The sequence below is a fragment of the Rhodnius prolixus genome, unplaced genomic scaffold, assembly GCF_049639745.1.
Source record: "Rhodnius prolixus isolate KJV_2025 unplaced genomic scaffold, Rpr scaffold_1, whole genome shotgun sequence".
In the NCBI taxonomy this organism is placed as follows: Eukaryota; Metazoa; Arthropoda; class Insecta; order Hemiptera; family Reduviidae; genus Rhodnius; species Rhodnius prolixus.
Window position 1 is genome coordinate 42,597,277 of NW_027411581.1, and position 66,859 is coordinate 42,664,135.

At 33.0% G+C, this 66,859-nt stretch overlaps 7 protein-coding genes across 8 annotated transcripts in view; 2 read left to right on the top strand and 5 right to left on the bottom strand.

Moving 5' to 3' along the window:
- Positions 1 to 4,631, bottom strand: part of LOC141460040 (procathepsin L-like) — a 7,929-nt gene extending 3,298 nt beyond the window's left edge. Inside the window, exons 1-5 of the mRNA XM_074139657.1 lie at positions 4,365 to 4,631; positions 4,123 to 4,272; positions 2,949 to 3,146; positions 1,114 to 1,305; positions 873 to 1,038 (exon numbers count right to left, since the gene is read on the bottom strand). Coding sequence (XP_073995758.1) covers positions 873 to 1,038; positions 1,114 to 1,305; positions 2,949 to 3,146; positions 4,123 to 4,272; positions 4,365 to 4,457 — 799 coding nt within the window. The 5' untranslated portion in view covers positions 4,458 to 4,631. The remainder of the gene's footprint in view (positions 1 to 872; positions 1,039 to 1,113; positions 1,306 to 2,948; positions 3,147 to 4,122; positions 4,273 to 4,364) is intronic.
- A 113-nt stretch (positions 4,632 to 4,744) lies between these two features.
- LOC141460026 (procathepsin L-like) lies at positions 4,745 to 9,131 on the bottom strand. Of its 2 annotated transcripts, none has more exons than XM_074139644.1 (7): positions 8,942 to 9,131; positions 8,663 to 8,761; positions 8,397 to 8,549; positions 8,079 to 8,273; positions 7,770 to 7,961; positions 7,281 to 7,446; positions 4,745 to 5,183 (listed from the first exon to the last, which is right to left on the bottom strand). In XM_074139644.1, exons 2-7 carry the CDS (start codon positions 8,753 to 8,755, stop codon positions 4,975 to 4,977), a joined length of 1,008 nt encoding a protein of 335 aa, XP_073995745.1. In that variant the 5' UTR covers positions 8,756 to 8,761; positions 8,942 to 9,131; the 3' UTR covers positions 4,745 to 4,974. The 2 variants fall into 2 exon arrangements, with proteins under 2 accessions (XP_073995745.1, XP_073995740.1); XM_074139639.1 differs by having other exon boundaries at positions 8,971 to 9,130.
- An 11,830-nt stretch (positions 9,132 to 20,961) lies between these two features.
- On the bottom strand, positions 20,962 to 23,453 carry LOC141460002 (procathepsin L-like). The gene is made up of 7 exons (XM_074139599.1): positions 23,342 to 23,453; positions 23,161 to 23,256; positions 22,929 to 23,081; positions 21,823 to 22,005; positions 21,539 to 21,730; positions 21,289 to 21,454; positions 20,962 to 21,200 (listed from the first exon to the last, which is right to left on the bottom strand). Exons 2-7 carry the CDS (start codon positions 23,248 to 23,250, stop codon positions 20,995 to 20,997), a joined length of 990 nt encoding a protein of 329 aa, XP_073995700.1. The 5' UTR covers positions 23,251 to 23,256; positions 23,342 to 23,453; the 3' UTR covers positions 20,962 to 20,994.
- A 17,338-nt stretch (positions 23,454 to 40,791) lies between these two features.
- Positions 40,792 to 42,370, bottom strand: LOC141460045 (cathepsin L-like). Its single transcript, XM_074139671.1, has 6 exons — positions 42,156 to 42,370; positions 41,914 to 42,066; positions 41,625 to 41,807; positions 41,359 to 41,550; positions 41,107 to 41,272; positions 40,792 to 41,036 (listed from the first exon to the last, which is right to left on the bottom strand). The coding sequence occupies exons 1-6, from the start codon at positions 42,246 to 42,248 to the stop codon at positions 40,831 to 40,833; spliced, it is 993 nt and encodes a 330-aa protein (XP_073995772.1). The 5' UTR covers positions 42,249 to 42,370; the 3' UTR covers positions 40,792 to 40,830.
- A 6,225-nt stretch (positions 42,371 to 48,595) lies between these two features.
- Positions 48,596 to 50,209, bottom strand: LOC141460055 (cathepsin L-like). Its single transcript, XM_074139698.1, has 6 exons — positions 49,985 to 50,209; positions 49,732 to 49,884; positions 49,438 to 49,620; positions 49,172 to 49,363; positions 48,920 to 49,085; positions 48,596 to 48,840 (listed from the first exon to the last, which is right to left on the bottom strand). Exons 1-6 carry the CDS (start codon positions 50,075 to 50,077, stop codon positions 48,635 to 48,637), a joined length of 993 nt encoding a protein of 330 aa, XP_073995799.1. The 5' UTR covers positions 50,078 to 50,209; the 3' UTR covers positions 48,596 to 48,634.
- Positions 50,210 to 54,242: 4,033 nt separating this feature from the next.
- On the top strand, positions 54,243 to 60,639 carry LOC141460063 (cathepsin L-like peptidase). Its single transcript, XM_074139706.1, has 6 exons — positions 54,243 to 54,389; positions 56,792 to 56,944; positions 57,030 to 57,218; positions 58,389 to 58,580; positions 60,036 to 60,201; positions 60,311 to 60,639. The coding sequence occupies exons 1-6, from the start codon at positions 54,309 to 54,311 to the stop codon at positions 60,517 to 60,519; spliced, it is 990 nt and encodes a 329-aa protein (XP_073995807.1). The 5' UTR covers positions 54,243 to 54,308; the 3' UTR covers positions 60,520 to 60,639.
- A 5,320-nt stretch (positions 60,640 to 65,959) lies between these two features.
- LOC141460068 (procathepsin L-like) overlaps positions 65,960 to 66,859 on the top strand; it is a 6,641-nt gene continuing 5,741 nt past the window's right edge. Inside the window, exon 1 of the mRNA XM_074139718.1 lies at positions 65,960 to 66,023. The gene's annotated coding sequence lies outside the window, so the exon portion shown is untranslated. The remainder of the gene's footprint in view (positions 66,024 to 66,859) is intronic.

A 66,859-nucleotide genomic window follows, 5' to 3' on the forward strand; every position in this document is an offset into this window, starting at 1 on the left:
CCAGCTAACATACTTTACAATTTCTCATATTATCTCATTAAATAAAACTCAAGGCCCAGATAGAAATAGAACCCAATTAAAAAAAAAAAAAAAAAAATTTTGTTGAAATATTAGTTACTTTAAGATAGTACTGGAATAAATGTTCAAAGCCGAAAAAATCTACATAATATAAGTATGTATATATTTTCAAATATTTATATGTTGAACATAACAGTGTTTGAAAAGATAATTGGAAAATTGTTGTTTTACAGCCGAACTATCTTTCATTTAATGATGAACATTAAGTTGGTTCTTACGCTACGGAACTACTTACACTCAATTCTCTCTCTAAGAAAAAAAAAAGTCTTATTTCACGGTCACATAGTACAAACGATGACAAAACAAGACTGAGCACTTTTTGAAAATTTGAATTAAATTAGATATTTTATTAAAGAAAGGATGATTTTCATCTTGAGGACGCATATTCAGAACGTTTAAATCAGCAGACACATTTTCTTAAAACAATAAGTTGAAAAGCTAGTTCTCTTCGTTAAACTCTGGCACAAATTTTATTATTGCCTTTTTGGCTGCTGCATAAGCGGAAGGAATTCATAAGGGAAGTAATGCAGGCAGATGCTACTCATTACCGTCATCTCCGAATGCTTGCAGACTGGACTCACCACCCCACCCGAAGGAGAAATGAAACAGCCATACAATAATACTAGCACATTCACTTTGAGTAATATAGCAAAAGATGTTTCTTATTTGATGTAGCATTGCTAAATTAGAAATTTATTTATCACTTGAACTGCGATGAATGTATTGATGAATATACATGGAAGTATTCAAGACAGGATGCAAAATGGAATTATTTTACCTTCTTTGGACATTACCTTCCGAGTAAAATTGAAATGATGTTAGGCTAGCATGCATAGCAGCAGCAATAGGTCCAACTGTGGCTACAGCTTCCATTAACTGTGTTTCATTGCCTTCGTGAATTGCTATGTAATCTCTCATATTTGCTTCATCTTTAAGCTTTTTATATCTACACTTTCCATCCTATTGCAGCATTTAAATCCAATAAAATTAATACATGTTGAAATCAGAGGAATACCTTTACATATATTTACTTACCCTTGCTTCATATTTATATGATTTTTCTGTATTGATGCCCCCATTATCTATGATATATTGATAAGCTGCCTCCATAAACCCACCGCTACATCCTTTATTTCCATAATCAGATGAACAGTCAATCAAATTTTGCTCACTTAGGCTGACAAGTTGTCCTGTTCTAATGAACATTTGACTTTCTAAAGCCCCTACCTAGTTTACATAAATAATAAAAATATATTATTTGGAACGAATTCTATTTGTTTAATAACATGGAGAATGCAACACCGATTGTCTTAAAAAAGTACGTTTAATTTTCACAAATATTTTCCAGATATGATTGAAGGCTTAATATAACTTTGGTATTAAGTACTTGTCCCAAAACCTATGATATGATTTTTAATGTGTGGATTGTACTTTAAATTTTTTCTTTGTAATTTCCATTATGTTCTTTATGCATTACTTAAAGACATAAATCGTTTTTAAAAAAATACGCGAATCAAAAATTACTTAATTAAATACCATTAAACCATAAATTTTTTACGATGTACAAAGTAAAATGAGAATACAAAATTCTCTACACTTCCCCTAAGAGAAAGTGGATTAGCCATTTCTTCAGGTAGCTTGGCGTCCCTTCGGGTTTTTCAGTCTAAGAACCCTTTAACACTTCCACCTTTCAATTACACACAACACAACGACCTGCAGTGGTAGTTGATGTGTGCCACTACATGGGTTTGGCGAATTCACAGGCAAACTAGAGCTCCCCACTACACACAACATATACACCTTAGTACACACACACACTGCACGAACAAGGAAAATCTTGCAGCACATAGAAGAAGCTTTTGTCGATCAAGGAATTATAAGAAGTAATGAGAATATAGAGGAGGTAAGAAGGTTCTCTAGTGAACACCGCCTCTCAGGTCCTCACATTCCATCGCCACAGATGGTAGATGATAAAGCCATCTACAAATTATAGGTGCGCCCTTATATACTCTCGCCAATGAAGTGTTTTAAACGCTAAACGTTTGGGTGCACTTCTGCTATATGTAAAACTGCAAAACCGGTGTGCATTTGCGGTATATCTATAAATAAGGAATATTGGGTATATATAAAGGATACGACCAATATTACGTGAACCTTGGCGGAAAACATACTACCAGATTTTCGGAGTGCCTAACATAATAAAAGAAAAAGCGATGCAGAGAGACTTGGTTGCCTCTCTTGAAACAGTTGTCTTACCACGAGGAAAGCAAATCTTATGCAACAAGACACACAAATGTATAAAAAAGATGAGGGCGCCCCTGACAGTGCCACACTGATTCTACACCGAGAAAAGGCTCAGACAGTGCATATAAACGGCCAACCCCGGCCTTTTATCTATCACCAAACTGGGAGAAACCTTACCACCCTTCTGATGTTCTCCTCATTTTTTGGGGGAGACTCTTTCAAGATGGGAGCAACCCCACCATCAACCCCAAACGTTGAATGAAGGTTGACGAGACAGTTGCTAGATCCTTTGTTCCCCTCAGGTGGACTCCGGAATAACGGGCAGCCAATGCAGTAAAAAAGCGGGTCCTAAATAGATTCAAAAGACATCCGCCGGAGGAAAATCTAATAAACTTCAAAAGATTAAGGACCAAGGAGAAGCGTTAATCAGAAATGTACAAAAAATTTCGGTTATCATATAAAAAAATAAATAACTATTCGTTTTATAAATACCAAGTACTTAATATGTTGAAAACATATAAATTAAAGAGTTGTTTCCCTAACATCATATAGTAAATTAGTTCAATTTATTTTTTATGAACAAATAATTTTATTTGTCTTAATTAATTTTGATTTAAATAACTTACTGCACTAAAAGCCCAGCAAGAACCGCAGTGGCCTTGATCTTTAACAGCGGTTACGGCTCTCTTAGATCTCCAGTCTGTGCTAGTGGGGACCATAACGTTCGAAGCACGCCTAAAGAATAGTTGACTTTTGTACAAACCTTTTATTGTGTTTGTAAATTTTCTGTATCCATTTATTCTATTAGCAAATTCGGCTGCTGGCTGTAGAAAAAATAAAGATTACACAAAAAAAAAATTAAACAAAATTAACTAACTTAATTTAATTTAAATTAATTAATTAAATTAATTAAAATTAACCAAAAACTGAAACAGAATTCACACTTTCAAAAGCTGCTCTTATTAAAATACAAGAAGCCTTTTAAAAATATGACAAAGATAATAGTTAAAAATGTCTTAAGATAGAAGTCTTCTTTGCATCAACGCATGCAACGCTGCATAAAAGAGGCGTGTCCAAGCGTAAATGTCGATAACTTAGCATCTTTCCTCTTCCATGTTTAAGAATATTACACTAGACCAAACCCAAAAAGAAAAATCTTTCCTAAAATCTCCTTAACAAAAACTTAGTTTTAAAGTTGAGTATAATGGTTCATTAAACGACAAAAATTCAAATCACTAACATTTCATTCATACTTTTTGGTACCATTTGAAGTTTTGGTAGTTGATAGCGCAAGTGTTGGACTATAAATAGAAAGTAGTACCGGGCGAACATATAAATAATATATTACTTTCTTATTGAGACTGCTTGGATTCGTGTTTTTATTCAGCAGAAGATAAAGGCTACAAATAAGACCAAATGATCTGACGCAGACTGATATACTATCTTAGTAAATGTTAGCTTTGAATCTAGCAATAACCCAAAGTACTTAAGTTTGCTTTTCTAAGGTAATGAGTTGCCATTAACTTTATAAAATTTAATAACAGCAGGTCTTTTACGAGTAAACATAACTTTAGTTTTTGATTCGTTAGATCACATCCTCCGTTTTTTTTTTTTTTTAAACTGAAGCTCTTACCTAATGCTACCGAATGAAAGAAAAAGCCACCGTAAAACGTGGCTTAAGTGTGCGCTTAATTGGACGAATAAGCAAAACTTCTTGAGCAGTAAGTAACAAGAAAAACGCAATCGTAATTACTAAAAATAAATATACTTGTATGCAAATTAAGAAGTAAGAGCACTTACAACTTCTCCAAATGAATTTAATTTCATTTTAAACAAAACTCTACCCTCTTTATACTGTTCGTTGTTGTATTCCACGTCCAACATATGTTCAATCAGAGTTTTAAGTTTTCTTAATTTTTCACTTTGAAGTCCACCAGTATCATATTGATTCTTCAGATGGAAAATAAGTTAATTTAGTTAATTACACAAATAATTCCTTACTGTACGTACATTAATAAAAATATTAATAATAAACTACTTACATTCGAGTTATAGTAATAATCATTTACATCGACAAAATGAAACAAAACAAGAATTATAGGAACTAATAAAAACAATGAAACCAATTTAGTCATAACTAAGAAAATGTCTGTATAAAAATGATTAGCCAAGAAAAAGTCAACTAAATGCAAAAACAATATTTGTTTTTGCACGCACTTCACGAGGAAAACAATAGGTGTTTTGAATATAAATATTTCCTAATTTGAAAAGTTGCCTTCTAAAAAGAATTAGTGCAACAAGACAAAATTGATGAGTAATAAAAATAAACAAATTATTAATATTGCACTTCTTAAGGCTGTAATAAATGATTATAAATTTAAAAAGTGTCACTTAGGTATCTCAAAGAAATTATTAAATAAAATAAGTAATTAAAACAAAATTTATTTATGTATGAAAGTATAAAATTAGAAGCGCATAAATTGCTATTACTAAATAGGGAAGTCTTTATTCAGTACATAAATTCTTCGTTATTAATATATATTTTATAAAACGAAATTTAACAAAACACATATTTACATAAGATAATATCATAAACTGTCCTTATCTTAAGATCTTTTGATTTTGTAAACAGTTAAGATTTACACTTTTCATTTACACTAGAGGGTAGCTAGCGGACGAAGCTATACCACAATTATTATGCCTATTTCTGGCCATTCTTATATAGCCATCTTCTCCCCATTCATGGCCCCAAGAATTCTTCACTAGCCAGTAATCTCTTCCTTCGTCGGTTGTACCATAGCCAACGACTAGAACTCCATGGTCTAACTCTTCACTGCTACATTCAGGTTCATAGTATATACCTGATAATAATGAAAATAACATTAACAATAATAATAAGAATAATAATGATAAATAATAATAATATCTAACACCGAAACCGCAACCCAAATTAATAGAGAATCAACAAGGACGAAGGGGTTAGCAAGAAAGATATCAAGCCTCGGACGACCCATACGATTTCAGAGAAATGAAAGGATGTTATCGATAGTGGATGCAATATTCTGGGGGTCGACTCCGGTGATCCGATCACCCGGAACGCGCGACTAGCTGTTATTTACAATAAAACACAGGCTCGATGTCTCAGCTAATAAATTAAATGAATGCCAATACAATTAAGCAGTTCGAATGAAGACTGATAATCATGTGTTCGCGATAAACGAAGCAACATTTTATAGACCATAAAATTAGCAGCAAACATTTGACCAAATTTCAGCACTACTCTTAAAAGATGCAGAAAAGTACAGGTAGAAATTAAATTGTTAACATTAGACCATCATGATGACCTGTGGAGTCGACATCTGGCAGTTCACCGAATGGACCACAAAGCGATGAATTATAAGCTTTCTCTACAATTCAGTATAGAAGTCATTAAAAATCTGAACATTACGAAGAGAGATATAAAGATTTGTATTTTGAACGAAAATGAAAAATAATTTACCCTCTAGCAGGTTTTTATTTTTAAATTTTTTGACATTGAATCCCCATACTAGACTAAAAAGACAAGAAACTAACCAACGCTACAAATTTCTCGCTAGACTACTTGACTAACGATCAAAACCTACAAAACAAAAGACCCTTTTAACTGTTGGTACTGTGACCTATTTGGCCATACGGCATCGAAGTATTGGGATCGACTAAACGATCCAAATTTTTACGCATTCAGACTTAACAATCAAAAATACTACGAAAACTACTTAACACTACATTCTATATTTCTAACCTCCACCATTCATAATGACCTCAAAATCCCTTTCATTAATGACCTTACTAAAACTCGTTTCTTAAAATTTCATTCCTTTACAGCAACTCATCCTAATCCTTTAATTGAACACTTATCTTCTTCCATATTACCAGGTAATCCTCCAAGGAGATTGAAGAGAAGATGGCCCCAAGATCTACTCTCTCATAAGAACGTATTCCCGTTAATAGAGTGTCGCCACGGGTGCCTTCACCAATCTTCATTCACCATATTATATTACATCACATTTGCTTGTTGCAACAACCGTTGCAGTCGCAAATTTCAATAAAAGATTTAAAAAAATAATAAAAAATAAAAAAATAAAATTGGTTTCTCTTTCATCTATTTATATATTTTTTAAAAAATCTTATTTATTGAAAAATTTACATCTGCAAAAATTTGCATCTAGTAAATGTGATAAATGCAAAAGATGAGTGCGAGTGAGAAAGCAGGTGATAGTTACGAATGAGATGAAGGTTTTTACGAGTAGAGTTCAGGAAGATGAGAGTAATTAGTTGAACAGCGCTAGAGTTTAACTTTATGAGAAGAGAAACGGATATTTTACATATTTACAGAAAAAAAAAATCCGGTCATCACTCGATTAGAGTGTTCGTGGTCGGTGATACAGCGTAAGGACCCGAGAGTGTCCGTGGAACATGTTTTAGAGACTAGTAACCTAGACGTTCTGAGGCAAAAAAAAAATACTGTCAATGAGAAAGAAGAAATTAAATTGAAAAATTGAAAGAAATTTAACTTAGATAAAATTAAATTATATGGTACTGAATTTTTTTTTTTTTTAACTTCCAGGAAAAAATGATTCATACATGACCGACGTATGAATCATATACCACTCAACCAATTTTGTTATCGTGAATAATTTGAATGTACTATCAATAATGTCGCTGATGACTAAAATTAAAATCAAATTAATATAACATTAATAAGGAGGAAAACTAGGAAATCTTAATGAAGGATCAGAATATTTTAAAATAAATAAGCAACCTACGAATAAAATTGAAATCAGGCAATTCCTGATCTTGGTAATAAGATATCAGTTCAAACTGATAAAATAATGAACAAATCCCAAACAATAACAATGATAACGATTAAAAATAATAATAATGAAAACAATAGTCAATTTTATCTATTTTTCACTTGCCTTCAGAATATAATTGAAATGATTCATGACTGGCATCAATTGCAACTGAGATCGGGCCAATAGTAGCAACTGCTGCTTTCAATTTATCTTCTCTTCCTTCAGGAATATCCATAAATCCTGTATCTGTAGCCCCTGAAGCACTTGGTTTGTATCTGCACCGGTCATCCTGATTTTTCAAGTTTTTTTTTTTTTAGTGAATCTGAGTAAATAGTCCCAACTTCTCAATTAGCATTAATCATAATTACAACAATAATGCTCAGTGAGACGGGAATAGATAAGGTAGTAGACTGGGCTCAGAACTCACGGATGTCCCATGAGGACTGTCCATAGATTATCTTTTTTTAAAGGCCTTTACCAGTTTACTGTCTGGTGTAACTCTAGTATTGTCTGCAGCAAGAGAATTCTGTACGAAGTCTAACGGCGCCAATGGCCTGAGATGTTACTGCGCAATAAATTAATTAATACTAATACTATTTAGATAAAATATACCTCAGCTTCATATGGGTATGATTTTTCTGTGTCTATTCCATGGTTCTCCTTAACATATTGAAAAGCATTATCCATTAAACCTCCATTACATCCATTGTTGCCGTATTTACGCGAACAATCGATCAGATTTTGTTCACTGAGTGATACTAATTTTTTAGTCTTGCGAAAATGCTGTCCTTCCAATGCTCCAGTCTGAAATAATTAATTACTATTTTCTTTTCAATAGTTGTCAGTATTAAAACTGTCCGGTAGGACAGTTGTATAAGGGTTTATTTTAGTAATGCATTTTAGGAACTGCAAACTACTTACAGTACTAAACGCCCAGCATGATCCACAACTTCCTTGGTTTTTAACTGCAGTTACAGCTCCTTTTTCTCTCCAATCAACTTGGTTTGGCAAATCTACATTTGCTGGTTCAATAAACGTAGATCCCACAGCACTAACACCATTTGTTAATGTGAGAGACTTATTAAAACCATTGTATTTGGCAAACTCATGTGGTAACTAAGAAAATAGTATGAAATAGTTAAAATGAAACAAAAACTAGTTAAGTACATATTTAAAACTAGATATAAAATATTAATTTTTCTTGCACAGTCAAAAATTTCTAATTATAAATATTCTAACCATGTCTGCTAAATGATTCAATCCTAATTTAAATTCAACCATTCCTTGAGAAAAACGAGCATTATGTTTTGCTACTTTTCTCTTATTTTCCATAAAAATCTTCATTCTAAATTTCTCTTCTATTTCACTGAGGTATTTTTTCTTATGTTGGAGCTGCAAAAATTATCAAAAATGTAAGCAAAATACATTTTAGAACCATTAATAAAAGTACATACATACATACATAGTAAAACAAATTTTAAAAAAATAAAAAATATTAAAAAAACCTTGAATAATGTCCATTCCTCTTGCACAAGGTCGAAAAATGATATTGCCTGGCTGTAGGCCACAAAAACAGCAAGAAATATAACTAATTTCATTTTTACCTATGAAATGTTAATAATCAAATTTTAACATAATTTAATTAAAACTTTACAGTTAAATCTTTCTAGACTAAAAAACATTTTCTAGCATACTATTATTAACTAAGAAAATACTTTAGTTAACAAAGAAAACGACGTTTCAGAAATAATCCCAGCATATAGTATTCCAATTCATTTACTTACAAAAAGAAAATATAATGGAAGGTACTCACGCAGATTCAATTAAATGAATAATTTTAAATGTGAACAAATTTATCCCTTATATACACTCTGGCTTCTTTCCCTGTAACGAACAACTATATAACGTCCTAACCAAACTTAAGACAGTAAGTGCAAACAACACTACACAGTCAGATCAGCTGCCTTTCAAATCCCCTCTCTGAAATATAATGCGTAAGAATAGTGGCGGACTGAACTATTACTATCAAATCAACTGTTGGTGGATCGCCAGATCAGAGAACACGAGCAGTGAAAACGTCATTTTATTATTGCGTATTGCAACCAAAATCTATAGGCCATCGAGAAAATAATGTTAGATTAAACTAAACATTTAAAATAAAAGATTATCAAAAGATGAATACTTGAAGCATTCGAAAATGTTACATTGTTACTAATATTATATAAACATTATATTGATATAATTCCAATGTTCTTTCTATTTTTTTGTATTTGAAGTGTTCATAAAAATTAGTTTTTAAAAGCACTTGATTAAAATTTAATAGTTAAATAGGTTTAATAGTTGCTAAAACTGGCAGAAAATTTGAATTTCTGATTATTTCATTTTTAGTAATATAATAATATTTACAAACAATCAAGGCGCGATATAGGCTTAAGAATGATAAATTTCTATAAAGTTCAATTTTAAAATTCAGTACAAAAAAATTTAATAAAGCTTTTAAACAATTATTCAACAAATGTAATGTTGACATCAACCCGGGAGCGGTTCACAGAGAGTAATTTACAAACTCTTTAAAAAATGTCCCTGGAGCGTACAAAATTCTTAAAGACACTTCACAGAGATTGTTTCGAGCAGAAAAGATTAACTGACAATCCGAAACTGGTCAGGTATACAATAAATATGCGTGCCACGACGGACCTAACCGCTTTTTTAAAGAATTTTTTACGCTGTCATGTCATCTGTATTTTTAATGTCATCTAAATTTCTACGTAGTACGTAGGCATTTACTTCCTTTTTTATCAGCGTTGTTTGTTTACATTTTTCTACAGTCTACATTTCTACTGCATAAAAAACAATAATTCCATGTTTAACCGAGAAAATAATAAAATTACACCAACAAATATATGAGAGATAAAGAGTCTCGTTCCTTGTGAAATGATGTTTATAACTTGTTACCTCTAATTCAATCCATCTATGCTCACTTAGTATTCTAATCATAAGATTAGTAGTTCATTGAGTTATTCTTCCTCGATTTAACTACCACTAAAAAAGGGGGCTGGTAAAACATCATATCTCAAAAGAATGATTTTCAGATATTCTCTAACCTGTAAATGTAGGGCTTTAACTTTAATTTTATCTTGAAGCGGCTTGCTTAATTTCTTGTGTGTGGATCTAGGAATTACTTGGCAATGTTAAGATGATCGTTTTGTAACAGCGGTGAAACTTTTGGTGTCGCCCGGACAACTCCACGAGATTGACCTCTAGGCTTAGTAATTGAGGTCATGTGGTACATGGATAAAATGTATCAATTTCTGCATCAAGAGGACAATATACGAGGCAGTATTGTGAAACAGAAAGCGCACTTATGGGCCTCGTTTGCTTCTAAAGAGATGCCTCTCTAACATGATTGAAAGGTGAGAGGAAAGCGACATCGTACTCAGCAAATCATTATCCAGGGAGAATCAGCGTCCAAAGTTGGGAATTTTCATGTCTTCTGTAAAACGAAATAACTCCAGTCACCTAACTCTATAATTGGTGTGTTTTCTCATAAACGAAGTCCTATCTGGTATAGCGGCGGTCCTATCAGACGTTTTTACTGTAGCGGCGTTATGTACCTCGTTTAGTCTTCTTTTCATTGCAGTTTAATTTCATTAATCCGATTTCTGAACTGATTGCTTGTTACTTATCCTAGCTTGTTCCCTCAGATCTTTTGAGCATAGTTTGAAAACTCTTCCTAGGTAGTTGTGGGCTACCTAAAGCTAACCACAAGATTAGCCCGACATCTTTAAACAGTTGTAATAAAGAAAATTACAGATTTATTTATTAGAAAGAAAAGAAATCGTAACAATAAATAAAAAAGAGTTTATTTTATTATAAGTAAATGGTATTTGCGTTTGTATAATACTATTTGAATTAATTTTATTTTTCTTCATGACCTTCTCCTCTAGGTTATCAACAGCCTTCTGATAACTCTTCTGATCTAATGACTTCACTTTTACAATCATCTTGCAATATTTGTTTTTTGTGTTTGTTTTATTGCAATAGGTTTTTACTCATATATGATCTTTTCATGATATTTAAATTATAAACCAAACTTACACTCAATAAAATAATAATACAATAAGAATTTAAGTGATGGATTAGCCAAGTGGTTAGCGTACATGATTTTCACTGAGTTCAAATCCAGCTGCTAGCTTTTAGATTTTCTCTTTCTTGGAGCTTCCTATAGCGCAATGTCTTGTGATTAGTTGTGTTATCCTCACAAATTTAGAGGTGCCCTGAGAATAAAGTTTTTTTTTTTTTTTTGTAACAAATTGGGTTACGAAATGCAGGCAATTAAAAATGAAAAGGGAAGGGATTAGCTATGAGGTTAGCATACTGGACTCTCACGCAGGGGTCCCGGGTTCGAATCCAGCTGCTGACCCTTAGATTTTCTCTTCCTATGAGCTTCTTACAGCTAGCTGTCCGGTGATGGACAGTGTTGACTGTAACGAGAGAACACTGTACGGAGGCCAGCAGTGCACTGAAAAAAGCTACGGGCGCCAATAACCTTAGATGTTGACGCGCCTTAAAACATAAAAATAAAAAAATATAAAAAATTGAAAATGAAAGAAAGAAAAGGAAGACAGTGGAAGAAAATAAGTAAAATAATCGCAATTAATGAAAAAAAAAGAAGATATTTGATCATTCAATAAATAATAATGTTAAAAAGAAAAAAGGTAAGAAGTGAAATCATGCTCCATTTTTTTTTTTTTTTACAAATAATATTTTAATTATAAATAACATGATGTCATCAGCACATTTTGCTTGATTGTTAAAATTGTACAATACTATTATTGCTGTGGAAATGTTCCAATTAGAATTAATTCGAGAATTTGTAATAATTACAAATTATTTTGCTAACATTTGTATTCTTATGAAAATCGCTTAAAATATATGTATGAGCAGTTCTTTTCTACTATTGCTTACTATGTTTACTATTATTTTTGTTTTTGATTATTTCCTCAATTACATTATTCATACTTTTTGGATTAATTACTAGATCATTCTGATATCTTACATTAAAGGAATTAATGCTACAAATTCAAACATCCAAAATTGAGTATTCGCAGATTTTTTTTATATGTTGGTCGATTCTTGAATGCGGAAGCAAAAATAAATTCGTAACCGAAAAAAATCGTCTGAAACTCAAACTTTCGTTTTGATTGTGTGGTCGTTTCGGCTAATATGCTTCTACTGGAAGAGCATTTTTTAAATGAATTTCCAATTTTCGCGAATTTCTTAATAAAAATCCTCTTCGATTTTCTAAAAATTCATTTACTTTTGTCAACATAACGCACATCTTTTTTTATACTTAGAAAAAAACATATATGCTACGACAGAAAAACCAAATAAAATACTGCATATATTTAGTTTGTTTTGCTGCTGATAGCTTTTCATTTAGTATGATCTTATTGAGGGCGTAGTGGCATTTAAATCATCTAAATATTTGTGATACTTGGACATTTCGATTTTCATAGATTTAAGAATTCAAGATGCAGCCCTTCACTATTTTACACTCTAAACAGCTGCAAGAGTTTTGAGAAAAACGGATTTTTTTTCTCTGGAAGAATCACTAATACTTCATTAAGTAAAACTAAAATTTTGTTAAAACAAACAAGTCATGCTAATACAACAGTGCTTTGCATTCCTTTCATAATCAAATTTTTAAATTTTTATTTATTTTTAAAAGAGCATGACCAACTCAATAATTAGGAGCCTCGTTATAGACACCTCTGTCAATTACCGAGCAGTGTGCTGTAAGAGACTCCTAGGAAGAAATCTCTAAGGGCAGTAGACTGGACTAGAATCTCCACGTGGGAGTTGTTCCTCTGTTAATCATTAAAAATTCTTAAGAATTTATAATTTAAACATAAGTATGTACTATAAACCAATGCTGTATAGACATAATATTCCCATAATTTGAATTTGTATTCAATTAAACAGGGTCTCATTATAAAGTAATAGATTACATCAAAACATCTTCGTCCTAAATGACCTCTATTTGTATTGCTTTCTTATTTCTTTTTTACGTTATTAGCGTTATAGTCAGATAATATTGTATGCCATCCGCTTCAATAATTACAAAAAAAAAACCTGTTTTTTTCTTACATATCAAATCGTACCTAAACTCAAATTTTGAAAAAATTAATAAACATTTTAAACCATTTTTTTTTTTGTTAATAAAATAAAACGAGAAATTCATCTCAATTGACATTAACCAAATCAAACAACAGCTTGACTTGGACAAACTTACTATAACTTTCATTAATATGAAATTGAACTTCAATGATTAACTAAACTGAAATGAAAAGTTGATTTATTGAAATTAGAGGTAGAGTTCAAATCAAATCGTTTCTGTCCTAGATATGAAAGTAATGTTTGGCTTATTCAGCCATTAAAACATTTTTATTTTAAAAATAGGTGTTCAAAGAGGGCAAAAAATTTAATTGTATTGATCAAGAATTTAAATTTTTATTATATACATGTTTAACTTTAATTTTGCGTTATGGTCATTGGAATATAGCCGATAAAAACTATTTTAATTGATAACATAGTTTTTTATTTACTGACGCCATTTATCATGTAATTAATGATATCGAAAATCAACCATCTGTTGAGAGAAATACGAGCACTTACGTTCTCTTAAAGCGTATAACTACTTTCATATGACATTCCAAACTTCGAATTTATACAGTATTTTGTATGCAGAGAAGGCATTTTAGTATAAATTTTGAATTAGATTAAAATCCATTTTACTTCTGTTTATCTAATTGATAATTTTGTCTTTTTATTTAGAGAGAAAATTTACAAGCTATGCTATCTGCAAATTGGCCGCTGAATCCAATTATAAAACAACAATCAATGTCAATAATCTACATTAAAAACTGGATCCAAAACCAGCGACTCATTAATCTTTTTTTTCTAATGGATCCTAGGTAGAAACATCAAGTTTTAGTTTCTTCCCTAATAAAGGATCCTAAACTTTAAAAATAAAAATAAAAAGAGCCCTAAAATTTTTTAAAACAATTTTTAACTGCAACTGTTTCAGAATTAATAGAAAGCATTCAACTTGAGCGGTATATGTTCCGGCTCATTTTATGGAATTCTGTCTTTATGTTGCTGATGATTGTTGAAAGAAGAATTATTAGTCAACTAAATACTGACTTTGATCAAATTATTTAATTTAACCAGTTTATAAAGTTTTACATTTCTAAAGTATCTGCTTAGCTTTGAAAAAAAGTATTTATTATTTAAGTATAAAGTAAATATTTGTGCACTACTATCCTTGAAGTTAATTCCAAATCAAACAAACAAACAAGAACAATCACTTTATTATCTAATGACTACCTGATTGATTTATTTTATTAAATTAGAAGTACATCCGTTACATTTATATGATTGTACACATAAATAGTTTATATATATTATATATTACGATAACCTAGCGGTTAGAGCGCGGAACACATTAGCTAAGATGTATTGTGGTGTTGGGTTCGATTCCCGGCAATTGTATCTCGTTTTATTCAATGTGTTTCAGAAGATTTTAGCAAAAAGAAAAAATGCTAGACAACCGCCTTGGTCCACGTAGAGTTTTGGGCGAACGTAGAGCCCACCAAAAAATACACATCACTTTGTTTGAAGTGAAGATGTTTTAGGTAGCATGCAATTTCTTAGAAACACAGCGATCTAATCATAGTTTTGTTAATGACTCAACAAAAAACAAATCAGGCACATTAATAATGAGCACAGCCTACAAATAAACAACAAAAGAAAATAGCACGCAGCAATGACTCATCTGCAATAAAAGTGTTGATGTGTTGATTAATAGATTCTGGGGAGTCAATAAGTGCAATTAACCCTGACACAAACATTGTTGAGTGTTCTGAAAATTTATAAACAGAATAGGGTGTTTGCTGAAGCAGGAAGAAATTTAGCAGTCTTTAGGAAAAAGATATCCGGAAAGATTAGATTTTTACTCTGAGGCAGGAGTTAGGAAAAAAAAAATACTGCGTAATACAGAAATACTTAAAAAGAAAATGAAATTCAGTAAATATTGTTGATTGTTATTTACATTTTGAGTCCATATTTGGCTAAGATAATAGAAACAATTCAAGTAAATATATATATAAGTTAATCCATCTTCATTGAAAGAGATAATTTGTCAGGTACAATTAGAATGGTACTTTTACACTATTGACAGCCACTTAAGTGGGAATTCCATGTTTACATCATTTTGAACAGCAGACTACCGGATAGTCTGATGAAAAATCTCACCAGATTAATTATCTAAAGCACAGTGGAATTCTCAAATTATTAGATTGCTTTTTTTTTCAATGAAATGTAGTCTAACTCCACATCTCCACATTTCTGAAGTAACATAGATGGCACGCGCACTTATAAGCAAAAGGTTTCAAAATAATAAGAGGAAATGAGAAGGTCAGAAATTGCAGAGAATAATATTTTCCTAGAGCATTCTCCAATTAACACTTGAGAAGAAAGATGCTCGTTGCAGTTGCACACAAAAGTATTAATCACAGAATAGTAAAATTATCATTCTCAGTAAAAATTATTTTGAATGCTTTTGATGACTCTAAATAACTTATTTTAATTACAGGCTTTGTGACCAAACATATTTGATACATTAAATACTTGTAAATCTTTTAACAGTCGATCCAAATTTGATCTCTTACATATTTCTTGATAGGAATGGTATAGGGAAATACTGAGATTGTCTAATCACATTTTTTTAAGTAAGAGTTAGCTTACAATTCACAAAAATAAATAAATAAATAAATTTTATTCTGAAACAAATAGGAACTTTTTAACTTTGCAGAAAATATATCTTGCAGAGATATCTCGCGGAATGCATGCATAACATACAGTAAAAGACAGAGAATAAAAAAATGTTCTTATTGACATTCGGTAGTACAATCAGAAAGTAAATAATTTTGTCTTCATTTTCTTTCTTCCGATGAGCTCAGAAACAAAGAGCATCATAATATTTGGGTAAACTTTGGTACATAAGGAATATAAAAATATTATAATTCATAAAAACATAATTTACACAATGAAGTGATTTTTAATCTCTTCATTTTATTGTTATTGTTTTTCTTTTCTTTATGTACGTTTACAAGTTTAAAAATCACTTCAAGACGTATCAGCAAAATTATTACAGTGACGTTCCGGTCAGTCGGTTTTTCCAAATTTGGAAATATAATTAGAAAATGATGAGGTAGCAAGGCATTTCAAAAAACAAAAAAGGCATTTTAGAAAAATGTCTGGCATCTCCCAGAAATGCTTTTAATCAAATTTTCCGCTTTTTTAGACACTGGAGCCCTCCTGTGAAAACTTTAAATCGATAATATATAGAGGACAATATCTTTTCTTCTGGTAGATTAAAAGAAAGTAAAAATAGCAGTGTAAGGAAATAATTAATAACTTTATATTAGTTATATAAAAAAAAATTATACTTCTGTTCTAGTTATACGTTGTTTCAATAAGTTATGTTTATGTGGAATTCGGTCGCAATAATAATTCTAATGTAACATTTATGACAATAAAAAGTAGTTTCTAACAGTTTAAGGTTTGCAACCGTTATAAACTTATCTAATCTCTGTATTGCCTATTCCTCGTACATCATTGTCTTAAATAATTTACTTGACTGCGCTTTTAACTAAAAAAAATTCTTAAATAAAATAATAAATTCAGGTAATAAAACGAAATAAAAATTAATTTCAAATGGAAGAGAAAAGCCAAAGGTCGTCAGGCTTCCATTTTGTACAATCTTGCTACGAACTGAAGGTATATACACTAGTTATCATGAAACATTTTATAACTCAGATAAAAGCAAAACTAAATTAAAATGTCAATCCCAAGATATACACAAAAATCACCAAGAGGTATTCTACTAATTCGTTAGTTCAACCTTCTTCTGTGGCCATTCTTAGTATTTATTTCCCATACTCTCACCAACAGGTCTTTCTTCTCTCCTTCTTACACCAAGGTACGGGAGATTTTTCATTTATTTAAATAATTGCATTCTTCTTTTCGTTAATTCTGAATTGATTCCCGTTTTTACTCATTACATAGATTTAGATCACATTGTTCGGTACTACTTAAACAATAGTAAGAGTTGATGTTAAAAGTTTTCTTGTTAATGTTTTTAATTGCGAGGTTTCTGCTGCAGCTGCTACGAATAAACAACACTTATATGTTTTATAGTTTTTATTTTAATTGTACTTTCTTACACAAGGTACTATATACACTTGACGCTAACTCCCAGTACACACCAACAACAACAACAACAACAACAACAATAATGACGCTGTACAGACCCTACAAGCCGCATTACTGACGCTCCAATGCCGCCAACCCACAAAGACAAAATTACCAATGTATTAATTAAACATTATTTAACACACCCCCTAATTTTATCTTTATCTATAACAGGTATGCATTTATTTATGAAACAATTAAGTCTTTAAATTTATTGAATTTTACTCCACCTAAAGGTTTTGTGAAAATGTCTGCGACTTGATCATTCGAACTACAATGTTTTACATTAATTTCACAATTGTCATATCTTTCTTTTATATAATGGTATCTTACATCTATGTGTTTTGATCTTTTATTTATGTTACCATTTTTTATTATATCAATAGCACTTTTATTATCTATAAATAATGTACAGTTCAAGTTTTTACCAGTTAGTTCATTTATGAGTTCTTTTATAAAAATTAACTCTTTACAACATTCGGCACTACTAATATATTCACTTTCCGCACTTGATAATGCCACTATATTTTGCTTTCGCGAGCACCAGCTAACCGGCCCGCCTCCATAGTATATCACGAATCCAGTTGTTGAGCGACGAGTCTCAGGGTCTCCCGCATAGTCGGCGTCTGAGTAAGCTATATAAGCTCTTCTTCTATTTATTTTTATACCTTACTCGCGGATTTCTCACTTCTTTCTTTCTTTTAGGTGTTAATCCTTTATTTTTGAGCATTTGGTAGGTTGTAGCATGTTTTTCATCTCCTACTGTATCTTCTTCTTCTTTGACTTCTCTGTCACTGGTTTCACTCAGCTGTTCTAGCTCTTTGGCATAAGTTTCTAAAGGCATGTTTTCTGTTTCATCAGCAAGTCTTAATTTCTTCTCCTTTTTCTCTACATTTTTCTCCGATTTTTCCTTCTCAGCAAGTAATTGCAGTAATTTCTTCCGTCTCTCTTTTCTATTTTTCCCAGTGATTTCTCTATCCTTAACAGGCGAATTTCCATTTGGTGCAGTTATTATATCAGTCTGGATTTTATCCTCACTAACTTGATTATACTGTAATTCACTTTGAATTTTTTTAAGTTTACATTCGAGATTTCTTTTTTCTTCATTCAATTCTAAAATATGATTTTCTAATGGTTTAACATCCGTTTTTAATTCACCTTTTCCTTTCATGTACTTATTAGTTATCAAAGATTCTTCTTCAATCTTTTTTAGCAATTTATCTTTAGACGCTCGTAATTCTACGTACTGTTGTTTTACTTCATCTTCTAAAGAAATTATTTTATTTAAATTAGCTTGTATACATGTCTCGCAGTCGAACTGAGAGCTTTCATTTTTTAAATTCAATCCATCCACCATTCCACTGAGTTTATTAATACACTCCTGACTTTTATGTCCCAAACGTCTGTGCCATGTTCTGGGATTCAAATTTTCTGCAAAGTTCGCTTCTACTCTTTCCTTAATATCCAGATCTACCGAGTATAGGCCACTGGAATTCCGTTTCCCTTGTAACACTATTTCATCATCTTTGAAAACTTCTACACTCTCTTTCTTAAATACTACCACTCCCCCGTTCTGCGTAATTTTATTAACTGATATTAGATTTTTTTCTAGATTAGGTACATAAATAACATTTTTTAGCTCACAAGAAGCGGAATTCACATTCCCTTCCTTCACACCTTTTAGTCTTGAATCCTTGTCTGCTAACTGTATCTCCTTTTCTGTCTTCCTCGCGTTTTGTAATATGTTTTCATCATTTGTCATGTGACTCGAGGATCCCGAATCCAATATCCACTTGGAGTTTGATGTTTCATTAGCCAGAAAAGATATGTCGTGTTTTTCAGGGTGTTTATTTTTTCTAAAATAGCAGTTCTTTTCATCATGGTTATTCTTTTTGCATATTTTACAGAATTTACTTTGCCTTCTATTGGGGCAAAACTTAGATATGTGTCCTGGTTTCGAACAATTAAAACATTTTACCGGTGTTGAATAAGAACGATTTGTTTTATTGTTAATCACGCTTTTGAATGCTACTGCAACATCCTCTGAGCATGAAAAACGTTTCTCCTCATTTGCTAGTCTTGTGATTAAATTTGACAGTGTTTTTTCCTCGTTGGGGGTACTCTCCCAGGCACTCCAAAAATGTCTGTATTTACTGTCAAGACTAGTTAAAATTTTTGACATAACCATGCTGTCGTTTATTTCATTATTCAGGGCTTTTAACCGAAAAACCAGGTTTTCTAAAATGCTAATATTAGTTGATATATCAACGCTATTATTAAACTTGAAGTTAAAAAATTCTTGCATTAAATCGAATTTTTGTTGCGTTGAATCACGCTCGTACACTTCTTTTAGTTTTTTGAACATTTCTTTAGAGTTATTGCAAGTCATAACATGTGTCAGTGGTATTTTGTCTATTGAGAGGATAATAAGTTTTTGCGCTTTTGCGTCCCTCTGAACAAACAAATTATAGTCCTTATGGTCTTGTGGAGGTGACGCTTCCTCCCCAGACACAATGCCATATAACCCATTGGCCTTCAATAAAATTGTTATTTTAAATTTCCAACACTGGAAGTCCTCGGGTTTCTTCAGTTTGTCTATTTCTATCACTTCGTTTAATAGATTCATTTTTACGGGTTTTAATGTAGCAACGTGCAACTAACCTTTATATTCCTTTAGTAGTTTTTAAGATGGACAACGGCCTGGGCCCATAACCTGTTAAAAGTTTTCTTGTTAATGTTTTTAATTGCGAGGTTTCTGCTGCAGCTGCTACGAATAAACAACACTTATATGTTTTATAGTTTTTATTTTAATTGTACTTTCTTACACAAGGTACTATATACACTTGACGCTAACTCCCAGTACACACCAACAACAACAACAACAACAACAATAATGACGCTGTACAGACCCTACAAGCCGCATTACTGACGCTCCAATGCCGCCAACCCACAAAGACAAAATTACCAATGTATTAATTAAACATTATTTAACAGTTGAGTGATCCAGAATCTTTGTACATCAAACTCTCTGAAGTACCTGTTAAATAGACTTCTGAACGTGAATAGAGAACTAATCTCATTCGGTGAAAAGAAGCATACACTGAATTCTCAGCATTACATTTCAAATCTTTATTTAACAATGAAGTCACCTTATTAACCATGAAACTCGACAAACAGAAACTGGTCCAAAATTTAAATACTATCATAAACTTTAAGTTGCTAATAAATTGCAGAGAAACGAGAAATATTCTATTTTTCTTTTTCTTGGTTGACATACCAGCCTTCGAAATGTCTTGGCCTCCGCAACCACTTTTTCCAGAGCTTTCTGACCTTGGTTGTTTGTCTCCATCTTCTCATTCCCAATACCCTCAGGTCTCCTTCCATAATTGAACAATTTAAGAATCTAGCTATTTTGATGTATGATTATACCATTACAATTGATTTATAAAAGGAAGTTTTTTAAGTTAATTAAATTTAGCGAACACCATTTATACAAATATTTTTATTCAATAAATTAAGTTTACACAACAGGATAGCTAGCCATAGACGCAATGCCACAGTGGTTTTTGTGGTTTCTGGCAATTTTGATGTAACCACTTTCTCCCCAGCTTGGCCCCCATGAGTTCTTGACAAGCCAGTAATCTTGGCCATTTTCAGTGCCATAACCAACTGTCAACACGCCGTGATCTAATTGAGAAGGACTGCAATACTGTTCTTTGTATACACCTAAAGAAAAAGTTAATTGAGTATTCAAAAACATTTTGATGACTAAATATTTCAATTTGAGGCTTAAATTTTTCTACACTACTAGTACCTTCAGAATAGAATTGGAATGATTCGTGGCTAGCATCAATTGCTACAGATACAGGACCAACAGTGGCAACAGCATTTTGTAAAGCTTCCTCATTTCCTTCTGGAATATCAACGTAACCTTTGTCAGTTCCACCAACTTTATCTTCTTTGAAACGACAGTTGTTTTCCTGTGTTTAATTCGAAACATAATATGAATTTGTTTAAAAGAAAACTCCGTTAATTACTCTATTTAGTGATAGACTATGTCTTACTCGGGCTTCATAAGGATATGATGCTTCAGTATCAATGCCTTTGTTGTCTCTAACATATTGGAAAGCTTGGTTCATGAGTCCTCCTTCACAGCCGCTATTTCCATAAGTCTTAGAACAGTCTACAAGATTTTGTTCGCTGAGAGATACTAGGCGTCCAGTTTTTAAGAATAGTTGTCCCTCAAGAGATCCAGTCTAGAGACAAACAAGTTTCTATTGTAAGTAAATTTTCTTACAAAAAAAAAGAAAAAAGAAAAGTGTTATAAATAGTTGGAGTAAAGACTTACTGCGCTAAAGGACCAGCAAGAACCGCAATGTCCTTGATCTTTAACAGGAGTAACAGCTCCTCTTTGTCTCCAGTCAACGCTTTTAGGTAAATTTTCATTAGAAGGAACATAGATCTTTCCATTCCTCTCTGCATTTGGAGTCTTTTTGAATCCGTTCATCAGTGCTTTAAATTCATGTACCATCTAAAATTAAAATTAAATTATTAAATATCACATCTGCGTACTGGATATGAATTCATGACATGAAATGGATAACATATTAAATTATTTAGGTAGATTGATATTCGCAAATTCAGCACTTTACACAAGTAGCTACAGTATCATTCTCGAATCCATTATTTATTTTCCAAAACGTTCCGGACCTTTAGTTTAGATCTTTTTGATTGGGTTTCTACATGTACAGCGTAAATTGAACTCAAATTCCCCTTATAAATAAAAGCTTTGGGTTGAAATGACACAAAATCTGGAAAAATATGTATTTAAGGAAGGGATTAGCTATGAGGTTAGCGTATTGGATTTCCACGCGGAGGTCCGGTTTTCGAATCCAGCTGCTGACCCTTTGATTTTCTTTTCCGGTGATGGACAGTGTTGTCTGTAACGAGAGAACACTGTCCGGAGACCGACAGTACACTATAAAAAGCTTCGGACGCTAATAACCGCGGATGTTGGCGCACCTTAAATCATAAAAAAAAATTGTGTGTTTAATTAAACTTTCAGGGTCCTGAAAGAGATCTAAACCTAAAATATCATTTTCTGAGATAATTTTGTTTTCACATCACTTAAAAACTAATTGTGGCAGAGTTCAGAGAAATGGTCAGAGTTCTACACAGCGTGGTGGAGTAACTTGAGGCCTTCTGGAGAAGTAAGTACATTATTTTCTGAACGTAATCTTATTACGTGTAAAGAAATTAGGCTTACTTATCAGAAAATTAGAGAATATCCAAACGGAGTGTTAAAGACAGCAATTAATGGATCTTTTGCAAACATCGTCGGAGTTTATACATCAATGTAGATAGATATATGTCTATAAGTTTATATTTATATCACATCTTAGAAAAGTTTTAATAATTAACAAGTTTGTTTGAAGTACATAGTAGCTTTCTTACCAGATCTCCTAAATGATTCATCTTCATTTTGTAAGACGCTTCTCCCAGTTCATATTTAGCATTATGTTCGTCAATTTTTTTCTTATTGTCAATAAATACTTTCATTCTAAATATTTCTTCAAATTGATTTCGGTAATTTTTACCATGCATTGCCTATTGTAAAAAATATAGTTAAAATATATGTCTCTTATTAAGGAAAAATTTTCAGTTCAGTTACTTATTCAAATATTACCTTAAAGGCGAGCCATTCCTGAGGATCGATATCAAAGGATGGATGAGCATAACTCAGAGCTATAACTGCAACAACTAACAATAGTTTCATGATGTACTGAAATAAATAATAATGATTAGAAATAATTTGTATAGATTGGGACAAAGTAAAAATATTTCTCTTTTTTTAAACTCGGTCTCACCGGGTCAATGTTTTTCTGAACTGTCAAGGAGGACCCGAAGAATTGAATAATTCTATTTAGACGAAAACAGTTATTTATATGATTTGGTTTTATTTGAAAAAGGCTATAATAAATCAAATTTGACTGCTTGAAGATAAATATTTTTTTGTTTATATATTGAGTAATTAATCTTATTACGTCTATTCTCAGATTTGAAATAATTCGTTCTGGAAACAATAACATAAATGACGTAGAATTAAGGGAATCTACAGTATAAAATGTTAAGAAACTGCCTAAATTACAAGTAGTTGAATTAAGTTTGGAATTTTTATTTATTCATAATTTTAGACATCGTCAGTATAACTTCAGGAATTAGGAAAAACCCAGTCACTCTCTTAAATCGATTACTGATATACGACCTATGAAGAGGCCGACAGTACTTAGGGGCTGTTTCTCAGGGAAAAACCAGATTTTGAAATAACTCTTTTTTTGATGATGAAAGTTTTCAATTATCGGAGTCATCAATTGCTTTAGGTTAAACAAATGATTAGCTTTTAGTTAATGAATTGATATTTATTGCTCCAAGAATCACACCAATATGGTTAATATCAAATTAGAAATCTAGGAAATATTTTGAGCCCTAACACAACTTTGCTGAAGCAGACAATGCTTTACCACGGATGACAGCAGAGTTTTCAACCAGTATTTTCGAAAAACCAAACCAGAAATTATATTTTATGTTGGTTTTTTTGGTGATACTTTAATAGGGTATTTGTTGACAAATAGTTTATTTGTAACATTGCACAACAATAATTAATTCAAATTTATTTATTGCCAATTTCAGTCATTATTTTTATTATTATTTCGCCGAGTAGTTAGTTTTCACACCAGATTTTTAGTCCTGACGGCTTGTGTATTAGCATTAGTTTTAATGAAGCTTCTTCTAAATCAGCGTTTCCCAAACTTTTTTGGCTCGCTTACCACTTGGTAGTACATCACGCTAAATTGTACAACTTCGTAAAAATGATTGTATTTTGTGAAATTTGTTATTCCGAGTGTGTTATTTTATTATTATTAACATCTTTATTTATATAGAGATACAAATTTGATATACAATACAAAAGAGTTCAAGTTCATGTAAACTTGGTAAAGTGTAAGATGTTAGTTTCAAAACTTTTTTTTAAATAATTAAAAATTGCGTACATATTCTTCTCTTCAAAATTATTAATTAATTTACAAATTTCTTCTTTAGGATTATTATATTTATGTCCTAATCTTCTAAATTAATTTCTTTTAAGCATTCAACTACCTGTAAGTACCAATTAAATTTTTTAATGTTGTTTGGATGGAGCTTACTCATTACAATCAGCCTCTTTAAGCAGATTTTTACATAGTTATCATTTAAGTTCTGTCACATGATAATTCTATTAAATTTTCTTTATCTTTTATCGACAGTAATGTAGCTTTTTCCAAATTTTCTTTATAATAATCATTTGTGTTTTCGGGTTTTGGAAAAAACTCCATGAAAGACAATTCTAATCCTGTTAAATGTGCTATTATATTTTCTCGTATATCTTGAGATAGACTAACCTTATTACTGTACATATCTTGGTACTCCTGTAAATATTTTGTACTTACTTTGTAAATAAATAAATAATGCAGGTTTAAAATGTATTATGTGTTTTTTGTATAAATATTAATTAGGATTCTTGAAAACGTGTTCAGAGCCGAAGTTAAAATAATAAGCCCTAATACGAGTAGTAAGAATTAAGAGAAATTAGTTTGAAAAATGGGGCAAACAATTGAAACAAATTAAAATAAAACACAAGCTTATTCGAACCTTTCTAACTGGATGAAATCACAAGCTGAAGTATTACTGAAACGTTGGGTAAATCAGTTTACTGATTTGCAGACCTTTTGCCGTTTAAATCAACCCTCACATTTAACTTTTTTATGTAAGCTTAAGTAGCAGCATATTTTATGCAGCAAAGATTTTATTTATACTACTATAGAGGCTATTTCTCTGTAATGTCTCTGTATAATATTCTTATGAAAGCTTTATTTTTGCTTTATGCCATTTTGAAAGAAAACGTTCTAATTATTAGCATTTTAGTTGTTACTTAGGTTGTAATACTTATTATGATGCAAGCACATCTTATTTGATTGGACCATCAGGATTTAAGTAACAAAAAGTGAAATAAATAAATATTTTCGGGGCATAATTGCAAAATAAAACAGTTTCCACTCCCCAGGAGTCCGAACAATTATCGTTGCTATTCGTTCTAAACTGATTTAGAAACAGGCCCTTCAAAATTCTGAAGTGGTTTTTTGAATAAATTAAAAAATTGATACAAATGGCTATCTGCACAGCAATGATATTTCTCATGATGAATGTAAACGATTTATATAAATTTAAGGAAGATAGAATATGTACTTAGATCATTAAAAACTAAATTCTTCTTAACAATAATAGCGGATATTTAAAGAAATTAATCCATTTAAAGAATTAACTGTGTAGTAGATAAATGTATGCTCTTTTTCTTATTTGTATAAAGTAATTCATAAGTAGGAAGAAATAAATGGTGAAAGATGAGTCCAATCACGGACGCACTGCGACCTCATCAGTCAAACCTGCCATATTAGAACCCGACTTACCTTAATATTTATGCCCCTCTGTAAAGGCACCTAGAACCGATTCTTGCTGACCAAAGAATTTAGTAGGAAAGTTTTAATATGATGTTAGTTAATACATGTTAGCTTCAAAAAATTAATTTTATTGAAAATGTAGTTTGGTCCGCAATGCGTTAATATTATGTTAGTTGATTTTGATGACGAGTAGTCAACAGTGTACCAGTGTAGTGCTTAATTAATAAAAGTGAGGTCGAAATCTCTACGCCACAGTGAGTAATCTATCTCTGGAGATGTATGAAAGTAAGACACATGCTTACTACAACGGATAAAATCAACGAAATTAATTTTATTTTTTTTATATGCTTTATTTATAAACAGTTTCAGTAAAATAGGTTTATTGGAGAGTTTGACCCTAGCTTTGTTAGAGTTAACAAGTGAATCTTATCTCTCTCCAATTTTTGTTAAGTAAAGTGGTTTGTTTTGTCTTCAAAAAAGACCCTATTTTTTTTTTATTGTGCTGTAGTTAAACAAAGTATTTTTGTAGCTTAGATAATATTTTCTACCTTCTTAATTAAGTTAAAGTGGTTAGTTTTAGTTTATTTTTTTTGGTGAAAAGTCATATTACAAGTGTACAGACCGATGAATCAGGTGGGGAGTATTTGTATAGGTAACTAGAATGGGACAATTTTCAAGGTTATTTTTGTGCTCACTACTGTGGCTTATCATATTAACTAGAGCCGGCTGATTGAACGGACTTCTGATTTAATTTAATCCCATTTTAAAATATTACGATTATTTTTATTTTTCCTTAAAATGGCCGAGATAAACACGAATGAGGCTTTGGCAGAAATATTAGACAAACTTAAAAGTATGGAATAAGAATAGAAATCTTGCAAAATTGTTATAAACTTCGAGGCTCAAAATGTTCAGTTTCAGAAGACCTCCCGGTTGGTGTTCGTCAAGTAAGAAGCGAACTTTATGAATTTAAAAAAATGGCGATCGAAAACAAAAAAAAAAGCATTATTGAGATATGATAAGCTGCTTATTGAAGGAAAATTATTTACTTTGGCAGAATTGAAGGAGCTAAGGCTATCAGTTAGACAAGATGACTCAGCTTCCAGCACAGGAAGGAGGTTCAGGTGGTGAGACTAAGGAGAGAAAATTGGTTAGGAGCCAAAATAGGAATAAATATGATCTTGGAACGTTGGGCTGGCTGCAGAGAAGGGAGTAGGACACAAAAGAGAATTCGGGAAATCAGGCGGTTTCAGGCAGAAAGGAAATAACCGGATATAAACGTCCGAAGATGCATTCGAGCCCAGAATAGCAGAAAGAGAACCCTGAAGAATTTTTGGCGAATAATAATGGCAATGGAAACATTAATACTTTGGAATTGGAAACTAAGCATGTAAATAGTTTGCCGTTTGATTCATTTTATAAAATAATAAATATAGGGTTTTGGAATATTGGAGGCATGAGTGCCCTCTATCGCATGGATAGCGTTGAAATTCAAAATGTATTAAATTTAGATATAATTTGTTTATATGAGACTTGGGTACACTCAGACGACTTCAATGTTCCATCATTCCTTTCTGATTATAATATTTACCATACAAAAACGGATAAAACATTTCGAAGAGGAAGGGCCAGCGGGGGCTTATTGATTTTAATTAAAAAGGCATTGATACTGTAAGCTAAAATAATAAGTGAATTCAACGTATGGTTATTTTTACTTATAGAATTTGCAAATGATGTTTTAGTTTTGGGCACAGTATATTTAAAACCAGATATTGCATTTGATGTAATCATTCAAAATTTAAATCAGGAATTAATAGATTTTAGACTAAACTACGGGGAATGTGGAATCATTTTTGGGGGCGATTTTAACACTAGATTGGGAGAATCAAATATTTTGGATAATGATATTTTTGAAGGAACTTGTTTCAAAGGGTGTAGACAATCTGCTGATAAAGAGGTGATTAGGAAGGGTACATTATTAACCGAGGTGATGGAAAATAACGGTCTGTTTGTATGTAACGGAAGATCTTATAGTGACTTCCCAGCCAACTATACTTTTATTGGTCCGCAAGGGAAAAGTGTAATTGATTTAGTCTGGCTAGATTTTCTTATGCTAAAGTATTCTTGCAATTTTAATGTAACTCCAATCACTTCATTTTCCGATCATATTTTATGTAAATTACAATTACAATTTGCATTAACAAGCACTGTTGCAGATTAAAAATTTAGTAGTGTATGTAACAATATTAAAAATAATTATTATTCAGAGAGATAGAAATAATCATATTAGATCAAAAAAAATTAGCGAATTTCACTCATGCGTTGAATTGCTCGGAAAACATTTATTTTAATAACTCTTCGGTAGAAGAATTATATAACAATTTTCAGGGAACAATTAAGTCTGTAGCTCGTGATGTGGGTATGGTTCAACAATCACATAGATATACAAGTAATAATATTTATTATAGAAGGAACAATATTGATAATAAGTGGTTCTCTCCTGAATGTAAAAAGTATAAAAATTCAGTTAGGAAACTTTATAAAATCTGTAAAAAAAAATCATTTAGGGATGATTTATTGAAATTGTATTTAAATGCTAAAAAATCTTATAAAGACACTATTCGTTTTAATTCTGCATTGAATTCGAAAGATTTTTGGCAAGCGGTCCGAAGATTTCAAAACAGAAATTATAATGAAAATGTTATAAGTATGAGTGATTGGGAAGTCTTTTATAAAAATTTGTTCCCGGAACGTGTGGTTGGTGATAGTAATTTCTTTGATGTTTACAATTCTGAGTTGGATTTTGAAATCATATTAGAGGAGTTACAAATCAGTAAAAAGAATAAAGCTACCGGACCAGATTTCATTAAGAATGAATGTTTAAAAACTTTACCATAAGCGTGGGTTCACTATAATTTGGTCAAGGGAAATTATCCCTTCCTAAAGTTAATACCAAGCTATTGTTTAAAAATGGTGATCGACTAAACCCAATAAATTATAGGCCAATTTCATTAGTTATTACGATTACCAAGGTTTTTACTAATATTTTGAATATGAGATTTTCTTGTTTTTCTTAAAGAAATGGAGATAACGCCAGGTGTGTTACAAGGGGAAGTATTGAGCCCTCTGTTATTCTCACTGATTTTAAGTGACATAGTCAAAAGTTTTTGAAGATAACGGTGTGAGGATAGTTAATATTAAGACAAATAAAGAATTATTAATGCTCCTTTATGCGGACGACATAGTCATCTTAGGTTCGTCTTGGAGGGATACCCAATATAAACTTAATGTTTTACAAAAATATTGCGATGAGAACTGTCTCGAGGTAAATATCTCAAAAACTATTGTGGTACCTTACAGTAAAATGGGCCCAATAAAAAATATAAAGCTTTTTACTACAACAAAGAATTGGTACAATTAAAATCTTCCTTTGTTTATTTAGGGGTTCCATTTTCGTCCAGCGGCAAGTTTCGCCGGGCCTCGGAATATTTTGCTGCTAAAAGTAAAGTCGCTAACCCACAAATTTTGAAAATTCTAGCGAAATTAAGTGGAATACATAGAAACCAAAAATTTTGCTATTCATTTCTATTATTTCATCAGTTTCACTATATTGTTCTGAAATATGGGCACTCCCTTACATGGATATTATCGAAAAAATTCAAATTAGATTTTTTAGGCTATTATAAAATTTGCCGCTTCATAACACCGATCTCTATATTAGATTAGAAACTTGTCTGATACATTTGAAGTCTATTGTATTTAAAAGAGCTTTGAAATGGTGGCTCATATTACTAATGGAGTCTGAGGATAGGGATTTGAGATTATGTTTTGCAAGACTGATTGCTTTAATGCAAAATAAAAATGTACCATATAATTGGGATAAATTTTTGTACAGTTCTCTAACTACTATTGGAACACAAGATCTTTGGCTGGCACAGAATCCTAATTTGTTAAGAAAACCATTGCAAAATTTATTTACATGATTTAATAATAACTTTAAAGTATAGACATAGATAAAGCGCAAACCTTCTCGAACTACTTTTATATTAAAAATTGTTTACCCCCTTTAACTATAGAAAGCTCATATCTTGTAAATAAAGTTCACATTAATAAAATCAAATTAATATCCCAAATTCGTTTGGCCTCGAAAAAAATATCCATCTGTATATATATATACAAATTTGCCCTAAAAAAAAATTCTGAAACTTTTTTTTTGTTTTAAGTGCAATTTGTTGTAACCTTTGACTTCCTTATTTTAAGACAATCTACTCTAAAAATTGACTACAGGTCAATCTAAAAGAGTTTTCAATTAATTAAACAACTTGATAACTAACGCTCTTGAGTGCACGTGAACACGTTTTCTTGCAAAACAAAAGCAATTTCTCATACGAAGATAAAAGAAATCCTGGAAAATGATATACCGTTTGAAAGCCCATTAAACAAGGAAACTTTTATATAAAATTGCCAGCACCTAGGTCGGATAATGATCACTTAAGGGCCTAATGAGTTTTCTTAAAAATTTCGATTACTTTTATTTTTCCAGCATTCGGAGGAAGATTGAGGCTGTTTGGAGAATAACTTATGCTTCAAAATGGTATAAAATTTTAGGAAATTGATCTGCCTTTCTAACCGTGTCATCAGAATCGAATTCGGACTGAAACTTTCTGAGTAATAACATTTTTATTGGAAAAAAGTAATGATTTTGGAAAAAAAATTAAAATGACGTCACTCAAGAACAGTGGAAAATATGAAGTTGGCCAATACGTCATTGAACTCCACTTTAGGTGTACTACACACAGTGGGCCTATGGGCAATACTTACTGGTTCACCCCCTATATATATATATAGGCCAGTTATTTCTGGCCGTTTGGGCCCCGTACCGGCCGAGTTTGAACTCGTAAAACAAAATTATGCGAAAATCACGCCTTGACATCTTAGTAAAAACTGAATTATATCCAAGTAGCAAAATGTTACAGAGGTAAACAAACATTTTTGTTTGAAAGAGGATTATCAAGTGCTTACATTTATAAAAGTCAAAAGTCGAACACACATAAACAGTTTACTATTGGGAGGGGTATTTTAAAGAAATTTTCCAGACAATCCAATATTTCTGGTTAAAACAACCCGGGATTATGGAAACTGTTTTTTACGTGGACCAGCACACGTATCTAATACTGTACCTATAGATGTATTTGAGTTCTGTGTTGTGTTTAAAGGTGTTCATGTCGTGTCTTGTTTTTTTAGTTTTTCTACTGGTTGGAGGTCACTTAAGTGAGTATATTTTGACAAGATAGTAGTTTAATGTCTTCTACAAACTCTGTCAAATTTAAAAAAATGTTATCGAGTTGTTTACGAGCTATTAATGAAAACATTAACTTTATAATTACTCAGTGTTATTGTCTACATAGGCAGGGGTGGGGGAAGCCAAGATACTGTGCACTCCACTATCTCTTTCTAACGAAATGTACATTAACATAAACATCTACAAACTCTTTTGTAACTTTTTGATTATTATTGAAACACACTAGGATAAGAGCATTTAATTAATTAAATTAATTTAATATTTTTATCATCATAATATCATATACATGACCCTTAGATTTTCTCTTCCTAGGAGCTTCTTACAGCTCACTGTCCGGTGATGGACAGTGTTGTCTGTAACGAGAGAACACTGTCCGGAGGCCGGCAGTGCACTGGAAAAAGCTCCGGGCGCTAATGACCTCAGCTGTTGATGCGCAAAAAAAAAAAAAAAAAAAAAAACATATGTCTTCCCCATTGATACTGGATGATATTGCCAATTTAATTAAAGGCCTTCAAGGTGAGATCCCTTAAAATAACGAACAATTGAAATTTTATAAAGAACACTTAGAAGATTGAAGAAAATAATTTCTGCTCTTGAATGCGCCAATGTCGATGTAATTAAGGTAATAGATGAATTTGAACAATCTAATAAAAAATTTAATGATTTTTATAGAAAGAATAATTTGATTATGTTTAATATATTTTTATCGCCAGATGAAACTATCTCAGATCTTATTAAAGCTGATCTTATAGAAGTGTTTTCATCGAAAATAAATGTTTTATTAGAACCTCGAGATATCGATTCAGCCTTACGATTGGGAAAAATGAAAGGGAATAGGCCTATTTTAATTTAACTCTGTTTTTGGCAGAAAATCTTAAGGGGTCTAACATAAGAATCTCAGATGATTATTCTGCAGATATTAGAGAAAGAAGGAAAAAATTATCTTAATTATTTGATAAAAGCTCGGCAAGAGAATCATATGGCAATTTTGAAAAAAGATAAACTGATGATTAATGGGCATCAAATTTCTCTGGATAAATGTGCAAATTTATTTAGAATTAATAAAGGGACGGAAGAAACTGCAGAAGTAGGAAAATTAAGGAATGATATTCAGATGGAAGAAGGAAAGTTGTTTCAGGAGGGAAGTGATCACCCAGCAAAGAAACTAGGGAACCTGAGAAACTGGGCAATAATACATTTTTCAAGGGTCAACAATAAAAACGAACAAAATATTGCAGTAGATTTAGTGCAAGCGGCTACTTCTTCAAAGGAAGATAATTCTAATGTCGCCACTCCAAGAAGAAATAAGAGGAAGGGTCTGCCTAGAAGCTCGCCTTTGAGAAAGGTCAACTCCTTAGGCTGGAAACATAGTGGAGCGGCGAGCAAAGCGGCGATGATAGCGAAGAGCGAAGCGGCGAAATCAAACACAAGTTACCATATGGGACCGCGCATAGTGGCGAGCAAAGCGAAGATAGAGCAACTCTATCTATTTCTAGTTTTTGTTTTTGCCGCTTTACTCTTCGCTATCATCGCCGCTTTGCTCGCCGCTCCACTATGTTTCCAGCCTTAGAGTCCTTTATTAGGCGATTTGAAACGAAATCTCAACTAGAGGAGGAACAAGAGAAATTGGATGGCTCCCACACCTCATAGCAACGAAAGTGTTCAGATGGTGCTGTTTGTCTAGGTGGGTGATGTGCATGATAGTGACAATGGAAATTTAAAAATGGAATATAGATGGTTTTCAGATTTTTTTAAATTAGACATTAATGAGCAATATTTATTTAGTCAGTATCATGTAATATGTCTAGTCGAAACTTGGGTCATGTCCACAGAAGTAAACCTGCCTAATTATCTAAACGAATTTAATTTATATATGAGCAGAGCTGTGAGGGAAAAATTCAGAGGTCGTGCAAGCGGCGGTTGGAAATCTATGAGATATGTAGAAATCATTGAAACTTCTAATCTGTATATTGTTATACAATTTTCATTAGGGAAAGAAGTAGTATTTTGGGTAATGTTTATTTGCCTCCCAGTGAGGATACCGATTATTGCATTGGATCTTTGTATCATCTCTATGATAAAGAAACTAAATACCCTAATTGCTGTTATAAGATAATTGGGGCGGACTTCAATTCTAGAATTGGCAATTTAAACTCCTTTGATGAGGAATTATTTGAAGGCCTTGCTTTATGTGGTGAAAGATGTGCTTCAGATAGGAAAGTTAACGCTCGAGGTAGATTGCTTGTTGAAATGATGGAATCATATGGAATGTTTGTAATTAACGGCAAGAGCCCATCCGATTCTCCTTGAAACTTTACATGCATCAGCCGTAGTGATTGTAGTATAATTGATCTTGTCTGGTCAAATTTGCACACTTTAAGTCTTATTATTAATTTCTCTGTGGTAAAAACATTTTTACATTCAAATCATTTATTGTGTTTAGTGTCAATAAACCTTAACAATACTTTGAATCAATCTAAACAATATAAAGTAAATGAATACAATGAAATTATCAAATGGGATAATAGCAAAATATATTTGTTTCAAAATAGTTTATGCTGTAGTAATATATATTTTAATAGTCAGAATGTTGAAGTTTTAAATAATAATTCATTAGTAGCAGTTTATAAAGCTGCACTAAACAGCGGTATGTTAATAAAGAGGCGCTCTAATGATATGCAGATTCAGTACTCTAATAAGCCTTGGTTCATTGGAGAACTTAATGACAAAAAAAATGTAAAAAATAAATATACATTTTTCAAACGTGATCCAAATAACTCCGACTTATTGAAGGATTATCTGTCATCTAGGAAATCATATAAAAATTTAATACTTAAAAAGAAGAAAAGTTATATTCAAAACATGATATCTAAATTTTCTAATGTTAAAAATAACTCGGATTTTTGGAAAACGGAAATATTTTGTGAAGTCATTAATAACTAACTATATCAGTATGGCCACATGAATTGGTTTATTAAAGGCTACCTATCCCTATAGAATTAGTACATATAATGAACTTTATTCTGCTAGTGACCCTTTCTTAGATCAAATCATTGATTTAGATGAACTGCATTAAAATTTTGTAAAAATAGTAAATCTCCAGGCGCAGAAAAAGTTTCAAATGAATTTTTTTAAACATCTACCTCCCCAGAGTAAGAACATTATTTATTAAATATGTTCAACACTATATTAGATTGTGAACAAGTACCCAAATTATGGTCAAAAATTAAAATGACTATGTTATACGAAAAAGGAGATTATTCGGGAGCCAGAAAATTATAGAGGGATAGCTCTAGTTAATAAGGTCTGTAAATTATTTACTGGTGACAATACCAGTCTAGACACAAGTCTAGAAGGATAAGTATATACGTATGTACTGGGCAGTAGCAAACCACTTGCTCCCTAAAGAACAAGCTGGGTTTAGAAGAGGTACGAGTTGCTTGGACCACTTATATATCGTACACTCTATACAATGATGAACATTCATACAAGACTTAAAAAAAATTATTTTCTAGCAATATTTATCGATTTTAAAAAAGCGTTCGATAGTGTGAATCAGGAAAAATTATGGCTAAAGCTGTTTAATTTTGGGTTGAGTGGTAAATTAATAAGCATTATAAAAAATATGTACGATTTCGCTTGTCTTTTCTTGGTGGAGAATTGTGAGCGCACTGATTACATAGAAATTAGTCAGGGTGTTTTACAGGGCGATTGTGTTAGTCCTCTACTCATTATACTTTGTATCAGTGATAATGTAGATTTCTTTGAAAAACATGACCACAACGGATTAAATAGCAGCAATAAGAAAGAATTAATGATGCTGCTTTTTGCTGACGATTTACTGATATTTGGAGAATCTTGGGTTGATGCAATCAAAAAAATCAGTACACTAAAAAAATACTGTGCAGACAATTCTATCACACTTAATTCAGAAAAAACTAAAATAATACTTTTCTCAAAATCAAATAAATTAAAAAACTTAAAAACAATTGTGTTAAATGATAGGCCTCTCGATACTGTTAAAAAATATACATATCTAGGTGTCCTATTTACTTTTAATTCTAAATTTAAATTCGCGGCAAACCACTTTGTTAGCAAGTCGACGCCGCAGGTGGACAAAGTATTAAGCATCTTAGCTAAGTGTAAATCTAATTCTGGGAGTCTAAAGTAAAATTATTGGATTCCATAGTTTCATCTACTCTACTTTATGGACCGGAGGTTTGGGCATTTAGATTATTTATACGTAGAGGAAAGAACTCAAGTCAAATTTTTCAAGCAATTGATGGGTTGGGCCAAAAATACTCCGGATTATTTTAGTGCGTTTTGAGTGTGGTAGGCCTCCCTTGAGTGTGCAAGTGTTTAAGAGAATTCTGAACTATTGGTTTGCGGATATTGAAAATTAGTGAATATAGGCTGCGAGAGTTTGTTTCCTAAGGCTGAGAGAACTGCATATTTAAGGGTATAATGAAATTGAATGGAATTGGTTCTCACAGCTTTCTAAATGGTTGAATATCATTGGAGAGTCTGATATTATTCACTCTGATAGTATGGAGTATATTGCAAAGAATATCTCTGATTTAATTGAGTTGTGGACTAATCATAATATGACCTCACTGGATGTTGAGAGAGAGCCTTTCATTCCGATTATAATCGTATGTACAGAGATAAGTTTGTTATGAATCCCAGAGGAATATATTCACTATAGTTACAAGTGCTATAGACAAACTGAGGGTGGTTAGTCAATTGAGAATTTCTAGTGACAGATTTTTAAGAATAAAAAATAGAAATGGATACCATTCCATTGGAGACAAGCTCTGCTTGTACCCTCTGTAATTTTAGCTGCAAAGATTGTCTGGAACACATCTTCCTGGTCTGTCCAATATATTCACCTCTTAGAAATCATCATCTGTCTAAATACATATTCAATATAGATAATTATACCAATTTGACTGGTCTTCTTACAATCTGCTCAATCCAACTGTTGAATGTGTGTACTATTACATTATAGATATGCTAAAGTTAAGATCCTTTCTAGTAAAGAAATAATAGTAATTATAATAATAATTAAGAATATAATTGAACCTTAATTACTTTCGCTTAAATTTATGTCAAAAAATAAACAAATTTTGTTAACCTTCAATGTATTAAAACTGTCCGGTAGGACAGTTGTATAAGGGTTGACCATCAAAAACTGCACGAAAAAGCGTAACGTTGAAAAACACCCAACTTTGACAATTTTTTTCTCTTTTTCTATAAAAGATAAAATTCCCAAATTTTCTTTAAATCTTACTCCAAACCCTCCTTTATAACTGTAATTTTTTCGCAACCACCCTGATCTAATAGGTTTCGAGAAAAAAGTTGCCGAAAATGAGCAAAAACGGCTTTTTCAAAAAATGTTCTTGTTCTTGTTGTTGTTGTTGTTGTTGTTCTTGTTGTTACCTTTTTTGTAAACAACGTAGCGCCTAAACGCGTGAACCGATTTTCATGAATGAGGTGTCATTCGATTCAGTATTTTATGTAGATGTGCCTTTTGGGGGTCCCGACGCTGTACATCGAATGGGTGAGGAGTTAGCCCCATTTATGTAAGGCCCCCTCCAAAATTATTATTACTAATTACTCTGTAAATCTTGGCCCGATTTTGATAAAATTTGGTAGGATGATAGGGTTAGGGCTCCCCTACGTAACATTAATGCGGCGATCAGCTCTTACACTTGTTAAGGGGAAGTATAGCAATCGTTTCAAATTATCGACACGAGAACCGATTTTTATGAATGAAGTGTCATTCGAATCGAAATTTTATACAGATTTGCACTTTAAAAGTCTCGGCACCGTGCCTCATAAGGAGGGGAGTTTGCCCCACCCAAATAAGGCCCTTTCTAAAACTATTATTACCAATATTTCTATAACGCTTAGTCCGATTTTGATAAAATTCAGCTCGAATAAGTGGTTATAGCTCCTCTACGTTGCTGATTCTCTTGCTCCTACTAAGAGGAAGTACTGCAATCGTTTAAATTATCAATGAGTGAACCGATTTAAATCAATGAATTGTTCGATTAAAAAATCTTTGCCTCTTTGCCTTTTAGGGAGAAGTACTGCAATCCTAGTTTATTTTTCTTACTCCTCTTAAAAGGAAGTACTGAAATCACAGTTTAATTTTGCTATTTACGTACAAATACCTTCCTATGTTATTCAAAACGCTTTCTCAAAAAAATTGTTATTGAGGATGGTTTGGGAGCCGCAACTACAATCATTCTTTAAAAAGATCTCTCCAGTGGTAGTTAACACCTTATCAGGTTATAATGATAGAATTGTTTATTCCAAATTTTAAAAAAATCTGTAAAGCAGATATGTAACTTTGTAAAATAGACAAAAAGGAAAATCTATCCAATAGGTACAAAAATCTCCTTAACAAAAACTTACAGTTTAAAATGTTAAGTATAAGGGTTGATTAAACGCCAAAAGGTACACAAATCAGCGAGTACCCAACATTTCATTAATACTTCATTAATATTTAAGTAATTCTACTGCATAAGTTATTTTTTAGAATTTATTAGATATCACAGACCCTTATGCTGGCCACTTCATTTATATTATTTTTTTGTTATAATTATGATAAATCACATATACGTACATGCATGTTAAAGTAAAGATAAAGTTAGAGTAGGCTACTGTCTTGAATTCGTCTTACCGAAATATTCGTGAGCACAATTAACACACAGTTAATAACAAGTAGATTATTAAACAATAATTATACATTTCTCTATTGTAATTTGATTTAGTCCCCCTAATTTTACTTATAGTAAAATACTGGAATAATTAGCTGTCCTAAATATATGCATATCTTATTTACTTTATATTACATATATACAACATTGTGGGAAGAACACCTAGATGGAGAATGTAATTGAAGAAAACTATATTATTTGCGATAAAGCCAGATAATTGTAAAATTATTACCTGTTGTTATAAACGTTTGACTACTTCATACAATAACAATTACTTTAATCGAAGAATGAACTTAAACCGACGATTTTTATTTAAGAAATAAAAATAAATAAATAAAATAAACAAAATCATTGATGTAAGTTGGTGTAAGCATTTTTTTAAACAAGGTTTTGAATTTTTTAGCCTCATATTTTTATTTTATTTTTTATAACGTTTTTCTTTTTAACCTGTAATTAATAGTTTGATTATTATAAATAACTAGATATTACAGTCAATCTACAGTGCTACTTGAACATATATTTTGTAGACGAAAATGGCCAGCATAAGGGTCTGTGACATCTAATAAATTCTAAAAAATAACTTATTAATGAAAATTAATGCAGTAGAATTACTTAAATATTAATGAAGTATTAATGAAATGTTGGGTACTCGCTGATTTGTGTACCTTTTGGCGTTTAATCAACCCTTATACTTAACATTTTAAACTGTAAGTTTTTGTTAAGGAGTTCAAGTATGAATATGAAAGTTATATTTTAAGTTTGTTCAGAATTTTTTTATTTTATTTATTTTGTGGGCATTGCCTTCAGTTTTATATATATAATTTATGTATTTATTTATTTTGTATTTTAAGAAACAACAAGAATATTATAACTTTATATTATTATTAAACTTTTTTGTCTTTATATGTTATTTATTTATATATAATTTAATTGTGTAACTGCAGGAATAATTTAATTTGTTTGTCTGAACACTAATCAGAAAGATTGTTAATAAAATTTAATTTACAAAACAGAAACAGGGGTTTCGCTTAAACGGGGGTAAGCTTACATAAAATACAGTTATTTGTTTATCTTATATATTTAAAAATAAATTAGCAATAAAACACAGTAATTGACTATAATTGTTTGTGCAACTTATTTAAATGACATAATGGAGGTTTTTTTATCAAAGTTAATTAATTAATAATTCAAAAATAAAATGGTTATTTCCTCTTTGTTCCTCCTCCAAAAATTGATTAGTTTTGAATTATTATTAACTTTGATAGAAAAAAAACCTCCATTGTGTCATTAAAATAAGTTGCACATTGTAGTCAAGAAACTAAAAATTTGCCACAATTCTTTCCTACTTCCTTGTTTCAATAGTTCAAACAAATTTTGTTGCAATTTTAGCTAGGCACCTACCTATTGCACTTTTTTACAACTGTATTTTATTGCTACTATATTCCCAGTTTACTGCATTTACACCCCTCTGTCGGAGTAGGATTTTATTAAAAACCATATGGTCTTGAAGCTCAATAAATGCGCAACTTTTTCTGAAATTATGTGATTAATTGATTCATTAATCATTGAAAAAATGCAGTTGAAAATTTTAACAAAAATCAACGAGAACTAAGTTTTTAGATATTAAACGGAAAAATTTCGTTTTTCTAAGAAACATTTTGAGGCTATGTAATAAGCATATTTATAGGAAATTTAATGCTCTTTCGTTTGGAATAAGCAGATTTGTTGTAGGATAAAGGATAGAAAAGTTACGGCCGTTTTTATGGTGAAAAACGCGAACATCAACGGAAAAGTTTAAATGCAATCATCTTGAACATTATTGAGAATCGGGCCATAGTGAATAGAATATTTTTTGTTGCATTTGTGCTGCTGAATCACAACCAGAAGTTTCGACCTCCTCCGTATACACCCTGAAAAATGAAGGTTTTACAAAAAGTAAAGTTTGAAGGCATAAAAGAAGCTCTTGAGGTGGTAAAAGATCGTAGATGACTAAGAAATTTATGAAGGAAATGAATCCGAATGCCAAAAAATTTGGTTAGACAGCAAAATCCAGTTCTACATCTTCATGGTACTCAACAGACAACTAACTGCTAATGGCGCTATAAGAATTTTTCCTACAGCCGAGATTAATGTATTCTTCAATCTCACATCTTTCGATCTACCTAAGAGGTAAACAAAAGGATTCATCCTCAGAACATCTAGGGAATATTTGAACGAAGAGAAGAAAGATATAGCGCTAGAGAGCGCGATGTTGCTCTCTAATAAATTGTATTTATTCATACTGAATTTTACTATCTACTATATTTTTGTAATGATATTATTTAGTTTTGACTATAAAGGAAGCTTACTAATGGTTGCAGAACAATAAATTGAATTCATTCAAAAGGCAGTATTTTAATCCAAAATATTAAATTTAATTTCAATTCCGACCGCTACCCACTTTATACTTTTCTATTACCACACTTAAGCGTTAAATTCACATTTTTGAATTTAGCTTCTCTTTACTGTTTTCAAACATTACAGTCGTACTCTCTCGCCCGAAAGAGAAACCCATTCTCTTTCCCATAGAAAGTTTTTCCATATCCAGGTCGTGATTCAGCCTTACCAGTGAGAAATCTTAAGTTGAACCACTCAGGATTAATTTGTGACACCGAAGAGCAAGTAGCGCAACTTCTTCCATAAAGAAAAACACAGGGACATTCTTGCCAATATAGTTAATGCAAAATACAAGAACAAAAAAAAAATAATAATAAAATAAAGCCTTTCTCCTCTAATGAAGGAAAATTAAAAGTTCATAATTCACTGGGCAATCATATTTTTATTGAAGTAAGTTATGTTTACACTATAGGATAACTAGCTGCCGACGCAATACCACAGCTATTATTGTTGTTTCTGGCCATTTTGATGTAACCATTATTTCCCCAGCTTGGTCCCCATGAGTTCTTGACAAGCCAGTAATCTTGACCGTTTTCAGTGCCATAACCAACTGCCAATACGGCATGATCTAATTGAGAAGTACTGCAATGCTCTTCTTTGTAGACACCTTTAAGCAATAAATAAGTAAATACCAATAAATAACTTAATTAGAAGCTTTTCCTTTTCTATATTAGTACCTTCAGAGTAGAAATGGAAAGAGCGGTGGCTAGCATCAATTGCTACAGATATAGGTCCAACAGTGGCGACAGCACTTTGTAAATCTTTTTCACTTGCTTTTAGAATGTCAACATATCCCTTGTCGGCACCACCTAGTTTATCTTTTTTAAAACGACAGGTATTATCCTGTGCATAAATTAGTAACGTTTAAAATGCAGAATCCAATAAATGTAAAACAAATTTTTTCATTTAAATACAGCAGAATTCCTTACTCGGGCTTCATAAGGGTATGATGCTTCAGAGTCAATGCCTTTATTATCTTTAACATATAGGAATGCACGGTCTACATATCCCCCTTCACAGCCTTCATTTCCATAAGAATTAGAGCAGTCAACGAGATTTTGTTCGCTGAGAGATACTAGATGTCCAGTTTTTAAGAATAGTTGTCCTTCGAGAGATCCAGTCTAGAGACAAATAAGTATTATGAATGTCTATTATAAAGTTCACTTTAAAATATATAATATATCAATTAACTCACAGCGCTAAATGCCCAACAAGAGCCACAATGTCCTTGATCTTTGACTGGGGTAACAGCTCCCCTTTGTCTCCAGTCAACGCTTTCGGGCAAATGGTAATTAGAAGGTACATAGGTCTTCCCATTCCGTTTTGTGTTTGGTGATATCTTTAATCCATTCATCATCGCATTGATTTCATGAGCCATCTAGATTGTTATATCAATTTAATATCTCATAGTAACTTATCATACTGCATTTTTTTTTTATATTAGTCTAATTTTTTTTTTTTAATTTCAAAATGAGCTTCATTACCATGTCTCCGAAATGATTCATCTTCATTTTGTAAGATACTTCTCCTTGCTCAAATTTAGCATTGTGTTCTTCAATTTTTTTCTTATTATCCACAAATATTTTCATTCTAAACATCTCTTCTAATTGATTTCGGTAATTTTTGCCATGCATTTCCTATAACGCAATTTATTTATAAATTATTTCATGTTTTGGAAATAGATTAAATATAATAAATAGTTTTAATTAATCATTCTGTTTATTACCTTAAAGACATGCCACTCTTCTGGATAGATATCAAACGATGGATGTGCATAGCTTAGCACTACAACCGTAAGAGCTATAAGTATTAGTTTCATATTAAAACAAAAGTGCTGAGGTGAGAAGTTAATTTAATGAAACAATTAAACACCTACTACGTTGGGAGAAACAAGACTGAATAATTCGTAATGAACCTCACCCAGATCCTAGAGGAATGAATTTCTTTCATGACTTTTACGTTATTTATTCGGTTCGGAGAGTAGTTGAAAGAAACGGTACAATATATCATTCTGGACAGCTGTAAGATAAGTTCTGATAATGTTTAATTAATCTTCATATCAATTTAAATTGTACAGAAATAAATGAATGGAATCAGGAAAACAAAGTTAAATTATTGGGTGGCCCGGAAAATAATGTAGGGTTACAGAAAAAAATAAAAATTAATGATTTATAACAGAATGTGTCCGTTTCGATTGGCTAAATATGGCTTCATTATTGCCAATTTCTGATGCATTACGTCAATTTGGTTACTATACGATTCGGCATTGATGGTTTCGCCTGGATTCAAGAAGCTGTAATGAATCAAACCAAATGAAGCCCACCAAACTGTAACCATCACCTTTTTTTGATGGTTTGGGGGCTTTGGAAAATGTGCTGCTTCTCCTTTGTCAAGCCACTGTCCAGAGCGTCTTCTGTTGTCGTAGAAGATCCACATTTCATCGCAAGTCACAATTCTGGACAGAAAAATCGCTTTTGTTTCGGCAATGAAGTGCAGCATAAATTTCATACCGCTGGTTTTTTTTGGCGGGTGTTTAATGTGTGAGCAACCCAAATTTCAAGCTTTTTCACCTTCCCAGTCGCCTTGACTCGGTTTATTTTTTGACTTCGAGTTTCCTCTGGCAGTTCTCGAACAGTTGTTCTGGGATTTTCTTCCAACAAAACTCCTGCATTATTTTCCAGACAATCCAATATTTTAAAACAACTCGGGATTATAGAAACTTCGCTTTGTACATGGACCAGCATATCTAATACTGTACCTATATCTGTTTTTGAGATCTGTGTTGTGTTTAAAGGTGTTCACATCGTGTCTCGTTTTTTTAGTTTTTCTACTGGTTGTAGATCACTTCAGTAATAGTTTAGCTGTAAAGGAAGCTTACTAATGCTTGCAGAACGAAAATTTAATTCATTCGAAAGGCAGTAGTTTAATCTAAAATCTTAAATTTTATTCAATTTCCGACCGCTACCCACTTAATAGTTTTCTTTTGGTATACTTAAGCGTCAAATGCACATTTCTGAATATAGCTTTTCTTTACTTTGAATACAGACGAACTTATTCGTGAAATGATCGGTTAAATTTCGTATTCAATATCTTGTCCGATAGAGAAATCCATTCACTTTTCCATTGAAAGCTTTTCCATTACCAGGACGTAATTCTGACTTACCTGAGAGAAATCTCAAGTTGAATCCAACAGGATTAATTTGTGTCACCAAAGAGCAAGTAACCTAACTTCTTCCATAAAAAAAATACAGGGAGATTCTCGCCAATATAGTTTTATTTATTTATTTATTTATTTTGCAACTGTATCTAATCCACAAGGTCGTTGTGACTCCGGTGAAAACATTATGTGATTCCGGAGGCTAGGCGGCAAGTCAATTCCTTCTTCCTCGTAGTGTGGACTGGTAACGCAGCGCTTTGTTTTTGCGGCTAAGGGGCTCTGACAGGTCGATGTGTCTTCCCCATCGGCTTCCTTCTTCCTATCTCCCTATCCTCAATCCCTTCTATCCCTTTCCTGCTCCCCGAATCCGTACTTAAGCCGAAATGGGGACTCGTGTCGAGGCTGAATGCGTGCAGGGTAGTAAAAAATATGTGCGGTAACGATCACCTCGGGGCACCGGGCGAAACCCCATTGTATTGTAGCCTTCCTGTGGCAGTGGAGGTCTGTCATAGGTGACCGTCTATTCACCGCTTTTCGTGGGAACAAGATGAACACTTACAACCAAAATTTATATTGTAAAACAACAGCCAGTGGTGTTCCTCAGGGCACTGAGGAAGGTGCACGGGCTGGATTAGAACCAATAGAGGAGAGTGTGAAAGGCCCTAAGACGGATTTGGTGGGACTAAAGGGGAGTGCTTCTGGAGGGACCGGCACCGCAGACACCCCAAGGAAAGAGGCAATCGCTGGAGTCTCCCAGAAGTTAAAGGGTATTCACATTACACCTAGGAAGCTGAGTGGTGCTCAGTGGAAGAAGCCGGCTAAGCTTAAGGCCGCTGAGGCTGGGAAGGAGTGACTTCCTAAGAAAGACTGGAGGGAAAGGGAGAAAGTGCAGAAGTCCTCCAGTGTGGTGAACCAGCCAGGTGGGCAAGGTAAGATTCCTTCGGTCACCTTGGATGGGGCAGGCATTAGGAAGGAGGTGAAAGTCGTTAGTACTCTCCCTGCCAAAACAAGCCAGACGCCTAAGAGGCCTAGGTTGGAGGTTAGTACTCCGAGTTCGGCGTCGGAGCAGGCGATGGCACAAGGTGGTAAAAGAGTGAAACTTCCAGAGGAGAGGCCCTCAGGAGGAGGGGCTCCTTCAGGGACGCTCTCTGCGCTCAAAAGATGGCCATCGTTCTTGACTCCTATCCGATTGATTTTCTGTCGGAGGAGCAAGCGGATCTTCTTCAGCAGAAATTGGTGGAGGGGGTCTGTAGTGAGAAATGTACTGGTAGCATCAGACCCCAGTTTCGAACCTGCTTTCTCTCCAAAGTTGCTCTCATTCTCGTCTGCGAGAGTGAGGATGCGAGACTTTGGTTAGAGAGGGTGGTTCCGGAGATCCAGTTGGCTGAGGGGGCTAAGCTGAGGGTGGGTCCTGCCAGGGATATCGTGAGGGCGGCTAAGGTGGCTATGTGGGTACCGGGCGCTCTCAAGAATTCCTCAAGAAGGGCACTCCGTCCGTTATTCTGGAAAACTACTCGTTCAAAACGAGGGCTTGGATATAGCGGAATAGAGGCTTCTTAACAGAAAAATCGAGCCCAAGGGTCAAACTCTTGAGTTCGAAATATCGGAACAAGCCCTGAGTAGTTTGAAGGGGGCTAACTTCGAGGTTTATCTAGGACTCCATGTGGTCAGACTCAGGGTAGTTTCGAAGACTTCTATTGGTGCTGCAGTTCATGACCCCCTGAATCGTTGGAGGTTGCTTCAGGTGAACCTCCATCACAGTAGGGGGGCGTCTGCAGCTCTAATAAAATTCATCGAGGAAGAAGATATCGCCATAGTCCTCATCCAGGAACCCTGGCTGGTACGGGTACGAGGACTTGGCGAAGCCAAAGGAAAGATTTATTATGACCATAACCTTGATGACACCAGAACATGTATTTTTGTTAGGGAAAACATTATGTCTTTACTACTAATGGAATTTTGTTTCAGAGACCAGACCGCAATAAAAGTGAAGCTACATATGGAGAAGGAGGCCAGGGAGATGGTCGTGGCCTCGACATATCTTTCATATGACACCCCCCATCGGAGGAGATGCAGTATCTGACCAACCGGTGTAGGGAGAGAGGTCTGCAACTACTGATTGGGTGTGATGCTAATTCCCATAATGAGGTATGGGACAGCTCAGGAACCAATCAGAGAGGTAAGTATCTTCTGGACTTCATTATTGCGAATAATTTGCATGTTATAAATGAGGGAGAAGAACCTACCTTCCACAATTCTATTCGTAGGGAAGTGATCGACCTAACTTTGGGAACTAATTTTGTATCGACCCATGTTAGGAACTGGCATGTGTCGGAGGTCCCATCACTTTCGGAACACATGAATATTAGGTTCGACATTGGGTTTGACTGTAAGGAGGTGGTTACTTACAGAAATTCTAGGAGAACAGACTGGGACTCGTTTAGACGGGATCTCAGCGTAAACATTGGTACAGTCAACAATAACTTTAAGACCCGGATGGACATTGATGAAGCTGCTGAGAGACTTCAGGGCGTCATCAAGGAGGCCTACTGAAAGAATTGTACGGAGACAGTGATGACATCTAATAGGAAAGTAGGCTGGTGGAATAACCAGCTGAAGGAGCTCCGCAGAAAAGTTAGGAAACTGTTAAATGTAGCCAAAAGAAGGGGAACATGGAAGGAGTACCGTGAGGCCCTAACTTCTTACAACATAGCCATAAGGAAAGCTAAGAGAGATGCATGAAGAAAGCTCTGTGAAGAGGTAGAGATGACCTCGGAGGGGGCTAGGCTCCAACGTATTATATCTAAAAGCCCAGGGGGTTTCCTAGGTACCATCAGGAACGAGGAAGGGATTTTTACCAAATCGGGGAGAGACATATTGGAGTGTCTCATGAGAACTCATTTTCCCGAATCGAAGGTAATTGAGTCAGGGCAGCATGGTGAGGATGCTGTGGGACCCGATAGGTGTCGGGGGACCAGGGAGAATTGGGCCGCGGCAAAAGACATCATTACCTTCAATAAGGTGGTCTGGGCTGTAAACTATTTTAAGCCCTATAAATCCCCGGGGACCGATGGCATTTTCCCCGTTCCTTTGCAGCAGGGGAAAGACTTAATTACTCCTATTTTATGCAGGATAATGAGGGCAAGTTTGGCACTCAACCATATGAAGAGAACTTATACCCAGGCTAAGGAATTTAGAACAATCAGTCTAACATCGTTCATGCTTAAGGTGCTAGAAAAACTGATTGACATGTATATTAAGAAGGTGGCTTTAAAGCAACGGCCTCTGCATGCCTACCAGACATGCAAATCTTGCGAGACAGCCCTCCATTGTCTGGTTAAGGAGTTGGAGGCATTAGTATTTTGCAAGGAGACAGCTGTGGGCGTGTTTCTGGATATTGAGGGTGCCTTCAGTGAAACTACCTACAGTTCAATTGCCTTGGCGATGGATAGACATGGTGTTGAGTCCACGGTTTCAAGATGGATCTGTAAAAAGCTATCGCCAAGGAGAATAACAGCGAGTCTTTTTGGGGAACCGCTGAAGAATAACAGTCTTTTGAGGGGGTGCCCTCAGGGGGGTTTCATCTCCGCTCCTTTGGTGTAGGTCGTGGATGAATTACTTGAGGTGCTAAACCTTCATGGGTTCATGGCTATGCTGATGATATTTCTGTAGTGGCCAGGGGTAAGAACGAGACAATTGTTGCTGAACTCATGCAGGAAGCTCTCAAGGTTATAGAAAACTGCTGTAGAAGGGTAGAGCTTTCAGTGAACCTACTCTGGTTCCCTTTACAAGGAGAAGGGACAAGAAGAGCTTCAAAAACCTTCGGTTTTTTGATAAAACTCTGGCTGCCTCGGGTAAGGTTAAGTATCTGGGTATTGTCCTGGACACCAGACTCACTTGGAAGGCTAGATAGAGTTACACTAAGGGATAAACATTCTCTTTGTGGAATAACTAGAACTTGTGGGAAGACATGGGGTCTTAGCCCAAAGATGACCCACTGGCTCTACACACGTACAGTCATACCTATCATCACCTATGGTGCAGTGGTGTGGTGGAGGAAGACTGAACAACAGACGGCCATTCAGGCTTTAGCAAGGGTGCAGAGACTGTCCTGTCTAATGATTACGGGGGCCTTTAGTAGTGCCCCTACTGTAGTGCTGGGGTTGTCTCCGCTTCAGTATGTTGTTAAGGCGGAGGCAAGGGCTAGTGCGTACAGAATGGCGTGCAATGGGCAATGGAGGCGTATCAGCTCCTTCATTGGCCATATGAGTATTTCAGATAAGTTCGACCCTGGGCCGGTTATTGACATGGCAGGGGACGGTATCTGTCCTAAATATAGTTTCGGGACTCCATTCCAGGTGTGTATTAAACCGATGACTGAATGGAGGGTGAACTGGATCGACCAGAACCGAAAGGGAGGCATTTGGTTTACCGATGGCTCCAAGATGAACTGTAAGACTGGGTCTGGAGTGTATGGGGTTAAACCCGAGGTACTCATTGAGAGATCTCTTGGAATATGCGCCACAGTCTTCCAGGCTGAGGTTATTGCGATTAAAATATGTGCTGAGGAAAACCTGCGGATGGAACCTAGAAATAGGGAGATTTGCATCTTTTCGGACAGCCAGGCTGCATTGAAGGCTCTTGTATCCTTGAGAATGACCTCTTCCCTGGTTTGGGAATGCAGAAAGGCCCTAGAACTACTGGCTCGGTACAACAAAGTATGGCTTGAATGGGTGCCGGGTCATGTGAGAATTGAAGGAATGAGAAAGCAGATCATCTTGCCAGTAATGGCTCTAAATCTCCTTTCATCAGTCCGGAGCCTGTCCTAGGGATCACCAGGGAACTAAGAAGGGGCTGGCATAATAAATCTTCTGTGGCTGCGGTGCCGTGAGGCGTAGGTCCCATCCCATCTAAAATTCTAATTCTAGTACAACAGATAAAAGTGATGAGAGATATGGGACAGCGCAAATACACGTGCACAATAATCAAGGAAAATTAAAAGCTCATAATTCACTGGGCAATCATATTTTTATTGATATATATTATGTTTACACTACAGGATAACTAGCGATCGACGCAATACCACAGTTATTATTGTAGTTTCTGGCCATTTTGATGTAACCATTATTTCCCCAGCTTGGTCCCCATGAGTTCTTGACAAGCCAGTAATCTTGACCGTTTTCAGTGCCATATCCAACAGCCAATACGCCGTGATCTAATTGAGAAGTACTGCAATCCTCTTCTTTGTAGACACCTTTAAGTAATTAGATAAATAAATAAATAAATACCAATAAATAATTTAATTAGAAGCTTTTCATTTTCTATATTAGTACCTTCAGAGTAGAAATGGAAAGAGCGGTGGCTAGCATCAATTGCTACAGATATAGGACCAACAGTGGCGACAGCACTTTGTAAATCTTTTTCACTTGCTTCAAGAATGTCAACATATCCCTTGTCGGTACCACCAACTTTATCTTTTTTAAAGCGACAGGTATTATCCTGTGCATAAATTAATAACGTTTAAAATGCAAAATCCAATAAATATAAAACAAATATTTTCTTTCAAATACTATAGAATTTCTTACTCGGGCTTCATAAGGGTATGATGCTTCAGAGTCAATGCCTTTATTATCTTTAACATATAAGAATGCAAGGTCCATAAGTCCCCCTTCACAGCCATTGGTTCCATAAATCCTAGAGCAGTCCATGAGATTTTGTTCGCTGAGAGATACTAGATGTCCAGTTTTTAAGAATAGTTGTCCTTCAAGAGATCCAGTCTAATGACAAATAAGTATTAAGAATGTCTATTATAAAGTTCACTTTAAAATATATAATATATCAATTAACTCACAGCGCTAAATGCCCAACAAGAGCCACACTGTCCTTGATCTTTGACTGGGGTAACAGCTCCCCTTTGTCTCCAGTCAACGCTTTCGGGTAAATCGTAATTAGAAGGTACGTAGGTCTTCCCATTCCGTTTTGTGTTTGGTGATATCTTTAATCCATTCTTCATCGCTTTGATTTCATGAGCCATCTGGATTGTTTTAACAATTTAATATACTATAATAACTTATCATACTGCACTTTTTTTCTATTGGTCTAATTTTTTTTTTTTTTTTTTTAATTTCAAAATGAACTTCATTACCATGTCTCCGAAATGATTCATCTTCATTTTGTAAGATACTTCTCCTTGCTCAAATTTAGCATTGTGTTCTTCAATTTTTTTCTTATTATCCAAAAATATTTTCATTCTAAACATCTCTTCAAATTGATTTCGGTAATTTTTGCCATGCATTTCCTAAAACGCAATTTATTTTATTAATTATGTCATTTTTTTTTTTTTTTTGGAAATAGATTAAATATTATAATAAATAGTTTCAATTAATCGTTCTGTTTACCTTAAAGACATGCCACTCTTCTGGATAGATATCAAACGATGGATGTGCATAGCTTAGCACTATAACCGCAAGAGCTATAAGTATTAGTTTCATATTATATTGAAACAAAAGTACTGAGGTTAGAAGATAATTTACTGAAACAATTAAACACCTACTACGTTCGGAGAAAGAAGACTAAATAATGCGTAAAGAACCTCACCCAGATCCTAGTGGAATGAGTTTCTTACTTATTGGTTGTCTGCTATTTATTCGGTTCAGTGAGTAGTTGAAAGAAACGATATAATAAATCAATCTGAAGAGCTGTAAGATAAGTTCTGATAATGTTTAATTAATCTTCATAATATCAATTAAAATTGTACAGAAATAAATGACAGAAATCACGGATGACAAATTAGATTATTTCTAGCTTAAACAACTCGGGATTATAGAAACTTTGATTTGTACGAGGACCAGGGAATCTAATAATGTAACTATTGATGATTATATGTAATCTTACAATTAATTATAGTCTCATTTTATATATAGTTTGTAAAAATTTATATGTACAGTTTTACACTTTGCTTTAATTTATTGATTCATTTTGCGATTGAAGATTAAGTATAAAAATTATAAGAACATTTTTTATCAATTCTAATTCAAAAATAACCTAATGAAGTGTTTGTTGAATTAAAAAGTATAGAAAGTAAGAAAATGTAGTTAAAAAACTTGTAGTAATATTTTTAAAAGGAAGTATTCAAATTAATATTTCTCACGTACCTTTAAGTACAACTTAAAAATTTATGTTTATTAAATTTACGTAAGTTTTGAAGGACAATCAATTTCAATGGCGCAAATTTTCTTTTTGTGTTTTCTAACGGTAATACACTTTTAGATTTTTTTTGTACAAAAAAGTAGTTTTTACAAGTTGGTCTAAATAGCTAAACAAAAAATTACATTGAAGTAGAAAGTTAAAATGGAAGGAACAGCAAATCGTTAGCGAACTGGATCCCTACGCAGAGATCTCGGGTTCGAATCCAGCAGCTGACCCTTCGATTTTCTCTTCCTCAGAGCTTCTTACTATCCGATGGTGGACAGTATTTGTCAGTATCGAGATATCAGACGTTGATCAATGTATGCTAAACAAAACTCCGGGCGACAATAAGCTCAGATGTTAATTCTATAACATATTTATTTCATATTAACAGTTTTTATCACCGGAAACGAGGTGTAAATGGCTCTTTGGCTCCTAGCTAGAGAAATTCTATGAGCAGCACACCAGGACTCACTTTCCAGTACCATAGGAGCCCATTGCACTCACTACTTAAATAATTCCTTTGAAAAAGAAGTCCCCATTAGTCACTTACAAAGGAAGAGTCAATAAAACTTAAAAAGTCACCGAGTTATCCGAAAATAGTTCCTTCGCAAATAATTTATTTATACTCCTTGCTCATCTCAATGGTTTTTTCTACACTCTCAGTATTTTAGCTTCTAGAATTCACTGCATAGTTAAGCAGTATGAGGTTTTTTCTGGGTGGTAAAGTTTGGGCAGAGAGATAGGAAGTGACTTGATAGCACCCGTATACTTTCGCAATAAATCCTAGAAGGGTTCATCTGGTAAGGAACTATTGTGGGCAGGGAAAGATGTCTCTCTTAATTGAGTGCGGTGCTACACAGGTACGGAGGAGCAGCAGCAATATTGTCATGGGAGAGAACTTGGCTGAGTTTCTAGCGAGTAGAAACCTATTTATCACAACAGAATTAGTAAGCCGGCTTTCTTATAAATCCTGGAGAAAAGGTTATCGAAATTACTTCCTATCCACCCACTTTTTTCTTACTGCGGTGGACAGCTGAGAGGTGAAGGATGACTGTATTTCAAGGATGACCAGGTCATGGAGAAACCAAGGGAAACAGAGTAGATTGGGGCATACTATAAGGGTTCTAGAGGATCCATCCTATTCGACGAAAGACTTGAACAGAAAAGACTTAAATACTACAATAAAAGGTTCCTTTTTCTTTAAGAGCAGCAGTTTGTAAAATTTAGAGTAGGAACTATTGCATTGTGAGTTATGCTTATATATTACAGCGTCTATTGTTTACCTAATTGATTCACTATAACTTCATATTATTGTAATTATAAAATTAATATTGGTTAGGGTTCTGTTTACAAGAATATATAAAAAACGGAGTAGTACTCATTGTTCGTGCAAGCATCTTAATACTAACGAATTAACGCATCAAGCTTTGAATGGGTTGAGGCTCGAGAATGCCAATACATGGCCATCAATTTGTATAAAGGTTATCAATCATGACTATCAATTCGTACTGGTGCTATTTACCAGACATAAGAAATTAAACCTTAAACATTCCAAATTATTTGGAAAGAAGTGTGAGGAGTTGAAACACTGAGGGATTATGGTAAACTGAATTAAAGATCAACATAGAATTTATTAAGGCCAGAAAGCAGTTCGTACTGGTGCTATTTACCAGACATAAGAAATTAAACCTTAAACATTCCAAATTATTTGGAAAGAAGTGTGAGGAGTTGAAACACTGAGGCATTATGGTAAACTGAATTAAAGACCAACATAGAACTTATTAAGGCCAGAAAGGTTTTCCGACATCGCAAGAGAAAGAGTGGGGTCCAGGGGCGATGATCCACAACGTTACATGAAACATAATAGGCTGACGTTTTTTTTAAGTGTCTGGGAGCTATTGTAGACAGAAACATTAACAGTTTGCAGGCAGGAGAGCGAATGGCATTTTGTGGTCGTTCAGTTGCTTCAATGTTCATTCGGGGTTAAATGGAATAATAGAATGCTGCTAGACGGTGGAATGGATCAAAAGCAATATATTTGAAACAAGGTTCTTCACTGGTACACAAGGAGTTTAAAATCACTAGCAAAATCTAATTGGAATTCTAAATCACTAGGAGACTATAAAATACGGCTTGACTATTATGCCTTAGAAAAAATGGTTAAATTTTGTCCCTACCTGGACATTCGGAGATTAAAGGCAATGTAAACGCTGAGGAACAAGCGAGAAAGGTTCACGCCTAGCAAAAGAAGGTAAGATCTAGCTATATATTCTAAGTCCCCACTTGCCTTAGCCATCTTGAAGCTATATACTGAACGTATTATCAATAGGTTGAGACGTAAGGCATTAAAGAAGCTCTTGAGGTGGTAAGTGATCGTAGATAGACTAAGAAATTTATAGAGGAATTGAATCCGAAGACCAAAAAATTTGGTTGGGGAACAAAATCCGGTTACTACCTCTTCGATGTACCCAACAGACAACTGCTAATGGGAGCAGATCATCATAGGCGCTATAAGAATTTTTCCCATACCCAGGATTAAGGAATCTTCAATCTCACATCTTTCGAACTACCTAAAAGGTAAACAAAAGGATTCATCCTCAGAACATCTGTGGAATATTTGGACGAAGAGAAGAAAGCTATAGCGCTAGAGAGCGAGATGTTGCTCTCTAATAAATTGTATTTATCCATACTGAATTTTAGAATCTATTATATTTTTATAAAGATATTATTTAGTTTTGGCTATAAAGCAAGCTTACTAATGATTGCAGAAAAAAAATTAAATTCATTCAAAAGGCATTAATTTAATCCAAAATCTGAAATTTAATTTAATTGCCGACCGCTACCCACTTTATACTTTTCTTTTACTACATGTTACTTGAGCGTCCAATTCACATTTCTGAATTTAGCTTTTCTTTATTATATTCAAAGATTAAAGAAGAACTTGTTCGTGAAACGATCGGTTAGATTTCGTTTTAATTATCTTGTCCATTCTCAAAATATCTGAATTAGATACATATTTAATAAACCAGATCTGTACAAATGGGATCTAGATCAAATCTGCGGAGATGTAAAAAAGCAAAACTAAAATGTTGAAAACTAGTTTTTCACAATATTTATAGAAGAAAAAGTAACAATAAAAAATTGTAGATTTGAAGAAATATGGAATCAAAGATTATTTACGTATATACTAATTACTTATTTTTATAAACGTAATTGATTCATAATATGACATTTCCAAAGAAAAGTACATGTGTAAAAGGAATACAGAAACGAATGGATACTAAAACAGAATTAATACACATCAATTTTGCTAAATCACGTACATCCTTTTAAAGCAGACGTATAGTTAATAAATTCCATTTCTTAATTACTTATTTCTAAAGAGGTCCAATCAATTTCAGGTAATTACTATTAAATTAAAACAAAGAATATATTAAATAAAGTAATTATACTGAACTGTGCATAGTATTATAGCCACTATAAAAAAGAAACAATTATTGAATAAATTTTTTGGCGGTGACTTTCTGAAACATGAAGGGAGCATTGCTAGTGGCCATTCTATCAGTTTTCAAGGCAAATGCTCTACTTAAAGATGAGTGGGAATCATTTACTGTGAGTATATTTTTTTTTTTTTTTTTAATTGTTATTGTTATGACCTAAGATCTACTCATCTTTATACGAAGTTCCATATAAATTGTATTAATAGGCTTTTGCGTTCATTCTCAAAACAAGTTTTTCAAATAATACCTACGTTGCCTACGAAAAGAAAATCACTGAATTAAATTTTGCTCCCAAAATTTTGGTATTTGGAAGAAAGTATGCCTCTGCGAAATAGCATCCTTTTCATTAATTTAAATGAAAAGAAAAGCTTCATACTTAATCCATACAAGTATTAATAGGCACCTTTTTGGAAGAGGACATTGTCTTTCCAGCAACCTTCATGTACCACAATCCGCGGTAGAAATAAGAACGATTAGTCATAAATCTTGAAAAAGCAACGAGATGTCATGGAAGCAGGAATATTGAGTGCTGCCAACATGGGACTATAAAGACGGAGAGATTGCAGATATTAAAATAGGTTTAGGATGAGTAGATGTAATTAGCAGATGTTTAGTCGCAAGTAAGTGTGATACCATTTAGGTTTTGCTATTCATATTAGTGAGAGTACATAGATTTATCGCAGGCTAGATGGTGAAACCGATGTTTAAGAAAAGTTTCAGGGATCTCATAATCCATATATAGCAGCCTAAAGTATGGTTTTTTGAAGAATTAGGTTATCTAAGGCTAATTGACTATTTTCCTGTTTGGCAATTAATTTGGATAGTATAATTATTGTACAGTCGATGTGCAAATATAGACTACAGAATACATAAAAATCACAGCAGAAAAAAATGTTAAATTTGATCACTGACAAACGGAGAAGGTGATGGAAAAAAAGAGTGAAATAAGTTGGGAAGCAGAGTTTTAGAAATGGATTATTGAATCAATCATGACCCGTAAGATACGGGTTCGGTGGTACACTAACTGCTCGCTCAAGTAAGAGCAGAATTTTTATTTACTGTCTTCTTAAGAAATGTCGTTACCAATGTATTTGAGAAAAATACCAATTGAAAAACTCTTAGCAATCATTTTTTAAAAAATGTACTCTACACGATCAAGGAATTATTTCATAACAGGTTTTCGATTTTATACGAACAATTATTGCCTACAGACTGTGATGTAGTGTGCAAAATTTATTTAACAATATTCAATTCTGTAATATTATTTTCAGTAACGTGGTTCTTGAATTCATAAGATTAAACTACTTTGATTTTTGTTTGTCGGAAATTGCTGCCTTCATTTTTAAGATAACCATCAAGCACATTTTTTTTTCTATACCATACACACTGACTCATATCTAATAAATACATTGACACATATTTTGTTTAGTGATGTCACACGAATTCACAAGTTTGCTGAATGGATGTAAAATAAATAGAATTTTCCAAAAAAAATGTTTCAATTAAAAGTTGGGTACCAATATGGTGAACAAAGTTAAGTGCTATTAGTGACCTTTGACTTCCTTATTTTAAGACAATCTACTGTAAGAAATTGATTACTGGCCCATCTAAAAGAGTTTTCAATGAATTAAACAACTTGATAACTAACACTCTTGAGTGCTCGTGAACACGTTTTCTTGTAAAACAAACGTAATTTCTCAAACGAAGATAAAAGGAATCCTGGAAAATAAAAGCCCATTAAACAAGGAAACTTTTATTAAAAAGAGCCAGCATCTAGGTCTGATAATGATCACTTAAGGGCCTAATGAGTTTTCTTAAAAATTTCGATTACTTTTATTTTTCCAGCATTCGGAGGAAGATTGAGGCTGTTTGGAGAATAACTTATGCTTCGAAATGGTATCAATTTTTAGAAAATTTATCTGTCTTTCTAACCGTGTTATCAGAATCGAATTCGGACTAAACCTTTCTTGGAAAAAAGTAATGATTTTAGAAAAAAACTTTAAATTGACGTCACTCAAGAATAGAAGAAAATATGAAGTTGGCCAATACGTCATTGAACTCCACTTTAGATGTACTATACACAGTAGGCCTATGGACAATACTTACTGGTTCACCCTGTATACATTTAAGCTATTTTCGATAAAAACGCAAAAAAAAGTAAAAAAAAAACTTTCAGTAAAGTGGTGGGTATTTTGAGTGAGAGATTTTCACCAAACCCTAAGTTTGAGTCAAAGCCATGGGACCCAATCGATGTATTAAGAGTATCCTGCGTTTTTTAGTTAATTTAGATATTTTTTATGTCACATGAAACATGTAAAAAACATCTTCTTCATCAGGGGTACTAAGGAGATAGATAATATTAATATATTTTACATGATTGCTTCCATACTAAGAGAAAGTACAAGAATTAACACCTTATTTCAAATTAGCTTCCACTTTTGATTTAGAATTTCTTATTCACATATTTGTAATATTTATAAGTATAATTCATGGTCATTTATTTATTTATTATAGAAAATGCATGGAAAGAAGTATAACGATTCCATAGAAGAGGTAATTAGGATGAATATTTTTGCGGCAAATAAAGAAATGATTGACAACCATAATAATAATTTTGAATTAGGAAAACATTCGTACAAATTAAAAATGAATAGTTATGGAGATTTGGTAAGGTACTCCAATAATCTGTTTTTTACATATACGTAGTAAAACAGAAAAAAAATAAATTCATTGGCACATATTTTGTTTAAAGATGTCACACGAATTCACAAGTTTGCTGAATGGATTTAGAATAAATTTACCAAAATACGTTACAACAAATACCTCATTTTTGCCATTTAAAAATGCCACACTTCCGGAATACGTAGACTGGAGAGAATATGGAGCTGTGACACCAATTAAAAATCAAGGACCGTGCGGATCATGTTGGGCTTTTAGTACAGTTAGTATTCATCAATTTTTTACCTAGAAAAAACAAACTTTATATATTTTAACTTTTCATACAATCTGAATCTGCTAGCATCCCAAAAGTCAATGAAAGTACAAAATTTTTGATGCCACTTTTTTTTTTTTAATGAACATGACCTTAAAATTGAACTATGAAAGAGAAATCCGTTGTTGTTAATTTCCCAGTGTTACTTCACTTACTCTCTGAATAACTTAGCATCCAAATAGACAGAATGGCACACCTTCAGGGTCTCTTGTCGTTCAATTATGTAGGCTTTTGTAGGAAACCATAGCCTTTTTCTCCTAAGCAACCTCTACGCCCTTAGTTTTACAAAAACCAACCATTACTAATGATAGGATGTTTTGAAAACTCTGCAGATACATTTATAAAATTTAAAACTGAAAAGTGAATGTCACATTAGATAACTAAGTCTGAGAAAAAATTTGACTTAACAGAAATATTTTTTTTTTTAATAGAGATATTTATAAAAAGTGCTGTATAAAAATTATCACAATAACTAAAAACAAGAACAATACTTTGTTATTTATCATTGCTCATTATAAATTGTATTTATATATTGTGTTTTTAATACATTATGGTGTGAATTTACAAACTGCTAAAGTTTTAACTTATGTTTAGCTAATAAATTAGTAGTGCTAATTGACTTCATGAAGCGTTAAATTCTACTAAAGATGCGCTTTTAATGAACTGTAAAATTTCGGATATTTTGCCATTATAATTATATAAAAAATAAAAGATACTTAAAAAACAACGAAAGCAGCTATTTAGTTAGTCTTAAAAACAATGAAAGCAGCTATTTAGTTAGGCTTAAAAACAATGAAAGCAGCTATTTAGTTAGGCTTAAAAACAATGAAAGCAGCTATTTAGTTAGGCTTAAAAACAATGAAAGCAGCTATTTAGTTAGGCTTAAAAACAATGAAAGCAGCTATTTAGTTAGGCTTAAAAACAATGAAAGCAGCTATTTAGTTAGGCTTAAAAACAATGAAAGCAGCTATTTAGTTAGGCTTAAAAACAATGAAAGCAGATGTATTTTTTTTTATACAATCATTATATAAACATGTTTTAATAACAAAGATCAGGCACATATTACAAAAATCATAATTAAATAATTATTAATGGTTTCAACATGTACTCTATGTACAGACAGGAGCACTGGAAGGACAACATTTTATGAAAACTGGCACATTAGTGTCAATGAGCGAGCAAAATCTGATAGATTGTTCATCAAGTTATGGGAATGATGGTTGTAAAGGTGGCTTCATTGATATGGCTTTTAAGTACATCAAAGAAAATAGTGGCATTGATTCTGAAACCTCATATCCATATGAAGCTAAGGTAAATATTTAAGGCAAATTTTAGCCCATTAAAATTTCTATTTAATCTCTTTAAAAACTCATTGCGGGATTAATTCTTATTAATTGATTCACATTTAATTGTCAAAAGTTCTTTACCTTGTAACTACTCATTTGCTAAGCATGGTATCTAAACTTAGATAGTTCTTGTGTCATCCTCCATCGTAAAAGAAACCCTTCGGAGCTAACCCTTGCCCTTTGTAGTTATTTATTTATTTTATTTTTACTTAATTTAAGGCGTGAAACCATCTGAGGTCTTTGGCGCCCGGAGTTTTTTTCGGTATCGGCCAACCACCGGTTAGTGTTCTCTCGTTGCACACAACACTGCCCATCACCGGGAAATGAGCTATAAGAAGCTTCTAAGGAAGAGAAAATCTACGGGCTAGCAGCTGGATTCGAACCTGGAACGTGCGCGATGGAGGCTAACCACTGAAATAATACCTTTCCTCTTTGAAATGTTGTAAACAGTTTGCGGAAAATTAGAAGATTTTTTGATGCGCTCTGAGTCGCTTCATCCCAAGAGGCGAGGCAAGCTCTATGGTTTTATTTAGAGGAATTTTGTCCTCATAAAATAATTACTTTTGAATTTAGAGCTCTATCAAATATGTTTTTAGGAGTTCATGGGTGTAACGATTAGTTGAAGCAAGTTTTCTGAGTTCTGTAGTTTATGAAGTTTTTCTCTCCTTCTTATAGTTTCCTACCCTTCTTACGGCTGAAAAGGTACTTTTGGTTACTATAACTAATGACTTCAGGTTTAAATACTTCACAAGAATGTCAACCAATTTTTAAAATGATTTTCCTTCTTATGTGGATGGAAAAATTAAACGTTTTGAAATGTAAACTTCTTAAATGAAATTAGAGTATACGCTCGTTCTGATCATTTTAAAGAGGCTATAAGCCATTCCTTGTAAAAATCTAACGTTTCAGCACCTCCGTAAAATGTTTTAAATGGGATCCCAGGCATTTGTCTGACGGGAGCTTGAAGCAGTCATTTTGCCGATTAATTAAATGTTGAACAACAATCTATTAAATTGCTGATTGTGCTCCAAGGCAGCTCTCAATAAAATAGAATTTGTGGTTGGAAATACCTGAGTTGAAGATTATTTGTTTCTTGAAGATTCTTTAGACAACCTGAGTGGTAACCAAAAGTAAGTTAAAAACAAAAACATAATATTCGTATCTATCTAAGAATTCCTCTTCGTATCATGCTCGCTTTGTAAATAATAACATTCAAGTCCAAAACAATGTATTAAAAAATATTTACAAAATTAAAATAATAAAATAAAACATTGGAATTAATTAACTTTTTGATTATAATTGTCCTAGTATTAAAATTGTTGCTGAAAGAAGTTATGTAAAAACACATGAAGTATAGCATCTACCTCCACATATAAGCATATTCAAAGTAAAAAGTAACATAAGGTATTTTCTTTTTCAGGTTGATGTTTGTAGATACAATGCAGTCAATGCAGTAACTTCAGACATCGGATACATTGATTTACCTGAGGGCGAGGAAAATGTTTTAAAAGAAGCTGCAGCCATGATTGGCCCAATATCTGTTGGTATTGATGCATCCACCAAAGCGTTCCAATTCTATTCGGAGGGTTAGAGTCAAAAAATAATAAGAAAAAAAGAGATAAATTACAATTTAAAATTTGGTTTAATGTTAATGAATTTATAAGTTGTATTATACATTAACTCTCACTTTCTCAGGTGTTTTTTATGATCCTGAGTGCAGTAAAACAAACTTAGATCACGCAGTGCTGGTAGTTGGTTATGGTACTAACTACCCTGGTGATGATTACTGGATAGTGAAGAATTCTTGGGGAGAACAATGGGGTGAAAAAGGATATATTAAAATGGCCAGAAATAAGGACAATAATTGTGGCATAGCTACAGCGGCCAGTTTTCCTCTGGTTTAAGTTTCATCATTTGTAATTAATTAAATTTTTAATTGATTTTAAATGTTATTTTACGCTTAATTGCCTTTGATACTTCTTTCTGTTTTATCAGCAATGAGAAATAAAAATGAGTTTGGTTAATTTACTCTTTCCCAGAAAACAAACTTCCACATTAAGTTCATCCCACAACTCTCATTGATAAATAATTGCCATCAAGAGTCAATATTAATCTAGTAAAATAGTAAAATCTAGGAAAGAAACGTTCAGGCAGAATAGATGTTCCAAGAAAAAACAAACATTTTTGCGCCCCTAAATCGCCTGGAACCAATTTTCCTAAAACAGAATGCTTTAAGCAAAAAAAAAAATTGAATCTGTTAGAGACATTTTGAGGTAAACAAAAATCTATTGGAGCGTTTCTGAAAAAAGAGACTGTTTCCAAACTTAAAATGCCAACAATGCATTGTAGACCTTAAATTAAATAGTTGTAGATAGCAAATTGAAGAGGATAATTAGCTTAATAAAGACAAATCTACACCCAGCTAAAAGATCTTTTACGGGTCTGTAAACGATAATGTTTAAGTAAATATGAATAAATAAGAGTGTGTGAGGTGATTGGCTAGATTTTCCCAACACATTAAGTAGCCCACATCAGGTAGCCCACCCTACATGAGTAGTTGCATACATTCACCTCAGTAGGCGGTATAAGTTTTGTGATTGTTGGAGGCAAATATAAGTATTTTTTGAGTGATCACAAAGTAATGAAAAACCTTTGAGAAGTTACTCCACTGATTGTTAAATTTGGCAAATGCTTGGATTGGATTCGATCAGGTATAACTGACTTTTATCTATTGAGAAAATCTATCCAACAAAAAATGAGCATAACTTACGTTTATTGTAAACAAACTATTCGCTCAAAAATAAATAAATAAACGTTATCTATTAGTTATAGATATTCTATTTAATCTCCAACAAGGAATCCGAAAAAGAGTAAGCAAGGTTATGTGCAACATCTAATAATTAGAAAACTTCTAGTTTTTAGTTCGGATGAATATTAGAGAAAATAAATTATTGAAGTTGTTGCACTAATATGGTCTTGAACAGTGGATACTTGCTTGCTATGGCTTTGGTTATTGTTGTTTAAATTTTCAGAAACATGAATAATTTTAATTTTAACAGCACATCGATAGAAGAAGGCCAATCTGTACCCATTATATCATCAAATGCATCTACAGCAGCTATTACAATAAATACTTAACACTGTCTTAGAAATTTCTGTCGTAGCCCTTTAGGCTTAATAAAATATCTAGTCATCCCGACATCTTCGGCGATATTTAAGACAATCCAAACATTTAGCCGCTTGGAACAATAAATTAGTAGAGGATTTAAGATTTAGGTGGTGATTGGCTTTTTTAATTAGTCCCGAACGAATAAAATATCATTTAAAGAAATCATAAAAATGTTATATGCATAAAAAAGTTATTTAAACTTTTTAGTTAAATACGAAATATTTATTTATCTTTTATTTGATTAATAACAAAAATACTTTGCCAGAAATAAAGGCTCAATAAAAAAAAAAAAAAACAACCCAGTATTGTCACTCCGCATATTTTTAAATTTAAGTTTGTCTCACATTAGATTCACTAGCGAGCAAATCAGGAAGCGATTGGCGTTTAAATCGATAGGAGGATGGTCAGAAACAGTTCTGTAAGAGAGGCAAAGGAAATAAAAGTAATTTTTGAGTGACATTTTTAGTACATAAAAATTATTACAGTTTGGAAACTAACCTCACTCTTAAACGATAGATATTCGCACAATCATGTTGTTCAATAGGCCAATTCCACCAACTGACCTTATGCAGTATCTTGGACATAGACAAGAGACTTACCTTTTACATCTATACAAGACTTAAACGTGAAATGAACGAGATTTACACAGGAGTGTAAATCTAGGAAGTCAGACTACTGGGTAAACTCCCAAAGACGATAATAGTTTTCCTTCATTCTACATTGTAATAAAACTTTTTGGAAAATAGTAAACACTGACAACAAAAGAACCTATTGAATGTAGTAACTTTTTAAAAAGAAAAGTTTTAACACTCTAAGTACTAACTTTTTTAATTTAGTTTAATTAAATATACGGAGAATTTGGATTAAAATAATGGTTTCATTTATCTTAAATTGCGAACGACTACGCTTAATTGACAATTTCATTTGTTAAGTTGGCGCGCCAACATCCAAATCAATGGCACCCAAGCCTTCTCAAGTACTAACGGCCTCATAACAATGTACTCTCATTACGATTAGCGCTGTCCATCACCGGTTCCTTGGTAAAGAGTAATCAGTGGACCTTGGCAGCACTAACTGGAAATTTACTTGGTGTGGAAGTTTGAACCCAGGTCCTACGACTTGCTAAACCAGCGCGCAAACAACTTAATTCCCTATTTTTCTTAATTAAAATACACAATATATTTGTTCGTTCAGCTATTTTTTTAGACATTTTCGATGAAAAACAATAATGAATGTATTTAAATTTATGTAATTTAATACAGTTTTTTCATGTCTTAAAATTAATAAACAAAAAAGCAATTAATTAATGTATTTATCTGTTGGGACAATTTTTCGAAAATGATTGAACGAAATGTGACATCTGAAATGTGGGGAAAATCATAGGCTGATAAGAAAATCTAACATTGAACAAGGATTGATAAGGATATATTTTAATAATTAAAAAAAAAAAACAGCGAGTTAGTACAACGGTACTTCTGCTTGAGTATTTATTTATTTAATCAAGGATGGTAGTAGGTATATTCATTTTAAACGCATAAAATCACATGTTGATTAAAATGAACATTTAACTGAAAGTATAAATGACCTCTTAGGGCAGATTCATGGACAAAACATAACAAGATGTCAGGCCGGTTGGTTTTCGTGGTATCTTTAATGCCGTGAGCTATTTAGAGCATTGTAGAATACCTGATAGGTGTAATTCCAAGCCAAAGGCCGGTGAAAAGTTCATAATTAGCTGCCCACGTAAGTTTTTTATTCGAGTGGCCCTAGGTCTCTTGTCAGGCCATAGGTACTGATGATGAGATAGGCTGAGAAGCTTGTCATTGGTATATCAACCAGCAGCCTGAGATTTTGACCAAAAAAAAAAAAAGATTAGGCAATTTGAAGGAAAAAATGCGTGCTTTGAGCATTTCCGGAGGTCTATTTCCAGACTTTAAACTGTAATCAATCAGACAGAGAACTTACGCTTAGAGAGACAACTAAAGTACGCCTCCACAAATTCCTACTGTCTAATGGCTGACGGTCCTACTCCTGCGGGATATAATCTAATATAATCTAGAGCCCAATATTGAGATTATGGAATGAGATTTAGAATGCATACAATGTAAAACAGATGGATTCATGTTTCCATACAGAATACACATAGGAGAATAAGTTATTTCATAGTTATTTGTTATTTGTCTGTTTTCATCCGTTGTACGTTTTTTGCATCCCTGGCTGGTTTAAAACATTCATTCATCATAATTATTTCTTTGAATCCATCATAGTAATCAATATGAGATGATGGATGGCAGTCCAGAACCGATCAAAGATTCAAACTACATGCGTGCAATTTATCTTCTGAAATTTTCAATATTTAATCTTGTTTTAGAGATCAAAGAGTTCACACCTAAATTTCAAAGAATCACAAAGTGAAGAAAAGCCGACTTTTGTCTTGAAATTGCAAATATCAACAGCTTGTCTGTTTCTTCAAGAAATGTCTAAGAATGTTAAGAAAGAGAGGTCTTAGATGACTTCATACGCTTCAAAATAACTGAACAAAAAATGGACTTATTAAAGAGATAATGGATGAAAAATTGAAGAAAGTAAGAAAGATGGCAGTGTTTTATACTCCAGGTGCCTTATGACCTCTTAAAGAAATTCACTCTTAAATGCAGCTGAAAACAATTTAAAGCACCTCCAATTTCAAATAGATGAAATCTAACTATAACTTTTTCCAGATAGGGTAAATAGATACATAAAATAAACAGAACTTGTAGGATAATTAAGAAATCTTATAATTTAGGAATTACGAGTATATTGAAAAAACAGGCTGCATACACAAGGTTTATTTTCAGCAGGTGAGTAAAAAGCAAGAACTTGACACCATTTAATTGTAGTAATGCCCCATATTGCCAGAGAATGTCAAAATACTGCAATTTAGAGGATCATTTTTGTACGAGTACTTACACAAAAAGAAAACTTCTTGCTGTATGTGCTAAGTAACTAGGGAATCTAAAATTACTAAACGAGCAACTTCAAGGAACGGAGAGAAGATGGGATCAGGAAATTGGGCATGAATTGGGTTTGGGATGTCTCATAGCATCAGCAAACTCATCGTTTGAACAACAATATTACTTAGAACATTTTAGTTATTAGTAAAGTAAAGTAATCGCTTATTTTTTCAGGCGGTGGCTTAACGTCCTACTACCAATTAGGTGTCTTGGACGGAGGCGAATAGCAAACGTACTTTACTGTAAATTTCTTTTATTAACCATTAAATAAAATCCAAGGCCTAAAGACCGGGAATCTAACTCAGTACCACAATGCATATTAGCTTTGCAGGTCTCGCCTCTAACCGCTCGGCTACCGTGGCGCCTATTTTTTTCAGTTATTAATTTTACATTATTCAAAATTATTTATTGAAAGAATTGTTTACTTTAGGCATTCATTATTTGTTGTACAAACACGTATGAATAAAAACTTCTCCAAAAAATGTTCATAAAAATTTGATAAATCTTTTCTATATTGTGCTGTGTTATATGCGGAAGTTAAGTATATTATTTTAGATAAAAACAATAAAATTTAGGTCATTTTTATTTGAAAATAGTATATACAATAAAAAAAGTCATAATAAAACATTTCATTTCAGAAATCTAATTGAAATACTTGAATACCTGTTTCTACTAAGAGAAACTTGTATATATAAACAAATATGTCTGTTTACTGAATGGAAAACTAATACTAGACGAAAAGCTCCAAAAAAACTAATCGTGAAATTTGATTTTTGCTATCATTAGGCAAAACAATTACGAAATCATTTATCCCACAGTTAACACGTCGTTCACTAATTACAACTGTTATATCAATATTGAACTGAAAGCTCATTTAAGAACTTCTGTAATGAAGTTTGTTGGAAATGTTGAAATTCGATTTATTCTTAGCAACAGACTGAATCCAGGAAGCTTTGCAAATATTTTAAGTGGGATGAAATTTGTTTATGGACTACAATTTAGAAGCACAAGTTAACAAAAATAATACAATGACTTTTATGATTGATTATTGATTTTTTTTTAAATATTGTATCCTCCTCTTTAATAATACTAATATTATAATCCAATTAAAAATTAAAAAAACAAAATAACTAGATAGGATATCAGACATATCTTACTTAGGGTATTAATGAGTTTTATATAAATATAATCTGGTGATGAGAATCTAACAGTCACCACATTTTCCTGACGATTGTAGTTCATTAGGGTAAGTTGTCTTTTGTAATTAAGCTGTTCAATTATTTAATAATATTATTATATTAATATAACTATTTTAGTTTAATTAACCTCCAGACTATGCCATGCTATACTGGAGAGGAGCATATTCAGACAATATACTGTAATATGTGTCATACATATTTTGTCCTTACGATTGTTCCGGATCTTCATTTTTTTTCTTCTCCCCTTCAGTTTCCATTCCAAATTCTTGTTTGACAGCCATCCTCTTCTCTGTACATGCCCAAAAAACCTGTGTGTTTTTTTTTTTTTAATTATTTCCAGAATTTTTTTGTGTTTTTTGTATATCCCTTTTTTAATTTTTTTGTTTCTAATATTTTCTCTTATGAATTTGCAATCGAGCGTTTGCGCTATGAAACCTTTGGAACACTGAGGCCGAAGGAGATAGTAGCGCAATAAAAAACTAGTAGGGGAAGTCCTCTTAGGAAGGGAGGGTTCGTTTACTATAAGTCTTTTGAGGCTGCGGTGCCGTGGGGCGTAGGTCCCGTCCTATCTACTATTCTAATTCTCTTATTAATTTTCTTGTTGAGCGCTTTCAGAAGTCCATTTCGATCGCTAGCAGTTTCTCTCGCTGACGTTTTTCAATGGACTTTGACTCCGTTTCATAATACTGCTTCCAAAATTGAAGTATTTGTATTAGAAGGTACATACTTCGGGACTGAATTAAGTAAGGATATTACTTTACTCTCCTATTCTTGTGTGGAAATCAATTATACATAATCCATTCTCAATATTTTAACTGATTTACTGTTTTAATCTGGACTTCGTTACTACAATTGGTTATCTCTGCGAAGTAGCTAAGTGCTC

What these genes read in the sequence shown, in the direction of transcription:
- LOC141460063 (XM_074139706.1), top strand. Translation starts at nt 54,309, where the DNA reads ATGAAGGGAGCATTGCTAGTGGCCATTCTATCAGTTTTCAAGGCAAAT. An exon ending in ATGAGTGGGAATCATTTACT is followed by an intron (nt 54,390 to 56,791) that starts GTGAGTATATTT and finishes TATTTATTATAG; the next exon opens with AAAATGCATGGAAAGAAGTA. An exon ending in GTTCCAATTCTATTCGGAGG is followed by an intron (nt 60,202 to 60,310) that starts GTTAGAGTCAAA and finishes TCACTTTCTCAG; the next exon opens with GTGTTTTTTATGATCCTGAG.
- LOC141460026 (XM_074139644.1), bottom strand. Translation starts at nt 8,755, where the DNA reads ATGAAATTAGTTATATTTCTTGCTGTTTTTGTGGCCTACAGCCAGGCA. An exon ending in AGGAATGGACATTATTCAAG is followed by an intron (nt 8,550 to 8,662) that starts GTTTTTTTAATA and finishes TAATTTTTGCAG; the next exon opens with CTCCAACATAAGAAAAAATA. An exon ending in ATTTCAATTATATTCTGAAG is followed by an intron (nt 5,184 to 7,280) that starts GCAAGTGAAAAA and finishes CATTATTATCAG; the next exon opens with GTATATACTATGAACCTGAA.
- LOC141460002 (XM_074139599.1), bottom strand. Translation starts at nt 23,250, where the DNA reads ATGAAACTATTGTTAGTTGTTGCAGTTATAGCTCTGAGTTATGCTCAT. An exon ending in TGAATCATTTAGGAGATCTG is followed by an intron (nt 22,006 to 22,928) that starts GTAAGAAAGCTA and finishes TTTTAATTTTAG; the next exon opens with ATGGTACATGAATTTAAAGC. An exon ending in CATATCCTTATGAAGCCCGA is followed by an intron (nt 21,455 to 21,538) that starts GTAAGACATAGT and finishes AATTAAACACAG; the next exon opens with GAAAACAACTGTCGTTTCAA.
- LOC141460045 (XM_074139671.1), bottom strand. Translation starts at nt 42,248, where the DNA reads ATGAAACTAATACTTATAGCTCTTACGGTTGTAGTGCTAAGCTATGCA. An exon ending in CTTGTTGGGCATTTAGCGCT is followed by an intron (nt 41,551 to 41,624) that starts GTGAGTTAATTG and finishes ATTTGTCTCTAG; the next exon opens with ACTGGATCTCTCGAAGGACA. An exon ending in CATACCCTTATGAAGCCCGA is followed by an intron (nt 41,273 to 41,358) that starts GTAAGGAATTCT and finishes ATTTATGCACAG; the next exon opens with GATAATACCTGTCGTTTTAA.
- LOC141460055 (XM_074139698.1), bottom strand. Translation starts at nt 50,077, where the DNA reads ATGAAACTAATACTTATAGCTCTTGCGGTTATAGTGCTAAGCTATGCA. An exon ending in AAGAGTGGCATGTCTTTAAG is followed by an intron (nt 49,885 to 49,984) that starts GTAAACAGAACG and finishes ATTGCGTTTTAG; the next exon opens with GAAATGCATGGCAAAAATTA. An exon ending in TTTCCATTTCTACTCTGAAG is followed by an intron (nt 48,841 to 48,919) that starts GTACTAATATAG and finishes AATTACTTAAAG; the next exon opens with GTGTCTACAAAGAAGAGGAT.